The sequence below is a fragment of the Cibotium barometz genome, chromosome 9 (genome assembly GCF_041138505.1).
Source record: "Cibotium barometz isolate CiBa-2024 chromosome 9, ASM4113850v1, whole genome shotgun sequence".
NCBI classification, from domain to species: domain Eukaryota; kingdom Viridiplantae; phylum Streptophyta; class Polypodiopsida; order Cyatheales; family Cibotiaceae; genus Cibotium; species Cibotium barometz.
Genome location: NC_141054.1, coordinates 15,212,022 through 15,284,110, shown reverse-complemented (window position 1 = coordinate 15,284,110; position 72,089 = coordinate 15,212,022). Strand labels below are relative to the sequence as shown.

The 72,089-nt window shown below is 41.9% G+C and overlaps 1 protein-coding gene across 2 annotated transcripts; it reads left to right on the top strand.

Moving 5' to 3' along the window:
- Positions 1-20,839: 20,839 nt before the first annotated feature.
- LOC147635294 (C3HC zinc finger-like protein) lies at positions 20,840-57,542 on the top strand. Of its 2 annotated transcripts, XM_086802537.1 has the most exons (7): positions 20,840-21,050; positions 51,601-51,808; positions 54,239-54,362; positions 54,767-55,104; positions 55,374-56,679; positions 56,775-56,959; positions 57,058-57,542. In XM_086802537.1, the coding sequence occupies exons 1-7, from the start codon at positions 20,974-20,976 to the stop codon at positions 57,160-57,162; spliced, it is 2,343 nt and encodes a 780-aa protein (XP_086658663.1). In that variant the 5' UTR covers positions 20,840-20,973; the 3' UTR covers positions 57,163-57,542. The 2 variants fall into 2 exon arrangements, with proteins under 2 accessions (XP_086658663.1, XP_086658664.1); XM_086802538.1 differs by lacking the exon at positions 51,601-51,808 and having other exon boundaries at positions 20,922-21,050.
- Positions 57,543-72,089: the final 14,547 nt, after the last annotated feature.

Genomic DNA, 72,089 nt, shown 5'->3' with positions numbered 1-72,089 from the left:
TGGGACAGAGGTTCACCTTGATTGACAGATCATCAAAGTCTGAAGTGGATCTTCACCCAAAGGGATCTCAACATACGTCAAAGGAGATGGATGTAGACCCTGCAGGAATTCGATTTTGAAATTAAGTATCGACTGGGGAAAGAAAATGTGGTTGCACATGCACTAAGCAGAAAAGCCTCCTTGCTTGCAATTACAGTGGTGTCAAATCCATTAATCAGTGAAGCAAGGGAGAGAATCATGCAGGACAAATTCTTTGCCCCTATTGCTACCTTTATGCTGCAGGAAAGCAAGACTCCTCAGGAAATGAGTCAAGTTCTTGGGTATAAATTGGATGAAGGATGCATGTACTATAATAATCAACTATGTATTCCCAAATGATGAGGAAATAAAGGGAAGAATTCTAAGAGAAGCCCATGATAGCTTGATAGCTGGACATCCAGGGTTTATAAAAACCTATATGTTTGTGAAGAAAAGCTTCTTCTAGCCAGGACTCAAAAAGGATGTACTTGATCATGTGTGGAAATGCTTAATGTGTCAGAGAGTCAAGGCAGAGAGAGTCAAGATGCTAAGGAAACTACAGCCTCTAGACATTCCACAGATGAAGTGGGAATGTATCAGTATGGACTTTGTCACTGGATTACCTTCAGTGTAATCAGGTTACAACTCCATTTTTGTGGTAGTTGACAGGCTAACCAAAGTTGCCCATCTGATTCCAGTGAAAGAAACATACACTGCAGTGGATGTTGCCAGAGTTTTTCTTAAAGAGATCTTCAGATTGTATGGCTTACCTAGGAGGATAGTAAGTGATAGAGATCCCAAATTCACATCGCAATTCTAGACTGCATTCTTCAAAGTAGTAGGAACTTTCTTGGATCTCAACAGAGCCTATCATCCCAAAACAGATGGCCAGACTGAAAGAGTGAATCAGGTAATAGAAGATATCCTTCGGTCATGCTGTGGCAGTAGGGAACCCAAGAAGTGGTTAAGCCATTTGCATCTGGTCAAATTTGCTTACAATGCTTCTTATCATCGAAGCATTGGGATGAGTCCTTTCAAAGCTTTGTATGGACAAGATTGCCTTACACCGTTGACTTGGTCCCCGACCCATTGACCAGAGTCAAGATGTCCAGACAAATGTTTGATGACATGGACCAGCAAATGCAATCAATCCGTAAAGATACAAAGGCAGCCCAAGATAGGCAAAAGCAGTATGCAAATAAAAAGAGATCAGAGAGAAGAATCAAATATGGTCTTCATTTGAGTACGACCAAAAAGAAGTTCCTTATCCTTAGGGAAGTACAAGAAGCTCTCTCCCAGATACTGTGGGCCATATGCTGTTATAAAGAAAGTGGGCGATCTAGCCTATAAACTTCTTCTGCCTCCTCATCTCAAGGTACATAATGTATTCCATATCAGTTTGCTTAAGAAATATGTACCAAACCCGAGTCACTTGCTTGTTGATAATGAACAATTGATCTCTCCGACTCAAGAGGCCAGATGGTACTCCAACTTGAGGAAATCCTTAACGTCTTCGGGAGAAGATTCTCAGGAGTAGAGTCCTCAATGAATTTTTAGTAAAGTGGAAGTTCTTCCCTCTAGAAGATGCCACCTGGGAGAAAAAGGAAGAGTTGGCGAAAGATTACCCCCACTTGCGAGATGAGGACATCTCGCGTTTTTCAAGTGGGAGAGAGGATGTAAGAATCCTCCTCAGCCTGAATAATGAATAAGCTTTACTTCAATCCCCTCCTGTAATCATTCCCTATTTCTGAATATAAGAAAATATTATTTTTTCTTGTTTTTGCTTAGAGAGATGAAAAATTCTAGAGAGAGATAATTCAATATTGAGATATTTTTTGATAAACAAATTCTCCTAATATCAAAAATATATTTCTCTCAAACAGAAGTTCAAAATAAACTCTCTAAGGTGCATTAGGAATCAATTAAAAATGATTTAAAAGACCTTAGCCTAAGGGTCAAGATTTTATGAAATTTTTGGATTATGGTCTAATTAAGGTTCCTATGGGCCAATAAGATTAATCCAAGTGTTGGGATGAGATAAATCCAATAAATAAAAGAAATACCCAAAAATAAGTAAATGCTCACATAATATGAAGAGTTGACTGAGTACAAGGTTTATTAGTTAAAAACTATGAGATATTACTAAAAATGAGATATTTTGGAATAATGATACATTTTTGACACCTTGGTAAGGAGGGGGGAGACTTTGAGGTAGGTGCCTATTTCACACATGTGGATGAGTTTTTAATTCAAAAATATTAAGATATTGTTATCTCTCCTCTCTCCTGGATCAAAATGGGAGCTAAACTGGATCAAAATGGGAGCTAAACTAGTCCAAATTCAGCCAAACTGAGCCTGGAAAATTCTAGAACTTAGTTGGACTTAGTTAGTGGCCTCTCTCACCTATAAATAGACCCTCATTATTTTGTATTCTCATCTGTGAGCTAGACCATGCTAGTATTACATTAAAATAAGCATATTTTCTATTATGCTTTAAAAATCCTCTACATTTTGGAGAGATTGGAGCTTCTCTCTCTCTTCAACCATCCTTGGAGCTTTCCTCTCAATACACTAACCAATTGATTGGTTGGGGGCTTCTTCTAAGATAGAGAAGCAAGGAAATCAAGAGGTAAGATGTAATTTCATGGTTTTTTTCTCTAATATTCTCAATGTTTTCACTTCTCAACCCCTCTCAAGCTTGAGAAGTTTCAAATGGATTGTTTTTCAATGCAAATGAAGCTTTCTAAAGAATTCTAATGATTAATCACAAAAAGTTTACATTTATGCTTAATTAGGATGCTTTTTATGTATATCTCTCTCTCCAAAAGAATGGTCATTCCTATGACCAATTCTTATTCAAATGATGCTTCTCATTGATAAATTCTCAATTCAAAGATCAAACTCTAAACACCATATTGGGGAATATGGGAATTTCCCAGTAGTTTGGGACATGTGGTCAAATCTTTGGATTAATCATAACTTGAACACCGATACTCCAAATTGAGCGCTCTATAACTTGAACACCGATACTCCAAATTGAGCGCTCTATAGCTCACTAGATTCCATTTTCCAAGCGCTTTCCAACAATAGGTCACATGATATGGTTTTGAGAAACTTATAGGCATGTTATCCAGGTCCCACCTTTTTAGTATTCAAAAAATGGAAGTTGGAAAATTCCCAAACTCACGAATATAGTGTTTCTATGCTAGTTAAGCTAGAGGTTAGAAAATAGCTTTTTTTTTAAAATTAATTAGAGAAAAAGAGAAATTTTTAGTAATTTCATTTTTATGCAAAAAGAGGAATTCCCATGATAATGGAGATCCATGTATTTCAATGGAGAAAGAGAAATTTTGGTATATTAAAATAATGAATATTTTTATTTAAAATTAAAGAGAAATAAATTATTTTATGCATGAATAAATTTAAATGATGAAAGAGGAATTTCCATCATATTTGGAATTCAATCATTTAAATGGAAAAAGTGGAATTCTTGTCATATTTAAATTAATGGATATTTTTAATTAATTTTATGAGAAATTTTAGTTAAATTTATTTTTATGCATGAAAAAAACTTAAATGCTAAAAGAGGAATTCCCATCATATTTGGAATTCAATCATTTAAATGGTAAAAGTGAAATTCTTGGTATATTTAGAATAATGCATCTTTTTATTTAATTTAAAGAGAAATTTTGGATAAATTCATTTTATGATAAAAGAGGGATTCCCATGAAAATTGGAATCCAATCATTCCCATGACAATTGGAATCCAATCATTAAATGAGGAAAAGAGGAATTTTAAGCTCATTCAAAAAAATTAGATATTGGTATTTAGTTAAAAGAATAATTTTTATGGTATTTAAGTAGAGAAAGAATTGAATTAATTTTGGGTGACAAAAGAGGAATTTTCACCAAAATTCCACCTAGAGAATTAGGGTTGATGAATTAAGTGGTACAAAGAATATCTTCAGATATTTTATGTGGTTAAATCACTAAATTGGTATTTACCCAAAAATAGATTAAATGGAAGAAGAGTATTTTCATTAAAATCCAATATTCTCTAATAAAACCATTTCTTAATCTACTATGGAAAAGAAGGAATGAAATTCACAAAGTTGGAATTTCCTTACGATTAGCAGTTCAGTAGATGTTTATCTGAAGAAAATCCTTGTTAGAACTAAACCGAATGATTTTGGTTAGACTACGAGAGGGACGGACAATAAACCTACTTGTCCATCTCTCGATCTGAAGCAAAAACTTCGTACCAATTCTAGTTCCTAATACAAGGAATAGACTGCCGTTGAATTAACCAAGTTTTTCTTTAACCAAAATCACCAAGAATCTAGTTAGACAGTTAGTCAAATGATGGGTAGATTACCCTGATTAGAGATCAAGGATTCTCATTTTATGAAATTGGGATTAAGGAAAAAGGGTTTTGTGGAACCAATCTCAAACTGGGAATTTTACTTGCATAGAACCTCTGTTTTCATTTAAAGGACTGTTTTACGCCAGAATGCTGGAGGAAGCATTTGGCATGTGTTTTACTAAGAGAAGGTTCGTCGTTTGGCAACAGCTGGCAGGGAGTCGTCGAGGGGACGTCACTCACGGGCAAAGCCTACCGAGCGTCGATACGGTTAAAATGGTGCGCTTTCGGTACGATGGGCGAGGACCGACGAAGCGGTCCCTGAGTGAAGTGCTAGGACACCTAAGTAGGATCCTAGAGGGTTGACCAGGTGATGCACGGGCTCGCGGTTGCTAGGACACCCATGCGTGCATCAAGGAAGATTCAGATGGACTAAAAAGAATGACTTTTGTGAATCAAATTTTGATATTGGATCTCATTGGTTGGCCAGCTGGTCTTCAACGAAGAGTCCAGATGGCATATTTTGTAATACAATGGACTTAGAATTTTGGAGGATGACGATCAGTAATATTATGATTTTCATTGAAGGATTGTTTTAAAGACAGCCGAATCTGTTATAAATGGTAATTTCATATTGGGTGTGTACATGGTATGCCTACTTTAAATTTTGCTTGAAACGTCGGCTAGGGGGCCTGGGAACTCTTTTCCTTGGTATCCGGGCAAAACATAACCAAATCTTTATAAAAGAATTTCACCAATATAGTGGTCGGGGTGGTTGGCTAACCCATGGGCCAGTAGGCTAGATCAGAGGATTCTTGCGATACCATTAAGTTAGGATTAGTTACGTTAGTTAGATTAAATCCTGAGAAGACCCTTGTTCTGTGGGAGGGAATCAACGGTTGTGCCACGTTAAAGGAGGAAAAAAGCGGTGATTCTATGGACCAAGTGCAAGTCTCTTCTTCGATCTGACCATGTGACTTCAGGTTTGGTCGGATCAGTTTGAATAGTTAAGACTTTGACCCGTTAGATTAATTCTCCCGTTCAAAGATTTTCCCTGGAGGAATCGCTCGTGCCTTCCGGGTGAGGGAAGTTTTTCTGGGTTCGGTTTCGCAAGAACTGCGGGACTAGTCTCTTGTCCGGATATCCGTTGGCCGAGGCCCTGAGTGTGGATCCATGCCCCGCGCGAGAGGCTAACACTGCTTCCACCACCAACGCCCTCAGAGAGGGCACGGCAGAGGGGGCGGAGGTCTCACAGTTTATGTCAATGTCGATGGCAATGTTTTTATCACCCAAATGGATAAGCTCCCTCCATAGACACCTAGGACTTCTAGCAACTTGAGAGGGATCCAATGGAGCTCCGAGTTTGGATCGAATACTATTGCATGGAGCTTCTTCTTTTGGCAGATCTCCGCTCATCATGTTTGGGCTTTAAGCTGAATGCCAGGTCCTTGCATGGGCATTATACTTACCTTGGCTAGCGAGGGTACTATTGGGTACCCATTCTTCTATGGTGACGTCTAAAGGGTTGTTGAGGTTGAGGTTTAGGGGTGGTCTTCATCTTCGCCCACCTACATACTGTGAGGTTACCTTCATAATGGTTTGAGGGTGTGGCTAATGTGGCAAGGCGAGAGTGTTGTGTATTAGTAGGCCTGGAAAATGGGGGCCACCGACGTAGTTCTGGTTAGTGGAGAGGCCCTTGTTGGGGGCTGAGGTGCTAGGATGACGCAGACGTGGGAGTGTTGGATGGTGCAGAGGAGGAGAAGCCTGCGCTGTGGCTTGCAAAGAGCTGACAATGTCACAAAGGCGGATAGTTGGCCCTGCATGGCCTCAGGGAAGACGAAGGGTGTTGGGATCAATGGCCGAAAACGATGTCTGATCACGACAAGCATTGCGCGTTGTTAGATGGGAAAAAGTAAACTCAAACTGGGGACGTCGGTCGCTGGGTATACGTCAGTGGAAACACGGTCATCGGGAATTCATGAGATTTATTGTGTGGAAGGGGCCATAAATGGGACATAAATGAGATTTATTGTGTGGAAGGGGACATTAATGAGACTTAATGGGACATAAATGAGATTTATTGTGTGGAAGGGGACATTAATGAGACTTAATGGGAATGGAATTTCCCAAAATTCCATTCCCAAGGTTTTTTTCAATCTTCCTACCCTGGTTACCCTTCCATCGCCCAATGCATCTCTGTGCTTTTTGCCTCCCAACAGCGATTGTCGCTTACTGCCGTCGTTGGGTTTTCTTCTCCATGTGACCACCGCTGTCCACTAGCCGCTTGCTGCCTTAAGGGTTTTCTTCTCCATCCCGATGCCTGCAACGCTAACGAAGTCACCATCACAAGTCGTGGATTGCAAGTTGGGGGGAAGAGGGAGAAGGACTGGCACCATAGCTCGAGATTGCGTTCTAGTCTGCCTATGCCCAACATCCTCAGCCACAACTCGACACCCTCTGCCATAGCCAACCTGCATCGCCGCAGTGCAAGTAGGCTCTATTAGCTTTCATATATATATATATATATATATATATATATATATATAGAGAGAGAGAGAGAGAGAGAGAGAGAGAGAGAGAGATGAATGCAATGCAATGGTGAGAGAATACATGAATGAATGATAACATACATGATGAATGGCGAGAGAGAGAGAGAGAGAGAGAGAGAGAGAGAGAGAGATGCATGCAACGTATGTATGTATATCCGTGACATTGTATGTATATGTGTGTGTGTGTGTGTGATTCACCAAAAAAAAGTGTGTGTGTGTGTGTGTGTGTGTGTGTGTGAGAGAGAGAGAGAGAGAGAGAGAGAGAGAGAGAGAAATGCATGTGGTAATAACATGTGCATTATTATGTTACTTATAGATGTCTATATATTACGAGGAGATTACACTACTTATTTTAAGAGAGTCCACATGATACGGCATTTGAAGAATGAACACCAAGTAGTGGTGGACATCCCGAAGCTTAAGGCAAGGCGACCTAGAGATAGAGAGCATCCAAGAGGTCTTACCTTGTCCTCGTTAAGAGCGATAAGCAAACACTAGGTTTGAGAATGTGTCAAAGAAATTTGAGAGGAATCTACACAAGTTCCTTACATGTCAACGCCACATAGTGGAGGAAGAATGGGAGGCTCTTGAACATAAGAGCACCACTACGAGGGAGGAATTTATCACAGGCAAACTCAAAGATGCCGATAACTTGTACATGGAGACAAAGGATAGTCACATCTTGTGCATTGAGAAGCGAATCAAGAATGTTTATGAGAAATCCGTAAGTGATGTAATTACATTAAATTAAATACATTATTGAAAACAAGAATAAGACTTAAATTTTTTGAGTAAATGTCTCGCAAAAATGGAGAAAAGAGGTTGAAGCCACAATGTGTGAGAAAGAAGATAAAGATGTCTACGAATCTAACATGTATTGTTCACATGTCTTGGCATGTCAAGAGTTACTAATAAAGGTCAAGCATGTGGGCATGGCACCAAAGAAAGATGCTCAAAGAAGAGAATACGATTTTTTCTCCCTAGTGAAGGGGTTTGAGGAACGCTTAGGTGAGGAGGATTTGGAGGTTTTTCGATCTCCTACACCAAGCATTGCCAATAATGAAGTGGTATTCAAAGTTTCTTACGGCAAGATCGAGTGCATGAACCCTAACTTGGGCAATGAAAAAACCCACCTAGAAAGGTAACATTTACAATCATGATTGTTATTTTTTGGCTTTGAGATTTATGATATAAGATGACATAATGCAATATTGTGCTATAGGTTGAGAGAGGGTGTCACCCTCCATTTCACATGCAAACACCTAGGATTGAGTGCAAAAATGGAGGGTAGACTTAACGACTTTCAAACTAAAGCCTCCACAAAGACAATGAATATGTTTGCGATGTAAGTACAACTTAAAACAACTTTGCATAATGAAATATAAATTACCTAATGTCTTGCTAACTTGGAGTTCTTGTAGTTTGATGGAGAACAAGCTACCAAAAGACGTTCTCAAAAACATTTGGTTTGTGGATAGCTTGTGGTATGCATATGTGCCCTCCAGGATTCCCAATCATGCCATGATGGATAACTTTTTTGGGCCCATCGACCTAGCACATCATGTGCTTACCTTCTTTCCCATCTTGCACAAGTAATACTATGAAGATAATCCCTTTACGTAATACTTTGTCTTGTAAGTGTATGTGTGACTGAAACAAGTTCCTTTTGCATAAACCATTGGGTTGTGGAAACTTTCAATGGCCACAAGGTTTGTAGCTAACTTCACTCGGATTAAAAAATGTGTTTATGCTAGGTTTTTCACAAAGTGGTGATAAATGGAACCTGGTGGCATAGCTCCATAACATTACACAAGAAGAGCATGCGTCAATAAGGAATCATGCCTCTCGACTTGAACACTAAATTCTTTATGTAACATTCAGGAGAAGTTGACCGATGATGACCAATTCTTGCCATGCTTTTACAAGGAAGCCAACAAGACCCAAAGATGCACAATTATCTACTCTTATCCAGACTAACGTCTCTAGATATATGTTGTAAAATGGTTGTAGAGTTTGAAGATAACATGTTGGAGTCACCCCAGCCAGATGCAACACAAATAACGCTTATTGTATGCATTTAGGAATTTATGATACCAGCATGTATACCACCATGTGTAGGTTCCCTAAACCACAACCACCAATAGCCCAAACACTTATAGGCAAGGCAACATTATGCTTTATCACCACCACCTATTCGAATTAACATAGCTATAGGCCTAATCAAAATGTGCAAAACTATCCATGTGGTATGCATAGAGTACCATATACCACCACCAATATTACCACCCCACAATCACCTCCACTAACGCTTACACTGGTTAATCAGGGATGATTGATGAACCATTAGAAGAAAGTGAATATCCTCACGAGAGTAGGAGTTTAATAATGACTATTATGAGGATCCCAAGGATATTATGCCAAACTTCTATGTTATACAAGGAGATACACCAGTACTAGTGGAAAGGACGGGACATTAACTTAACAGTGAGGAGAGGGACCCATTGCAATGTTTTCATTGACAAGGACCCCAAGAGTGGCAAAGTGCTTACTTTAGTCTAGTACAATAACTCAATGTTAAAACCCTAAGATCTCTCTAGTTAATAACCCTGTATAAACATGCATGAATTAGGTAAATACTCATCCACCCGAGCCCAAGGGTGCACACATAAATACAATGAAGTACCACCCCCGAGCCCAAGGGTGCACACATAAATACAATGAAGTACCACATACCTTACCTTGGTGTCCCATACCACCAAGAGATATGACATCATTCTAGCAGCACATAGCTCTAGTGTGAAATGGCAAAAGAGTAGATACCATTCTCTACACAAGAGGACCTCCCTCGAGTGTGCCCCATGCCCCTATTATATAGGAGGGCCCTCAAGTGACTCTTGACTCTCCATTTCCCATGTGTGACCCTTGGATGCCTGACCCTAACCCCTAAGGTTAGTCCTAACCCATGCTCCACTAGTGCTTTTTCCCATGCTCCCACGCTCACAAGCTTAATGTGGGTTAGCCTCCTAGTATATGCACATATAATGTGCACATAACACTCAAGCACAAGATTCTATGTAAATGACAAGTGTTCTAGCTTGTAAAAGTTCGAAATGTGGAGTGGATTATCTAATCAAAGACCATCCATATAAATCAAGGGGAGAGGCATCAACTTTTACCAAACTTGCCATAGTTCTCCACATGATTAGTGTACAACCTAGACATATAGTATCCCCATTCAACATTTGAACTCCAAACTCGATAATAGAGCAAAGGTAGGTGCTCAGTTGTTGCCGATATCAGCCTCTAAATTAGGCAAAAGAAGAAGGTGGAACTATGGTGCAAATTCAAGATGGTTTGGATGAAGGAACCATAGATTTGGGCTCAAATTTATCCAATGAAGAGGGCATGTTATTGTAGATCTGACAAAGAAGGAACAACAAGCTAATGACAAACTCCTAGAGGATTAGGTATCCAAATGCTAAAAAGGAAGTTCGAAAGCTAAAGATAGTTAAAGCCCTAATATAGAAATGCCAAGTGAGACTTGAGGAGAATTTAAGGCTAGCAAATATAGTGTATCCATGCCAAGAAACTAGAAAGGGAAAAGGATTAAAAAGGCCATAGCCTATCCTTAAGCAAAGGGAGAAAGAGCTTAGCTATGATTATGACTTAGGGAATGATCTCACTGCATATATATTAGCAAAGATGAGGATAAAATTCCATCCCCAAGATCCTTCTTTCTAGATGATTAAATTAAAAAAACCACACCATAGAACAATAGGTCATGAGGAGATCAAAAGATATGGCTACTCTTATGGCATTCCTTTCAGCACAAATTAGCATGCTAATGGGGCCATTGGCTACGAAAGCACCCCTACACTATGGGAAGTATGGGAAGATGTTAAGGAATGGTAAGAAGGTTCTTCTAAACCAAGAATTAGCAAAGGGAGGGACACACCACAACATGATATTGAAGGTCTACTCTAGCCAAGAGAATGGTAGTGTTTCCAGATTCATCCAAATCCCCAAAAATCAGGTAGGTCACTATTATTCAAGAGTGATGAGAGCGATGCCACCACACTAATCCACCAATGGATATCATGCAACTGTAATCCTAGATGGAGGGGTGGGGGTTAGCATTATCACTGCTAGGAAAAATAGATAAAATGTGCTTTAGAATGAACGGATCTCATAATGAAAATGGCAGATGGAACTTCAACAAGACCTATGGGAATTTTGCAAAATGGCAGAGGGAAGGAAGGTGTATCATAGAATGGGCTTACCAAACTTAAACTCCCACTAATCCTCTTGACCTCAAGGAGCTACCGACCTTGGAGTGCAAATCAATAATGCAAGCATTGGCAAATAAAGATTATGAGGAAATCATCAAAATAGTTAATCCTTTGTTAAATCCAAAAGTGATGTACAAAGCATTTATGGATATCACTCCATTCAACTTAGTAACAAGGATATGCCATGAAGCTTCCTTCCCTTCTCTTCTCTCTCTATCTCCCACCCTCTTTCCCCTCTCACTCTTTCTCCCTTATCCACCCTCCCTCTCACTCTCTCTCCTTCCCTCTATCTCTCTTCCAACCTCATGCCTTTCTCTCTTCCTCTCTCTCTCCTTTTCCCACCCTCTCTTACTCTCTCCCTGTCCCTCCCTATGCATCATCTCTCCTTTCCTCTTCTCTCTATCACTCACTCTCCCTATGCATAATCTCTCCTTTCCTCTCTCTCTCTCTCTCTCTCTCTCTCTCTCTCTCTCTCTCTCTCTCTATGCATAATATCTCCTCTCCTCTTCCCTCTCTCTCTCTCTCTCTCTCTCTCTCTCTCTCTCTCTCTCTCTCTCTCTCTCTTTGACAACATTACATCCTCATGATAAAAAATAATGCTTCCAATTACAAATAAAACCAAGTTCATTTACATACAACTTCCAAATTCAACTCTTCTTTCATAACTGCTATTCACTACCATCGAGAGTTCGATGGTGTGCGTCGCTTATCCTTCAGGGTGAAGGCATAAAGTAAGTGAACGGTGTTCATTTCCTTCTGCACTTCCTCTAGCAAGAGACGCTCGGATGCATCACCAATAAAACCATAGCAATTAATTCCACCACTTTGGTCTGCATTGGAGAAATATCATCATCACTACTAGGAAGTGGTAAGAATGTGAGAGCTTTCTATGCTTGTGCACCATCTACGGTCTTTCGCTTGACCTTTGCATTGGTGGCCTCCCTAGTGATACGTGCAACAACAACTTCAATGCTAATTTTTTATGAGGCCATCACAAACAATATGAACGAGGGTTGTGGGTGGTGTGCTCTACTAAGAATGCTAAGCTAAATGGTGGTTAACAAAGTTGTATGGAGGTTATCTGTATATTTATAGTATAGTGGGAGAGGTGTACTGTTCTTTTGCACCAAACCCAAAAAAAAAACTTTCTTCTTTTTTAATGTCAATAATAAATGCACCTTCCCTGAAAATCCTACACCCCAATAATGAAGGCATCTTTTCTTACTTTTTGAGGAAGAGCAAGTATATCATGAAGAACAATAAACAATACAAAATTGAATAAGATAATATAGCTACCAATTGCGGGCAAGAGATAATTTTACTCCCAAAAAGAAATGACATCGAGATCACATACTATTTCCTCAAAACAATACAAAATTGAATAGGATAATATACCTGCCAATTTTGGGCAAGAGATAATTCTACTCCCGAAAAGAAATTGCATCGGGATCACATATTATTTCCTCAAAACCACAAGCAACCTAAAATTTGATAAAATGCGAATAAAAAAGACAAGGTTAATTATAGTTGAAAGATAACTTTATTCCAAAAAGGTTGTTACATCATCCTTGCAAGCGAAGACTAAAGACATCTACGTACTTGTAAGGGCTACAACCTTAAATATTGTTTACAAAAGATAACATACCATAACTACATAAGGGTTCCTACACCTATGCGCTTTTATGGGCTACTCTATTCTTCAACTCCTCTCAAAGGGACTCCTCCTTCTCTTTACAAAAGATAACATACCATAATATTGTTTACAAAAGATAACATACCATAACTACATAAGGGTTCCTACACCTATGCGCTTTTATGGGCTACTCTATTCTTCAACTCCTCTCAAAGGGACTCCTCCTTCTCTTTAGCAATGTACTCGTAACTCCGCCAAGTGCCGATATAGAGCTTCCAATATTTATATTCTAAACATACAAATCTCCGAAATCGATAGGCTCATCGACTAGCATTTTGCTCCAAAGACTACGAGCCTCCATCATAATTCTTAGATGTTCTTTTACATCTCTGCCTATTTTTGTGCACAAATCTTTGCAAACCTTATCAAGGGTATCCTTGAGAGTATAGTTGGGGCCATTAGAAGAAGACATAATGAGATCAACAAAGATTAGTGGATCACAAGACCGTAGCTATGTTTGAAATTGCCGAATCTATTCTCTTGGCTACCATATCTTATATGCCACTTCTATACTTTGTTTACCAATGGGCTACATCATTTGCTTCTTGGCGTAGTCCCTTTTGTTACATAAATCCACCAGCCTCTAATGCTCGAACCTCATCCATAGTAAGGTTTGTACCTCGTTCAACTAGCCATACAACTAGGGTTCTAGCAGGTGATTGACAGATATGGTATTACATATTCTCCAAGTATGATCCAGTTGCTATTGCAAAACCACATGAACTGATGCTTATGTCCCCCTGACCACTCTCTCACACCATAGAAAGATGGAGCTGGAACACCTTGCCCATAGTTCTTGATGCTCTTTTTACACTTGCCATCCTAGCCATCTAACCATCCTTGGCAAGTGACCTTGCTGTGTAGAGGTGTTAGATGTATAGCCTACATTGAGTCATGTATGTCATTCTCCAAAATTTCCTACACCTCTGATTAAGTAGTGTTGAAATCATGGATCGAGCTCTCCTAAACAACTTCCTAATAACAAGACGTTTACCTAATCCTACACTAATGACAACACTAATCTAAGGTGGATTAAAATGAACAATACTCATGGTGATGAGTGTTTGCTAATTAAGTTTAGACTCAAGTTCAGTTAGGTTACAAGATGGAAACTTGTACTCATAAAAAGACTTGAGATATTGTGCTTGTATTCCAATGCTTAAAATGTCCTCCTTTTATATGAGGAGAGTACAACATGGCCTTTCTCTTGCATGTTGGATAATTCTCACTTGGTGATGTGTCTTCTCACACTCACTCCATATTTTCCTTGTGCTCTTTGGCTCCACATTTCTCAACACCCCCCCTTGGTGCCAAATCTTTGGGCTACTCAAGGTGGTTAGATGTTGGTTAAATAATGTTGTTTGAATTTTTCCTTTCTACATTTCCCTATGTGCTATGAGCAACTTTGGAGTTGTAGTGATTTGGTGTTACTTTCTTGTTTTTGATATTTTTTCAGAGGACTTGTAACTTAAATGCCTGTTTAAATTTTTAGATGGTGCGTACGAAGGAGGCGCTCATTGAACGATGATCCTAATGTAGGGAAAACAACTTTTAAAGCTAAGAAGGTTGGTCCTGGTGGGAAGAATATGTTTGCACTCTCGGCAATGAGGAAACAGAGATACGAGCAGCATAGATCGGTCCTCCTTGAGCTGAGAAAGGTGCAAAGACACATGCAAAGCGCCATCCCAAAGCTCCCTTTCCAGTGCCTCATAAGATCCATTTGCATGACATATTCAGGATATCGATATGTGTTGGCATGCTTTTTCCCTAGGTTGCCTATAGGAGGCTGTAGGACTTTCTCAGGATAGTTATGTCCTCGCTACCCATGCGCACAAAGTCATAGTTATGTCCTCGCTGCCCATGCGCACAAGGTCATAGTGATGCCAAGGGATATGAACTCCCTTAGGCTTAGTAGATTTCGATATGATAAGACTCTTGAGCATGTGCTTCTTTCCGACACAAAGATGAAAGAAATTCTTGAAATCCCTCCTTTGAGGGGAAAAGTTAAGGTCACAGATGTGACAGATGTCACTCGTTCTTATGACACACAGCTCAATTCACAAGCTAGAGGCAACCAAGTGAGGAATCAAGAGATGGAAGAGAGGTGGAGGAGGGATGTTGTTATTAAAGATGCCTGTCAGGTGATTAATCATAATAATGTTGAATAACTGCGTATCTTGGGCCCATCCTTTTATCTCAGACTTTCGATATGAAACAATCTGCAACACTGTACTTTCGACATAGAGGATATTTGAGTTCTATTGAATCTGCACAAGGAGGTCAAATAATAGAGTTTTGCTAGCTGCTCTAAGGTTTGCTAAATCCTTATCATCATCTTGATTCTAAAGTATTTTGCTTGCTTAAAGTGACTATTTTGTTATGTAGCCTGGTTTTATTAAAGTTGTTGTAAACTGTAATAGCTCTAACAGAGCAGCAGGGGTGCCTAGGACATGTGGTTGCCAATGAAGCAAACACAAGCGTAAATGCATACAAAAGAAGAGATAACCTTCAAAACGCAAGAAGATGGAATAAGAGATAACCTTCAAAACGCAAGAAGATGGAATAAGAGATAACCTTCAAAACGGAAGAAGACGGAAGAAGAGATAACCTTGAAAATGTGCAAAATTATTAGAGGGAAATCCACTCATTAAATGAGTTGGGAAATTCAAAGAATTTTTAGAGAGAAAAACTATCTTTATTAAATGAACTAACAACACTCTAGTTTTCATGTACATTAATGAACTGTCAATATAAAGTGTGGTCTAAGTATTTTGCAAATGCGATTCGTATTTCTCTAATAATAATATATTCATATAAAGAATATATGAAAAACATCTAATTATCAAAAGTTTCATTTACGAAGGCTCTCTTCCTATTGGTCCAAACCCATTCTGGATCTAGAGGAAAAAGACCCGAAATTAAGTCCAACTGTCCCCTAATGTGACATGCACTCCTTAGGTTCCTAGTCATCTAGTTGGATAAGTATCTCCTTGCAAAAGAGAACTTATCAAGACTCAAACTTTGGAGGAAAAGAAGACTTTAAGGTTCGCTATATCCCATGGGTACTATTCACACTCACTGGTTTGTACTCACTTAGAGGTGGGCTCAGCCCTGTGTATTTAATCTAGCCTAGGAGGTGGTGCCCCTTACAGGTCAAAATGAAGTCATCATCACCTCCAAGAAAATATTATGGTGACGATGATGACCCATGGAAGGCCAACTTTCACATCATCTACCACCTTCTACCATCTTTCTGGTGGTTGATTGGCTTACTTTATTTCAATGAAGACAACAAATGGAGTGCTATAAGTTGCCGGAGTCTTTGTTATAATAAAAAATTAGACTTCATGGTTTACCCAAGAAAATTGTGTCTAATAGGGATCCTTCATTTACCTCAATTTTTTTGTAAGACTAGGAAGATTTTATTTTTTTAGCTTATCTTGATTTAACCATTTTTGGATCTTATCTTTATTTATCCATTTTCAAATTTTCATCACCGAGCAATAAACCATTTATCTCTCATCCACCTCATAAGACTTATGTCCTTAGGGTTGCAAATACTACATAACACAATCTTACTCTTAGCAATAAGATGGTGTTAAGTGCAAGCTTTTTTTTTTGGGACCAATATATATATATATATATATATATATATATATATATATATATATATATATATATATATATATATGTATGTATGTATGTATGTATGTGTATGTATGTATGTATGTATGTATATATAAAACCAAATAGCAGCTTTACATCTTTATATTAGATTTTACATCATTGTATTCAGGCCCTGTTTCGCAAATCACAAACCAAAAACCATATGTCATCTTCTAATGTAAAAGAAGACTATCCCCATGAAATATGATACCCTAATTGAATATAAGCCTCAATCATGGCTTCAATAGTGCAACCTTTAGGAGACCGTTTTTCCAAAACTTCACCCTTCTTACTCTAAATTTTAACCACTGGTCTGGTTCCAATCGGGTTCTTTATAAAGGCCACATAAGTGTAGTCAAATCTATCTCACTTTATGCTACCATCTTCTGGTTTTTGGTCCAAACTTCATTGGCTTCCTCAAGGCCAGTCTTGCACCTGGGACATCCGCGCTGGTAAAGTTTCTTTAAAGCAGCTTAACCCCAATGGGTAAAGCCCCCATGCATACTCTCCAAAGAAATACGTGGGATTTTGTGGGGATATCAATCTCCCATATTGCTTTCCATCTCTTTCTCTAGCTTTTTGATCTCCAGCTTACCCTCCAGATTTTATTGCAGTAATCTACATTTTCCTCACTTTTTCTTAATTCCTTATATAAATCCTTTCTTGCCCCTCTATCCAGTTTAACACCATTGTACCAAAACCAATCCTTTATCCAACAGGATTCATCAAAGGCTGTAGATGTCCAACCCTTTTGTACCTCCTCCATCACTTGTCTAACTAACTGCCTCTCCCTAGGAGACACTGCAAATTCCTCTTCTAGCTTTTCAGGTTCTTTCCACCCCACTAAGGTCTCATCCTAGTAGTCAGATAGCCTCCTTAGACCTTTACTATTCAAGTTCTTAACTGTTCTGGGATTCTAAAGAGCTAAAGGAGGGTTGAATTTGTGGGTCCACCAAATCCCTAGGCTTAAGAGAGAATTTCCTGAAGCTCTACAACATCCATCCCAAATCATCAACCCTAAAGCCTCTTTCCATTTGTTGCAAAGAATTCTACAAAGGGGGGATCCTGCAAAGCTTGTGGATGAGTCCTATATTTACTTTGACGGTAGATGGCAAGGACTAGGATGGAAGGATAAACTCTTTTCAAGTGCAAGCTATTTTAGCTATGAAAGAATGAACGGTCAAAGACTTCGGCTTCTCTCTAAGGTTTAAGACCACATAGAGTGAAAGAGGGGGCCTAATGATTTAATGTGACCTTGATAATTAGTTAGGGGCACCACACATTTAAGCATTTTTTATAAATAACTTAGTTTTTTGACCAAGCCAAAGCCAATATGTACCCACAATGATTTCTTTTGATTTATTAATTTATAATGCATTTTGTATCATAAGGTTTTGTTGCGCACTTGTCTTTGCATGGTGTGCAACATAACCCTTTCATTTTTCGCCTAACCTTTCTTTTGTCACTATGCATGCCGTGCGCCCCCATTTTGCAGGGCCAACTGCCTTGAACGTTGCATGGAGATATGCAGACGTGCCGTTGTGCTTGTGGTTGTTTTCAAGACTTTGTCGTGCTGATGCTTCATTCATTCATTCTTGTTTTGCTAGGCATGGTGCTTCCAACGCTGATGCTTCATTCATTCGTTCTTGTTTTGCTAGGCATGGTGCTTCCAACGCTGCACAAATGCTTCTCGTCGGTCGATAATCATCTTTCTCCTCGAGGTGCATGCATCTTCTTCCTGGTTGGTTGCGCTTTTGGTGAGGGTGCTACTTCTTACACTTGTCTCTGCATGGTCGCTTCTATTGCCACGACTTGGAGTTCTTTTGCCATGCCATACCACCAAGCATCAAGGTGTGTTCTCAACATATCCGATCGGATTTGCTATTGTGGATCTCTGCCATCGAAAGTGGTGCTTTTTGGAGGATTTATATATGGCAAGTTATGGTCTCCTTTGGTATTTAATGACATAATTTGGGCGTTGTATTCCTTATCTACTTTTTGCTGTGCTCTATGTTCGTTGCCACCTTGCTATTGATTCTTATGGCTCCTAAAAGAAAATCTATGCAAGATATCAATAATATCATGCAAGTCAACCGTCGACCTTTAGCTTTCCCCCGCGATGAAGGTTGGCCATCAACCTCCAACGTTGCACGATGGACATCAGTTTCCCAGTTCCCATTCACATCAACTGCGCCCAGACAACAAGGTCCTTCTGTGGTTAATCGCGTTCTCACTCCTCCCAAAGGTCCTTCCACAGTTCGTAATTTACATGTTATCAAGCAGAGAGCTCGGTCTTTCAGTTTGTATAGCCGCACTCCTAGTTCATTTACTACATGCATCTCTTTTCTGTATGTCCAGTGAATGAATAATTTTTAGACATCTTCATTGCTGATGAGGTTTTATTGATGATAATAAGAATAAGAACCCACAAGAAGAATAATATGCAACACAAGCACACAGATATGAAAACTTATCAGACTTTTTACTATGGGCGTTGATTTATTTACCATGTATAAATCGTAAGAAATCAATTGCTCTCTGTTCACTGTAGTAGTCTTTTCTCATATGTAAATCGTAAGAAATCAATTCCTGTCTATTTACTGTGGCATTCTTTCTTCATGGTCTTTTGTATACTGCCCATTATTGAAATTTACAGAATGATAATTTATTATCTTGTGGTCGTTTAATATATAATGACTGATAACATTATATTGAGGCGCACTTGATCTCGAACACGTGTCTCCACATGCTGCCTTCCTTGTGTTTGGGATTGCTGTTTAACTTGTTAATATTGTTCTTGCTTGATATGTTGTAAGAATTCGAAAAGAAAGAAGAAAAAGTGATGACTGCATATAAAGTTGCTGTCCTCGAAGAATTCAATAATTTCAAGGGCCTTTTGTGGTGTTACATTGGTGGTTTAATGTAGGATCCGCCCAACATGACAACAAAGGCAAAGAACCCAGATGAGTGAGAGGAGGGCAGAGTTTGAGCCTTCTGTCCATAAGATGCCTGCATTTCCTCCGGAGAAGAAAAAAAGCTCTTTGAAGAGTGACTGTCGGTATTGGCAATGGAGATATAAGGCTGTCATGTCGGGAACCCTTAGAAGAAGTTATTAGAATGGATTGTTTAAAATGACTCTTTGCACACCAGAGAAAGGTGGCACTTTGAACCACTTACATTTCTAGATGGTTGTCAGTTTGATGGCTCCATCTCTCATAAGTGTAGGGAAAAGCATAAAATGATTTTTAGGGTGGGATTTCTTCAAACTAGAGGGTGCCTTGGTAATGTGTAGAGGTCTTAGACAGATTAAAATGCACACCTTCGAAGGCATGGTAGGTTAATGTATGAAAGACTTGCACAAGCCTCACTTCAAGTTCTTCTTGCACAATATATCTACTGAGGAGATAACAAGAGGACGTCAGCTGTATGCTCTATATGGGCAGGCTGACTTGGAGGACAAAGTGTGCTTATCGCCTGTTAATCTTTTTGAGAGAGCTTATGTGCACATGGACAATTACATAGCAATATAATCACTCCAAAGAACTCTGCCGAAAATGGTGCACATTGGAAAATACTACATCCAGCAGCGTCATGGATAATTCCAAAGACTGGTTTAGGTATGAGCAGAAAAAGATCTACTACAGTATGGAAGGTCATGAAGCTTCCTCACCTCACCCACTGCATAGACATAGAGGAAATTTTCTTCGCTAATGCTCCTCGTGCAATCCGGTGCATGGACAACTTGAAGATGATGAAACTGAAGATGTTGATGGATTACATAACATCCATGGCAACGACATTGGTGAACCAGGAACTCATGGGAATCCAATTGTGATCGATGATGATCAAGAACCGCACTCACCACATGACTATAGCACATCTTACCTTTCTGTATGGGAGAGGGCACACAAATTCAAAAAAGCTATAGTGGATGAAGATGAATTTGTGCCGCTCTCACCAGAAGTTTGTAGATTTGTGGGTCTTAGTGAGGAAGAAGCTTGTTTTGTGTAGGTTTCTTCTCTGTAGTTACCTTTCCTTTTGTGTTGTTCCTCTTCTTCTGTTTGTTGTAATCTTTATTGATATGCACCATCAAATAACATGTGTGTTGTTTTCTCGCATATCGACACTTGCTCTTGTTTTTTAAAAATTTTTTAACTTTCTCTTTTCGTTACTTAGCTCCTCCTAAGGTTCAAAACTAATGTTCTTGAACTTACAAACTTTGTTGTCAAATCCACGAAAAAAAATTTAATTAATGTGTTCCAGTGATATGAATGCATCCACGAAAAAAAAAAGAACCTTGGAACTAATACAAAGTCATGATATAATATATAACAACTTAATACAACTAGGAGACGAGCTCAATTCTCTCTCATCTGTAATCTTTGTGTATTTGGAAGGATGCCAGAAGACGCTGAGGACAGGTTTAAGCGAGCCATGGATCGCCTTTTCTCGTCGCCTGCAACTCCTCCTTCCAGGTAGTTCACCTTGGCACATGGTTTGTTTTTGGTTTCTTTTCTTCTTTTTCATATTTTGTGACTATGTACTAGACCTTACTGTTCAGATGATCAAGGCTTGCAATTTACGTCACTTTTTCTAAACATACATAAATTAGCTGATTGCTTCTCTTTGACCATGCTTTGTGATTGGTGTCTTTATGCCCTTATATACTGTTTATACCTTATTTTATGCTGTTTTAGGAAGATTCTTGGTGCACATTAGAGTACAAGCTTTATACATCATTTAGTGGAGTTTTATGCATTTAATTTGTTTTTTTTGAAAGTTGTGGGCTGTTCCTTAATGCTATATGATGTTGTGGTTAAATCATGTATGCAATTATGTGTTACAATCCAAATTCCATAATCTTTGATCCATTCTACGCAAGTCATAAGTTTACCCTATTTCTTATGGAAAAGTGAAAAGATGGAGTGAGGGACTTGTGCCTTGTCAGGAGAGCGGTTGGTATAACGAGCCAAAGATCGGCAATGGTATTCAGGAGGCCATTGACATAGTTGAGTTGCCTTTGGGTTGAATAGCCCTGGCTGAGCCAAACACAGTGGGTGAATAATCTCCATACATTTCAAGTCTTTAATTGCTGAATAAACAGTTCAAAGCACCCAGCAATATTGATTGAGGGTAAACACTTTCCTGAAGGCACTTTTCACCTTTAAGTTGTTACACAATATAACATTCCATAAATGTGTTAGGCGATTCCTTGCAACCTTTATGATGAAACACAGATAAAAAATCTTGTAGGCAGATATCGTGCATACTCCACTAGGGTTGTGCATGGACATGCTTCTCCACTGCAGTCAGGTAAAAGGCAAGTCTAGAGGTCAGATTTGGGCTGTGTTTGGGGCATCTGGACAAGTGGGAAGGGGTGGCCCATGGCCAAGCCCAATATGGACAGATTTATTGGCATTTTTATGTGGTCGTGGGTTTTTCCTGGCCGATCAGCAATCAGCCAGCTGACCAGCCATCTGGATGCATATAAATATGCATGGTTGAATGTTTCAAGGCATTCAAAAACAGAGCTACTATAGCTGGCATCCGAGTCAACAGTCAAGACTCAAGTGCATGATCCAGAGACGGTGATTGCACAAGCGATTCCCTGCACAAGGAGCATCTGCCTCAGCCAAGCACACCTTCCATGAGCGTTGGTCACTATATGCATCAAGGACATCAGTGTTTGCAGCATCCATCGGTTGGCATATGCATATCATCACATTCACATAGCATTGTAGCGCCCAGATTCGATTCAGAGCTGAGTATATATTCATGTTTTGAGCAATATACAGTAGTTAAGGTTTTCTCTTTTGTGTTATTCCCAACCAGATTACCGTTAATCTCTCTTGTTTTAGTGCTAATCAAGTTAGCTTCCACATTCATGTTACAACAGGTGATAAGTGAATCCCTAGTATTCCTGGATCTTGATAAATGCCTCTTTAGTCAGCATTAGAAAGTGGTCTCTGTATCAGGTTGAAGAGCTGCCAAAGGTCATATCTGGTAACTTTGTTGCATTCATAATTGGTCAATACTGGTAACTTTGTTGCATTCATAATTGGTCAATACCGTGTGGTATGCATTAATAGGAAGGCCATGAGATGTGGTCCATGCATATTAACATTGAGAATCAGCATGAGCAGCAAGGAAGATAAGGCCATCGTGGTCTTCTTTTACAATGGTGGTACACACATTTAAGTGACCTCATGTTACTTTTCTCTTGCTTTTCTGCCAAAAATTTTATAGTCTAATGCTGTGTTGTACTTTATGTTGTGTGCACTTTCTTCTAGTGAGAGTGCCGAGCATGCATGGGCCTGCAAAAAGAGAGACGGTGTGGATGAACACCATGTGTGATGAGGTAAATGTAGGCTGTCTAGGGGCGAGGAAGCTAGCGGTGCACGTCGGGGCAGGGAGCACAATCATAGTCACAAGGGAACGCCGTTCCAAGCTCTTGGAACGGGGGAACGCGTCCCATAGAGATAGCCGTTCCCGTTCCTGTTCCAAAATGGCACCGCAGACCATGTAAGAAATATAAGTGAACTATGTATCATGTAGAACACATCTATGCATTATCATGGCCACTACTGAGATGGTTTGAGGTTCTTTCTTTACTATGCCTCTTTCCAAAGCATTTACACATATATAAAGTAAATTTATAAACACATTTATGCAATGATGTGGCGTTCCCGATTCCGTTCCCTTTTATTCAAGCTTTTCGTTCCCGTTCCAAACAGTCATCCGTTCCCCAAAACGTTCCCGTTCCCTTGTGACTATGAGCACAATGCGCAGAGGCGCACAGCAGGAACAACAGGGTGGATACAATGCGAATGGAGCAAGGCGGCCATTGGCGCACAGTGCAAACAAAGGAGAAGAGGGGGCGCGCAAAGATGCCATGAGAAAGGAAGAAAGAAAGAAAGAAAGAAAGAAAGTTATATTAAACGTCACCTAAAGACCCAATAGGTCTATGAGACCAAAGTGATACAATGCTGTCTGTCACATGCACCGTGCACTGGAGTGCTATGTGACAAACTGGCTCTACATCAATGCAACATTTCTACAGTAGGATTACCTTTTTAGGAACATTTTTGTCGTGTGCTGTGGCCCCATTGTGAGCCCCAATCCGGGACATGTTAGCACGAGCTAGGTCAATCTCCAAAGCCATAGTGCGTTTGCATGTGTCTGTCACTTGGAGAATTCATCAGATAGGTACATGTAAAGATAAACCCTAGCATAGGTATTGCATTAGCAAGCATTAGTAGGGGCATATGCACTTGGGCCAGCCCATAAGGCACCCCACTATGGGGGTTGCCTTGCAAATGGGTCTAAGAACCCCATGCCACCCTTCACAAAGCATGTCGGCCATCATAAAGCACCATGGATGGCATGGGCAGCCAGTCAGAAGCTTGCAGAAGCTTCTATACAGCAGTTGGGCTTAAGAGACATGCAATCAGCAGCCGGCCAGCATAAAGGACAAGCATAGAAATCATTCACAACATTTAATACTAATAAATAGCATTTTTTCTTGTCCAATAACAGGCCGACAGCATCTGATGTGAAAAGACCAGCAGCATAGCGTTATTCATTCCATCACAAATCAGTCTACAAGCAGGTAAGAGAAGTTGTGTGCCTAGAGCCTTTGGCTTTGTGTGCATACATTTAGCATAACACTTTACTGTGCTACAGTCCCAAGGCCTCCACAAAGATCCTCTTCAGCATTCAGCCAGCATATGTGCATCCCTCAATTCTGGGTTTGCATAGTGGTCATTGAAGAGTTATTCAAGGGAGCTTGGACAGCATATGGTTCAGCCTGTGTTTGGTCTACTTTGTCCTTGCGTTGGGCAGTCCTTAGTCATCATTCATACTCATTTTACAAAGTTCTCCAAAGAAATGCAAACAAATACTCCTGCTTGCAGGAAGGGGGGCGGCTTGAGTGGGTAATTGGGACCCAATCGGGTGGAAGCTGCTGGTCCACTTCAGAAAAAGATAAGCAAGTAACTCCTCCTTGGGGCGAAGACCAATAGAACTGTCCACTAGCTGAGTACGCTGCCGGAGGAAAAAGGAAGAGACGAAAAAGCACAGGGAGGTAGAAGGGCGCGGGGCTCAGATAGAGAAGGAGGTTGGGGGGGGGGGTGGAGGTGAGAGGAAAGAGAGAAGGGGGCAGGCGAGGGGGGGGGAGGAGGTGCTAACGGAAGGAGAGAAGGGGGGGCAGGCGCAGGCTAAAGGGGAAAGGCGGGGGGAGAGGGCATAGAGGGGAGAGCGCAAGACAGCCAGGGGGGGGGGGGTTGTGTTGGTGGCGAAAGGGAAGGAGGGGCTGCAGGTGGAAAATGGGGGGAGGATGCGCAGATGAATCAGGCGAGGGGGGCAGGGGGGCGCAGTTCAACCTTCCTCCAAGCAACTTTGTAGTTTGGCCCTAAGAAGAGTCGGTATAACCCATCCTCTTTCCGAGTGTAGAACTCCTGTTTCTTGTGTTGAGTGAGGCGATGAGAAATCCGTTGCGCTTCGTGATTTGCCCGATCCATATCTCATGCTTAAGACAGGAGCGTGTGGCTCGGCATTCTGAGCGTAGGACTCCCATTTATAGCGTTGGGTGAGGCGATGAGAAATCCGTTGGCGCTTCGTGATTTGCCCAATCCATACGTAATGCTTAAGATGGGAGGGTGTGGCTTGGCATTCGTTATCATACCATCAGTTTTGGGGCATGGAACTGCAAGGTGGCTTGGGGGTAGACTGCCGCGTGAAGATGACAGAAGTGGTGGAAGATGTGTGGAGTATGGTGTTGAGTTGTGGTGTGAGGGCGGGTAGGGGAAGAGTAGTATCCACATCTTGGAGTCGGCGGTAGATGTGGTCGGAGTAAACAGGGTCAAGCTCATGATCAAAATGGACGTGGGTGTATTTGTGAGATGGTGGTTGGTGGCATGGGGATGGGAGGTGTGCAAGGTGGTTCCAAACGTAGCAAACGATACGTTTAGTTCGTTTGGAAAACGTGCTGAAAAGATTCCAAACGTAGTGAACGTTGCCCCCAATATATATGTATACAAAATTTATAGTTTACTTATAAACTTTTGAAATATGAAGTTTGAAGATTCATCAATGAACATTAAAGCACTTACTAATACTATACAAACTTTATATTTCAAAATTCAAGCACAATACGAATAAAATTTCAGCTTGTGTGTAGGGGTCCGGGAGGTGCAACAAAGAGAGCCTTGTGTGGGGGGGAGAGAGAGAGAGAGAGAGAGAGAGAGAGAGAGAAAAGAAAGTTGTATTAACGTCTTCAAAAGGCCAAAATGACCTATGAGACCAAAAGGTTACATCATTTCCATGAGGTACATAATCCTGGGTACAAAATAGTAAGAAAGAAAGAGAGAGAGACAGAGTTGCAATGTGTGTGTGTGTGTGTGTGAGAGAGAGAGAGAGAGAGAGAGAGAGAGAGACAGAGAGAGAGAGAGAGAGAGACTTGCGGGAGGTTGGGAGAGAGAAATGAAATGTTATATTAACGTCTTCAAAAGGCCATAATGACCTATGAGACCAAAAGTCACATCATGGTGGATCTGATACAATGTCTGGATAAAAAAACCCAGAAAATGTTGTATTAACGTCTACTAGAGGCTGAACTCGACCTATGAGACAAATCAGTGTACAACTGTCAATGTCTTCTGGTGGATGTCTAGAAAAAAAAGGACAAAATGAACATGAAATAAACTATGAAAGTACTGAGCTAGTGGGGGGGTGTGATGGAGAGAGAGAGAGAGAGAGAGAGCTGTATTAACGTCTACTAGAGGCCGAACTCGACCTATGAGACAAATCAATGTACAACTGTCAATGTCTTCTGGATGTCCAGAAAAAGAAAAGGACAAAATGAACATGAAATAAACTATGAAAGTACTGAGCTAGTGGGGGGGTGTGATGGATGGAGCACTATTGCTAGACTCTCAGTATACAACCTATATGCGTAGGGTATACAAGAATGCAATGCAGATCTGTCTAGCTCCAACCAGTACCATAATGGGGGTGTAATATGTGATACATAGGCGATGGCGAGGCAAAAATACCTCGGAGCATGATCTCCGGGTGTGAGTGTAAGTGAGCTAGCCGCTCCTGGATATGGTGCTGATGTCGAGCCCGTATCTTTGTGATCTCCCTCTGATGTAGTTTGGGAGTCTGGTAGCCTGGTGCTCTTAGTCTCCGTCTGGCTCGGAGGTCCGCAGCGCGCTGAAGTGTAACCCCCTCCTGTGTTAGGGTAGGCACTGGGATAGATCTCTGGAAGAAATCAGTGAGCTGGAGTTGTCGCCCACCTCTCCTTGTGGTATGAGTCCGTAGCAGCGTCTCTCTGTGGCGCTGTCTCTCTAGCAAGAACTGGCCAAATCTGCGCTGGTCTGCGGACTCCATGATCTGGTGGAGTGAGGGATGTCCACTGAAGATGGTGGTGTATCTCTCTCTAATGACACTATATGCTCTGCATCTGCATACATAATGTTCTGGTGGAGTGAGGGATGTCCACTGAAGATGGTGGTGTATCTCTCTCTAATGACACTATATGCTCTGCATCTGCATACATAATGTTCCTCACTCTCAACGTCCTCCTGGCATAGTTTGCATATCCTCTCTGCTCTGGGGATCCGTGCTGCCCTACCTGCCTCAATCTCAAGCTGGTGTGATGACACTCTGAGCTGGCCAATCGCTACTCGAGCACTGTGAGGCATGTACACATTAATGTATCCAGGTCTCTGTATGAATCCATCCGCTGAGATACCCATAAACTGATCTCTGTAGTATCGGTGGTAGAGGCTAACTGGGTGTAATCCAAGTCTCTTGAGTGTATCGCTGCCATAAATCCTGCCAAAGGACATTGTTTCCTCTCACTGTGAGAGAGCTGGATGTGTGGTGCATGTATATCATACTGGAAAGGTGGCAGGTGATCTATGTCAAGACCATGCTGAGTGAGCCACTGTATCATCTGTGAATACCATGATCTCCTATCTCCACTGTATCATCTGTGAATACCATGATCTCCTATCTCCACTCTCTGCGAGCTACCTGGACGCCTCAAAAGCTCTATGTGAGAGCCTGGCGCTAATCGATGGCCTTGCCATCGATGATGACACGGCCATCGCGATATAATGCTCTCTTGCCCTCTTTCCGGGCCTGTAGGACTCTCGGCATGCATGTTTTCCTGTGTTCTACCTGCATCCTTGTAAGGTTGTCATCCAAATAGATGGGATCTCCCTGTAATCCTCGTAGAATCACCCTCTTCCTCATGAAGGTGACCCTCTGCGTCTCTCCTGCAAACTGTAGGATGAGGGCTCGCTTGCGTGTTGAGTCTTTCCCGGCTCTCCATGCTTTGGTGAAGGGGAGAGCGTCCTCTTCCTTGTAGCCGAGCTTCGTGCATAGAAGCTTTCCGTCTTTCTCGGGAGTGGAGTCCGGTGTCTCGGCTATACCTGTGACTCAAATGTTGAGGCGGCGGGCCTGTCTCATCTCCTCCTCCTCAATGGTGGTGTGAATGATTTGGTGTTCTTCCCTTTGAGTCTCCTCCCTTGCTTCTTTACGGATGTTCTTCTTCACCACTTCAACCCATCCTGACTGCTTGGCTTCGAGTTTTCCCTCCTGAAACTCGCGGCGGGTGCCCGGGGGACTAGGGCCTTTGACACACTTGTTGATACCATCAATGCATATTAAAACATTTAAACATGACCACAGCCGTAACACATATCCATCATCACTTTGCATAAAACATAAAGCTGGACAAAACATCCACAAATGCTGAAAATGGAGCTTGCACGTGTGACACCGCATAGAGGCCGGAATGGGCCGACCCCCCCCCCTCCCCCCTTGGAGTATTTTATTACCCAAGGAGAATAATATCATGTACAAGCTTTAAGGGCCTTACTCTCCCCACGGGAGATGCCGGATTATCCATATACAAATGCCATAACACAGCCCAACACGAGGCAACCAAGCCGGAACATAGGCTGTAGAAATGCCGAGCCAACAATATAATCCATATACCTCCGTCTGGGTACTGATTCTTCCCCAAAAACCACGGGTCTTCATGCAATAGAAAGGGTACAGCAAGTACAACTCTCCATTCAGCTGGTATAGCAGGTACAATGGCTGGTACAGCCGGTACGGTGGCTGGTACAGTCAGTACGGTGGTTGGTACAGCAGGTACAGCAAGTACAAAAGCTAGTACAGCCAGTACAAGGGCTGGTACAGCAAGTACAGCAAGTACAAATGTTGGTGCAACAAGTACAATGGCTAGAAATCATAATAAATGATTAAATACCCTTGCCTTCAGTATTTCTTCACGATGGAAGCCTCCAAAACAGTCCCCAACAGCCGGTATTCTTCATGGGCAGCCTTCAAGAGAGAGAGAAAGAGAGTAGCCATCATTAGGGCAGCTTGTAACAGTGGTAGAGGCTAGTGTGCAGCAAGAGAGCCTCTATTAATGAAGAGAGAGGGCTCCAATTTATAGATTTGGGCCTCCCATGAGCTAAAATGGCAAGAGAAGGCTACAATGACAAGTGGAGAGCCACACAATAGCTGAAGTGACAAGTGTGAGGCCACTTGTCTCACTTTGATCCACTTTATAACAAGTGTCAGGCCACTTGTCTCACTTTGGTCCAGTTTCTTGCCACATGTCCCAATCTAAGAGATAGGTCCTTCCATAATCTTTACCTCTAAAAATATCCCAACTGGTAGACATTCTGTCATAGGCACTTTGCCAACTGTTGGTATTTGCTCAATTCCAGATGTAATGACGCGAACAGAATTTCCATCGAAGTCGGGCCAAAAATAGCAACTCCTAAATTTTAGGAGTGTGGTCCTTTGTATTCTAGGATAATCTCCCATTCCCAAAGCTTGTACTTTCCAAATATTTAGGCATCCTGGAGTCCACCAGACCCCTTTCATACTGGGAAATGTCCAGGCTGGTGACATCCTCCCCAGTTTCTTAAAAGTTGTCCGCAATTTTAAGCTTCAAGCCATATATTCAAGATATAATCATGTCCCATCAAGTGGGTGAGACGAGACAGTCTCAAAAATCCAATATAGCTGAAGAATCCATGTCCCAAAGAAATGTGTGAGACAAAACAGTCCCATAAGTCGAGATATCATAATCGATGTCCCAAGTAAATGGGCGAGACAAATCAGTCCCATAAGTCCAGATATCATAATCCATGTCCCAAGTAAATGGGCGAGACAAAATAAGTCTCCTGCCAACAAGGCATCGGTCCACATGACCCTTGGCATAGACATAAGTTCCGTCATGTCCACTTTACCACTTGCACTCCGTGTTGGTACTCTGACCACACACCTTGGATGAGAGGTGGGCTCAAGTAACAAGATAAAACAATCACTCGCAGGCATAGATACCTGGTGTTCCATATGCATTTCTGCTACACATAGTTTATAGGCATTTCGGCCACCAATAGTTTGTAGGCATTTCGGCCACCAACTCACACTACCCTCTCAAGTGCCCATGTTTCCTTCCATCTGCTCTCTATTGTTCCACCCACACATGGTAGAAACAATCTTCAAGAGAGCACGTAGGACAAGAGAACACTACACAGGGTATGTTGTACTTGTCACTACCCTTTGAAGTGCCCATGTTCCCTCTCTATTGTTCCACCCTCACATGGTAGAAACAATCTCCAAGAGAGCACGTAGGACAAGAGAACACTACACAGGGTATGTTGTGCTTGTCACTACCCTTTGAAGTGCCCATGTTCCCTTCCATCTGCTCTCTATTGTTCCACCCTCACATGGTAGAAACAATCTTCATGAGAGCACTTAGGACAAGAGAACACTACACAGGGTATGTGAATCATGAGTTTCATAAGTCCAATGCATCCCAAATAAAGGGAACCAAAAAGAATAATCCATCCCAGTAAAAGGGAGCCATAAACATAATCCATAAACCTGAGGATGGATCCAAATTCCTAGAAAAGAAGTCTAGGAATCCATAGACCTGTATACCATAATCCTTGTATACCATAACTCTTACCACATACTCCGTGCTAATCACACCCCTTGGAGTAGAGGTGGACTTTATCCATAAAAGCATCATATCCATGAGATAACCAAAGATTTCTTCTCTATAAACTCGAACAGATTCGTCCATAGAAATTGCTTGTGAAGCCCAATATCTATATAAATCTCGTCCAAGAAAGAAATCTCCATAGATATATTCCATCCCAATAAAGGGAGCCATAAACAATGTTTCCCTGAAACCATCTCAAGGCAAACACCACCACCTTTCTCCTTACATGGCTATACAAGGGTTAGTGAACATCAAAAACACTTCATAGTAAATAGCAAAAGCACCAACTTTGCAAACTCAAAGTATACTTAGCTGTTCTTTGCCAGTTTGGTCATGAAGCCAAAAGAAATATCTCCTCAGCATAGCCTTAAGATATCCCGAGATATATTTCCATATAGCTTGCCTGTAAGCTTGATAATATAATCCACAATATCCATATGGAAAGAGTGCTAAACGTATGCACATAAAGCCAACTCCATACTTCCAAGATAAATTTTGTGAATTCATAAATCCTTAGATCAACAAGCTGTCTACTGCTCATGCTCTTGCTTCATAAGCGATGAAGCGGTTGGCCATGCTTAACAGCAATGATGGTAAGTGTGGTCCCCACTTGAGATCTTTTCTCTTCCTTATTGATAGAAGGAAGCCTCCGCTTCCAAGAAAGCCTATGCTCTGATACCAATGAAACTCGCGGCGGGTGCCCGGGGGACTAGGGCCTTTGACACACTTGTTGATACCATCAATGCATATTAAAACATTTAAACATGGCCACAGCCTTAACACATATCCATCATCACTTTGCATAAAACATAAAGCTGGACAAAACATCCACAAATGCTGAAAATGGAGCTTGCACGTGTGACACCGCATAGAGGCCGGAATGGGCCGACCCCCCCCCCCTCCCCCCCCCTTGGAGTATTTTATTACCCAAGGAGAATAATATCATGTACAAGCTTTGAGGGCCTTACTCTCCCCACGGGAGATGCCGGATTATCCATATACAAATGCCATAACACAGCCCAACACGAGGCAACCAAGCCGGAACATAGGCTGTAGAAATGCCGAGCCAACAATATAATCCATATACCTCCATGTGGGTATTGATTCTTCCCCAAAAACCACGGGTCTTCATGCAATAGAAAGGGTACAGCAAGTACAACTCTCCATTCAGCTGGTACAGCAGGTACAATGGCTGGTACAGTTGGTACAATGGCTGGTACAGTCGGTACGGTGGTTGGTACAGCAGGTACAGCAAGTACAGAAGCTGGTACAGCCAGTACAAGGGCTGGTACAGCAAGTACAAATGCTGGTGCAACAAGTACAATGGCTAGAAATCATAATAAATGATTAAATACCCATTGCCTTCAGTATTTCTTCACGATGGAAGCCTCCAAAACAGTCCCCAACAGCGGGTATTCTTCATGGGCAGCCTTCAAGAGAGAGAGAAAGAGAGTAGCCATCATTAGGGCAGCTTGTAACAGTGGTAGAGGCTAGTGTGCAGCAACAGAGCCTCTATTAATGAAGAGAGAGGGCTCCAATTTATAGATTTGGGCCTCCCATGAGCTAAAATGGCAAGAGAAAGCTACAATGACAAGTGGAGAGCCACACAATAGTTGAAGTGACAAGTGTGAGGCCACTTGTCTCACTTTGATCCACTTTATAACAAGTGTCAGGCCACTTGTCTCACTTTGGTCCAGTTTCTTGCCACATGTCCCAATCTAAGAGATGGGTCCTTCCATAATCTTTACCTCTAAAAATATCCCAACTGGTAGACATTCTGTCGTAGGCACTTTGCCAACTGTTGGTATTTGCTCAATTCCAGATGTAATGACGCGAACAAAATTTCCATCGAAGTCGGGCCAAAAATAGCAACTCTCCTAAATTTTAGGAGTGTGGTCCTTTGTATTCTAGGATAATCCCCCATTCCCAAAGCTTGTACTTACCAAATATTTAGGCATCCTGGAGTCCACCAGACCCCTTTCATACCTGGAAATGTCCAGGCTGGTGACACCTCCATGTCCTTTGTGATCTCCTTGGAGATCTCTTCTTTGATGGCCGTGAGAGTGTTGTCATTGATCTCCCCTTCTTCCTTCTCGGTGTTCTTTGACGGCTACCAGTTCCACTTTCAATGCACTCACCTCCTCCTTGAGTGCCGTGTTCTCTTGTTCAAGGTCCGTGACCTGTGCTTCGAGGGCCATGATGTGCCGGTGTAATTTGTTCTCCACCTCATTGAGGTTGGAATTGGATGTCTTCTTGTTCTCCTTGATTAGTGCCTTCATTGCCGTCTCGAGGGCCTCGAGCTTCTCTTGGAGACTTGGAGCCATTCCTCGAGATTACTCTGCAGCGCTTCCCACAGAGAGAGAGAGAGAGAGAGAGAGAGAGAGAGAGAGAGAGAGAGAGTTATGTTGCTGCCTTGGGGGCGTGAGGAAGGGTGGGTGTGATAAGGGAAGCGAAGGGACTAGCGGACAGGGAGACGGGCAATGCGTGCAGGTGGGTGCAAAGCGGGGAGGTGCGGCAGCGTGCGAGCAGCGAGGTGCAAACGCCAGCGGCACGAGGCGCGAGTAAGGGTGCGAACAGGCTCACGCCATTAGGGAGGCGAAGGGACTAGCGGACGGACGGGCGGGCGGGCGGGGAGGGGGGGGGGAGGAGAGAGAGAGAGAGAGAGAGAGAGAGAGAGAGAGAGAGAGAGAGAGAGAGAGAGAGAGAGAGAGAGAGAGAGAGAGAGACTGCTGCCCGCCTGTGCGCACAAGAGAGAGAGTGTGAGAGATTGACTCTGAGTGACTTGGGCAATGAGCGCAGCATGACCAGCCCACGAGCGCCTGCCGCCGAAGAGAGAGAGAGCCGCACACACGTAAGAAACATGAAAAAAAAACTTGATGTTGACGTGCGTGGGTTTTTTTAACCTACATTAATCAAAATCCCAAGGACCCACGTTCACTAACGTTAGTGAATGTTTCAATTGTTCCGAACATTTGGATCAGATCCAAACGGCATTTGGATGCAACCTTGGTGGTGTGCAAGTCAGAGTGAGAGGTAGGCATGGTCAGCTTCAAAGGGGTTGCGGGATGGAGAAGTTGGGGAGAAGGTGTAACTTGGTTGAACACAATGCTAATCAATACACTTAAATACTCAGATTTAATGGACAACATGCTCAATACAAGAAGTAATTTGTTGAATTGACAAGAGACACACAAAGAGCCGGAACGGCCGGCCCCTCCCTCAAATAAAGTTTATTGATCTTGGGAGAATCAACTACATAGTGTCATGGGTATTTTTGACCAGATTTCTATACCAATGCATATGAATACAATATTGCAAACAACGTGGTTGTCGGTGTAGACTTGCAACTCACACTATCCTCTCAACGATATGCTCTCTATTGTTGCACTAACACATGGTAGCAACAATCTGCAAGAGAGCACGTAGACAAGAGAACACTACACAGGGTATGTGAACATGGAGTACTGCTCCTCCCTCCTGCTATTTGCTTCCATATTTAAGCATCAAAGCTTACCAATTGCAAGTAGAGTCGATGTCACCATTTGGCCACCCAAATGGTTCACTCTTGCTTTCACACTATGTACATATTGGATTGGTGTCCATGGCTTATGGAATATGCCTATGCAGGTGATTGACACGTGTCATGCTGTATAGTTGGATATGATATTCCGCTGGGACTTGATGTTATCATGCCCGGAATATCTGGAGGACTTGGCTTTCCGCTGGGACTTGTGCCTTTGTGTACATGCCCGGAAACGCCTGGAGGACTTGGCTTTCTGCTGGGACTTGTGCCTTTGTGTACATGCCCGGAAACGCCTGGAGGATTGGCTTTCCATTGGGTCTGGTATCGCATATACTTGCCTGGAAACGCCTGGTCTTATATGGTTTCATGAACGGAAATTGCTCATGCCAATGCTGCATTGCATAGCATCTTTATGTGCTTGCCTACAAATGAAATTGCATGCTGTTTTCATGCCTGCATGACCTATGTGTAGTTCCGGGCTAGGGGACGCCCGTCCGTGAACCGTGCGTGTGAAACTGTCTGCTGACATGGTTGTGTGGCATGTGAACAGGTGGTAAGTATTACCCAATCTAGGCTCAAATAGTCCTTAGGACTTAGCCAATATTTATAAGTGAGTGCGTTCCCACTTCATTAAAGTTTGGGCGCCCAAAAGTCACTTATAAATTATGACCGCTTCCAAGTTTACACTCACTGAAGTCCCGAGGCGGACAAGACTCAATGTCGAGGACCTGATCCTCCCTTTTTACTCATAAATGGGCATCTCCCCATGTCCCTTCACCTGATTGGACCCCAATTCACTTACTTATTAAGAGAAATTCGTGTTTTCTCTTCATGAGAATTTTTGGAGGCTGAAAACTCTGTTTTTCCACCATTTCTCTCCATTTCCAAGCTCTCCATAGCCATACCCAACTTGCTAGGGTGTTTTCAAAGCTTCCAAGAGTGTTTCCAAGTGCTAATCACTCTCCTACTCACTCCCAATGACTGAAATTCAGCAAAACAGCTCTCATTTTTGCTGTAATTTCTGGTCTTTTTGCTGAAAACCCTAATTTCAGCCTTCCTTTCTCAAGTTGAACCATAGGGGAAGCTTTCCCAAGGTTCCCTTCATCCTCTTGAAGACTTTTGTCGCGAAGGATTGCGGCAAATCGAAGATATCAACACTTCTAAAGCTTCCAACGCGAAGGCTTCCGCTTGCAACAACTTCTATGAAGACTGGTAAGCTAATTGGACAATGTGTTGTCATTACTTACTCAGTAGAAGGGCAGGACTCTTTGTTTAGCCGCCCTGTGTAGTATTTCTCTTGTCCTATGTGCTCTTGAAGATGTTGCTACCTTGCTTGGTAGAACATAGAGCCAATGGTAGAGAATATGGGCACTGAAGTCGGGCCGGGCATCAAGGCAGCTCCTTGGTGATCTACATCGACATACCATTGTTTTCTAAATGTTGAATTTCATATGCATTAGCATGGAGGATTTGGCAATGGATGCCCGTGAAGCTATGTATTGAATTTCTCCAATAGTAATACAATTTACTCAAGGGAGGGGTCGGCCGTTCCGGCTCATTGTGTGCCTCTTGTCAATTCAGCAATTTACTTCTTGTATTTGAGCAAGTGTCCTTTAAATCTTAGTGTATTTAAGTGTATTGATTAGCATTGTGTTCAACCAAGTTACATTACTTACATTGGTATCAGAGCATACGGTTCTCTTTCACTTCTATCGTGAGAGACGATCACTGTGAACGCTAGCTATCTCTACACTTAGAACATTATGGACAGCCATACAATGAATGTTGGAGATGCTAATACAAGAGGCAGGGACAATGAAATGCATGCCTCCAATGCTTTACAGGATGAGCAAACTCATGTGGTGCACAATAGGGAACATGAATATGTGGGACAGCCGTCTCGTGGCAAAGAGAAGATGCAAGAAGAAGAGTCCATAGTCTTGAGAGCTGAACTTACTCGTATGCAGGCTCTTCTCCATGCACAACAAGAAGAATTGAATCTCTATCGCCGCGAGGATCCATTGGTACATGATCGTTTGAAGGCCAAGAAAGCTGAATCTTATATGGATCATGCAATGGCAATGATTGCTCAAGAGTTGCACATGCAACCGAGGGATGCAGCACGTGCATACTTGGCTCGTACCGAGGATGCCTATGCAGAAAAGGCAACCATCCCACATGTCTTGGAATCCCCACAAGTGCCCGAACAAGAAGTTATGTCTAAGAGGATGAATCTCCGTGCTATGGGAGAGGAACAATCAGTGACTTCACGCCATGCAGGAATATCTCATGTAGCCCGTGAAGGATACAATGTTTATGGCAGTGGTCAAAATGTATGTCAAATGCCATTGTCGGCTGAAAATGTACATGCACAACACATGCAACATGGGCTGCAATTTTCTGCTGGTGCAGGTATTCCGCGTATCTCTCATGCCACTCATGCCTTCGAGTGTGCTCGTGAGGGAGAAGTTATGGTTGAAAATGTATCAATGCATGTTGAGGGGCCAGCCATGCCTCATGCTTACAGGGCACATGTATCTATGCCTTATGCATCACCTTTTGGTCCAAAAATGATGCCAGTCACAGGAGCTGTCCCAATGGACAAACATGGGGGAAAACATGTTGAGATGCACACACATGCATCAAAGTCTCGTGACTTCAAAGCCGGAGACAAATCTGTGAAGTTTGACACATATCATGGGGAATACGATGCATCAAAGGCACTTGCTTTTATTGCCCAGTTTGATATTGCTTTCAGTGATGAGGATTTCACTCAGAAATCCATGATCCGGCATGTAAGCATGTTCATGAAAGGCACTGCTGCCCATTGGTGGCTCACGGAGAAGCTCTCACCGAATCCCGTTAGATCATGGGAAGAGTTCAAGGAGAGGTTTTATGCTCAATTCTTGCCTCCCAATGCATTGAATGAGATAACAATGAAGTGGGATTGGGTAAAGCAAAATGAGGGGGAATCGGTAAATGCATATGTACAAAAGTTTTGGAAAGTGCTTTTGAAGGTGTCTCCATTTATGCATGTCACCGAGGCGGAAAGGAAGAGAAGGTTTCAATCGGGATTGCAACCCGTGTACAAAGCGGGATTACAAATGTATCCTGGTCATACCTTACACCAATTAATCGCAGCCGCCACCGCCACCGAGCAATTGGAACTCAAATTGAGTCGATCCAATAAGGCTAAACCCTCATTTCAAGGCAAAGAGAGGGCTGTCCAAAACCTGCAAAATGATGGACAGCCACCTAAAAGGGACCAAAACCAAGCCAAATCAGGTCCAAAAGCTGAAAATAAGTTTGCTAACAAGCGCCCTTATAAGCCGGCAAACTTTGGTCTTAGTGCTGAGAAGAAGGAGCAATATATGCGTGAAGGCAAATGCTTTACTTGTGGCAGCACTGAGCACATGGCAAGAGCATGCCCAAATAAGAAGAACAAAGCTGAAAATGCTAATGTACCGAAGCCTAATGTGCATATGGTTCCGGATGTGCAAGGCAACACTTCACATGATAGCAAAGATAGGGTTGTATGTAAAGCTTGGGGACAGCTCAAAGATCAACCTGCTTTGTTCATGTTTGATGATTGTGCATCGGAGAATTTCATATCCACTCAGATGGCAGCTGCTTTGGGTATTGAAGTGGAGGACATGGGTCCTCAAATTGAAGCAGGGGCTGCCTTTGTTGGTAGAGAAGTGCAGGTCATGCCTATTTTTGGCAAGTTGCGCATACACATTCAAGGCTATGTGGATCATGAGGATTTTCTTGTGGCGCCTTTGAATGGCTGTGATGTATTGCTTGGAAAGCCTTGGCATACACGTATTGATCCGTGCAAGGCTTACAAGACTAACAAGGTCACCTTCATACATAAAGGCCGAGAACATGTAATTGATGCTGGTGAAGAGGGTGATACCATTCCCCTTGTATCTCATGCACAAATTAAGAAAGTAATGAAAAAGAGTATTTTTGCGTACTTGATTTTCGTACGAGATCCTATTGAGAAAACTAATGTACATGTAAACACTCTTTGTAATGATAGGCTGAAATTTTTGCAAGAGCACAATGATTGTTTTGCTGATGAGTTACCAAATGAGTTACCACCTGTACGACCGGATGAGTTACCACCTGTACGACCGGAAGATCATCGCATTGATCTTGTGCCGGGTAGCTCACCACCTAATAGGCCAGCCTATCGTGTAAGTGCATCCCAAAAAGAGGAGATCATGAAGCAAGTGAATGAGCTTCTTGAGAAGGGTTTGGTTCAGCCAAGCTCTTCTCCATATTGTTCATCCGTCCTCTTGGTTCAAAAGAAGGATGGATCCTTTCGTATGTGTGTGGATTATAGAGCTTTGAATAAGCTTACCATCAAGAATCGGTTTCCGATTCCACGCATAGACGACATCCTTGACAAGTTGGATGGATCGGTATGCTTTAGCCGAATTGATCTCAAGAGTGGATATCATCAAGTGCGTGTAGTGCCTCAGGATGTACACAAAACTGCTTTCAGGACAGCATTTGGGCTTTATGAGTATCTTGTTATGCCTTTTGGTCTTACAAATGCCCCGGCCACATTCAATAGAATGATGGATCGCATATTCCGTGGGTACAGGAAATTTACAGGTTTCTTCTTTGATGACATCCTAGTCTTCTCGAAGATCGAAGAAGAGCATAAAGCTCATTTGGCTATTGTTTTTGAAGAGCTCCATAAGCATAAACTCTTCATAAATGCAAAGAAGAGTGAGTTCTTCTTGTCAGAGATACATTATCTTGGGCATATTGTGTCCAAAGATGGAGTGCGAATGGATCCTGCAAAGATTGATGCAATTCGGAATTGGCCCGAATTGAGTTCGGTGCATGAGATCTGCAGTTTTCTTGGATTATGTTCTTACTACCGCAGGTTTATTCGGCACTTTGCATGGATTGCTTCTCCTTTGCATGATTTGACAAAGAAGGCGGCCGTGTTCAAATGGACTAATGTAGAGAGAGATGCATTCCTCAAATTGAAAGATGCAACTACTCATGGTCCAGTGTTGATCGTTCCGGATTTGCAAAAGCCTTTTTGTGACATGTGAGAGCTTATGACCGTAGTAATCTCAACCTTAGTCTACACTTAATTGCACTTAATGATGATTAAGAGATAGACAAAGAGACAGACAAGTATGTGTCAATGCAGTGCAGCTATATTATATGAATGAATGCGGTTACAATGAGATCCAACTGGATCTGTGCTGCTGAATATGCTGACTATGTGCTGGAAATGCGGGCTGAACTGCTGTCCACTCTTTCCCTTGTCTCCTGGGAAGGAAACACTGAAGGGAGGCTTTGGAACAGAAGCTGAATGCTGACCTGATGATGAAACGCTGACCTGTTGGGCTGAACTGGCTGCGTTTGCTGATGATGATGGCTGATGATGATGCGTTTACTGATGAAGATGCTGATGGAGATGGGTTAATCTGAATGCTGATGGGATGATGATGCGTTTGCTGTAACTGCTGCCGATGATGATGCGTTAGAGCACCATGGGCTGAATGGTACTATGATGATGCTGCTACTGTATGCTGATGATGACAGGCTGAAAACGCATGATGATGATGATGCGCTTCACTGCTGAGCCTGTGTGGCTGAATGGATGAGGCGCCTGAATATATAAGGGTGCATGCTGCTGGTCGGCCAGATGGACTACAGTCGGCCAGATGCCATGTCTCCAAATAATGCTAGTCGGCTGCCCCAAAATGCCTAAAATACCTGAATAATGCCTGATAAATGCTGGTAAAATATCTGATAATATCTATGATGCTAATGATGCCATATGATGATGCCATGTCACTGTACACCTGACTGGTGTGCACGTGACATTCCCCGCTGCTAAACTGTTGCTGGGTGATAAACCTGGCAACCTTTGACTCTTCTGCGATCCTTCTCCTCTGAACCACTGCCCCCTTCTGTCTTCTGCTGGGACTGAGGCCGTCTGCAGGAGTGAAATCCTTGAGCCAAGACCCTATGTACTGCGGGAACTGAATGGCAACTACCTGAGTCACCCCTGACCTGTTCCTGGAAACCTTTCACCTACCATCTCCGTCGTACCTGAAGCTCTGAACCTCCTGAGGCGATGTTGGAGCAAACTTCCGTCTTCTTCTGTGGAAGAGAAACTCCCTGCTGCTGCCAGTTGAAGCCAAAACTTATGTGCTCCTTTGATGATGGATGTCCTTCTTCCCTGAGAGTTCATGGGTAACATGTATGCAGGACTGACTGCTAAGATGACTGCTATGATAATTGCTATGCAAGCCATGTGCAACCCTAAATGCTGTGCAAGAATGCAGATGGATGGGTTACTAATGCAGACCTAAGGGAAAATCCCTAAGGGTGGCTTGCAAAATTTTGAGAACAGGGTTTAATTGTGCGGAAGCGATAAAAATGATGACTGACTGAATGACTGATGGAATGAACATGCTCTAAGGCTGGTTACCCTGTATCGCTCTGATACCAATGTGACATGTGAGAGCTTATGACCGTAGTAATCTCAACCTTAGTCTACACTTAACTGCACTTAATGATGATTAAGAGATAGACAAAGAGACAGACAAGTATGTGTCAATGCAGTGCAGCTATATTATATGAATGAATGCGGTTACAATGAGATCCAACTGGATCTGTGCTGCTGAATATGCTGACTATGTGCTGGAAATGCGGGCTGAACTGCTGTCCACTCTTTCCCTTGTCTCCTGGGAAGGAAACACTGAAGGGAGGCTTTGGAACAGAAGCTGAATGCTGACCTGATGATGAAACGCTGACCTGTTGGGCTGAACTGGCTGCGTTTGCTGATGATGATGGCTGATGATGATGTGTTTACTGATGAAGATGCTGATGGAGATGCGTTAATCTGAATGCTGATGGGATGATGATGCGTTTGCTGTAACTGCTGCCGATGATGATGCGTTAGAGCACCATGGGCTGAATGGTACTATGATGATGCTGCTACTGTATGCTGATGATGACAGGCTGAAAACGCATGATGATGATGATGCGCTTCACTGCTGAGCCTGTGTGGCTGAATGGATGAGGCGCCTGAATATATAAGGGTGCATGCTGCTGGTCAGCCAGATGGACTACAGTCGGCCAGATGCCATGTCTCCAAATAATGCTAGTCGGCTGCCCCAAAATGCCTAAAATACCTGAATAATGCCTGATAAATGTTGGTAAAATATCTGATAATATCTATGATGCTAATGATGCCATATGATGATGCCATGTCACTGTACACCTGACTGGTGTGCACGTGACATTCCCCGCTGCTAAACTGTTGCTGGGTGATAAACCTGGCAACCTTTGACTCTTCTGCGATCCTTCTCCTCCGAACCACTGCCCCCTTCTGTCTTCTGCTGGGACTGAGGCCGTCTGCAGGAGTGAAATCCTTGAGCCAAGACCCTATGTACTGCGGGAACTGAATGGCAACTACCTGAGTCACCCCTGACCTGTTCCCTGGAAACCTTTCACCTACCATCTCCGTCGTACCTGAAGCTCTGAACCTCCTGAGGCGATGTTGGAGCAAACTTCCGTCTTCTTCTGTGGAAGAGAAACTCCCTGCTGCTGCCAGTTGAAGCCAAAACTTATGTGCTCCTTTGATGATGGATGTCCTTCTTCCCTGAGAGTTCATGGGTAACATGTATGCAGGACTGACTGCTAAGATGACTGCTATGATAATTGCTATGCAAGCCATGTGCAACCCTAAATGCTGTGCAAGAATGCAGATGGATGGGTTACTAATGCAGACCTAAGGGAAAATCCCTAAGGGTGGCTTGCAAAATTTTGAGAACAGGGTTTAACTGTGCGGAAGCGATAAAAATGATGACTGACTGAATGACTGATGGAATGAACATGCTCTAAGGCTGGTTACCGTGTATCGCTCTGATACCAATGTGACATGTGAGAGCTTATGACCGTAGTAATCTCAACCTTAGTCTACACTTAACTGCACTTAATGATGATTAAGAGATAGACAAAGAGACAGACAAGTATGTGTCAATGCAGTGCAGCTATATTATATGAATGAATGCGGTTACAATGAGATCCAACTGGATCTGTGCTGCTGAATATGCTGACTATGTGCTGGAAATGCGGGCTGAACTGCTGTCCACTCTTTCCCTTGTCTCCTGGGAAGGAAACACTGAAGGGAGGCTTTGGAACAGAAGCTGAATGCTGACCTGATGATGAAACGCTGACCTATTGGGCTGAACTGGCTGCGTTTGCTGATGATGATGGCTGATTATGATGCGTTTACTGATGAAGATGCTGATGGAGATGCGTTAATCTGAATGCTGATGGGATGATGATGCGTTTGCTGTAACTGCTGCCGATGATGATGCGTTAGAGCACCATGGGCTGAATGGTACTATGATGATGCTGCTACTGAATGCTGATGATGACAGGCTGAAAACGCATGATGATGATGATGCGCTTCACTGCTGAGCCTGTGTGGCTGAATGGATGAGGCGCCTGAATATATAAGGGTGCATGCTGCTGGTCGGCCAGATGGACTACAGTCGGCCAGATGCCATGTCTCCAAATAATGCTAGTCGGTTGCCCCAAAATGCTACAGTCGGCCAGATGGACTACAGTCGGCCAGATGCCATGTCTCCAAATAATGCTAGTCGGTTGCCCCAAAATGCCTAAAATACCTGAATAATGCCTGATAAATGCTGGTAAAATATCTGATAATATCTATGATGCTAATGATGCCATATGATGATGCCATGTCACTGTACACCTGACTGGTGTGCACGTGACACTTTTTGTGTGGAATGTGATGCATCTGGAAATTGCATAGGGGCTGTCCTTAATCAAGAGGGACATGCCGTGGCTTATGAGAGTCGTAGATTGCATGATGCAGAGCTATTTCTTGGCATTTATGAGAAAGAGCTCTTGGCTGTAATTCATGCACTTAATATATGGAAACATTATCTTCTTGGGGCTGATTTCACTGTAAAGACAGATCACCAGAGTTTGAGGTATTTTCTTACTCAAACTAAGTTGTCAGAGAAGCATATGCGGATGGCCAATTTCCTCTCTATGTTTCATTTTCAGATCTTGCACACCCCAGGAAAGAAGAATGTAGTGGCTGCTGATTTTGCCACTATTTGGGCTGATTTGATGGCTGGTCATGCACATGCCTCATATGTGATCAAAGAGGGTTATCTCATGAAAGATAATTGCCTATGTGTGGTGTCTGACATGAGGCAAAAGGTTTTGGATGAGTGCCATGCTTCTCCATATGCTGGTCATAGGGACATAATGCCTACTACGCACATGATTGAGCGGTATTTCTTTTGGCCAGGTATGCGGAAGGACATAGAGGCACATGTACGTGCATGTATCACCTGTCAAAAGGTCAAATTTGATAGGCAAAAGGCACCAGGTTTGCTTCAGCCATTGCCTATTTCCACGCAGCCATGGGAAAGTATTACAATGGATTTCATTATGGACTTGCCACGTACCCAACAGGGTAATGATGCAATTTGGACAATTGTGGACAGGTTTAGCAAGCAAGCTCATTTCTTGCCTGTCAAAAAGACCATCAAAGCTGAGCATATGGTTAAAATATATCTTGCACAAGTATTCAAACATCATGGAATGCCGAAGTCCATTGTGGGGGATAGAGATCCCAGGACTACAAGTCTCTTTTGGCGGGCCTTATTTGATAATATGGGCACCAAATTGGACTTCTCATCAGCTTATCACCCTCAAACGGATGGGCAAAGTGAGGCTGCAAATTCAGCCGTGTTGGATCTCTTGAAATGTTATGTGGCGGATCAGAAGTCTTCTTGGGAGAAGTACTTACCGCTTGTGGAATTTGCATACAACAACACGGTGCATGCATCTACGGGAAAGGCCCCGTTTGAGATTGTTTATGGTAAGGTGGTTTTGCCACCCATCCTTCGCACAAAGGATGAGATATTTGCAGCTGATGAGTATGTAAGAGACTTGGATATTGCTTTTGCTCAGGTGCGGACAGCCATTGCAAGGTCACAAGACAAGCATAAAAAGGCTGCCGACAAGCATAGAAGGCAATTGGATGTTAAAGAGAATGATTGGGTATTGCTGAAATTTGAGAAAGCAAGACTTGCAAAGAGGCCTGGCAAAGAGGGTGCATATCCTAAGCTTGCAACCAGGTACTATGGGCCTTTTCGAGTGATCGAGAAGATCAATGAAGTGGCTTTCAGATTGGCATTACCTAGTCATTGGCACATACACAATGCTTTTCATGTCAGTCTCCTTCGCAAGTATGTAGGGCCGGAGCCCAGTGAAATGGTCATTGAGAATCCACAACAAGTGGATGAGCTTGAGGAGATCTTGCAGCCAGAGCAAATTGTGTATCACAAGGAACGCAAGCTTGCTGCAGGCAAAGTTGTGAGGCGTTACCTTGTGAAGTTTAAGAACTATCTTCCCATTGATGCTAAATGGGTAGATGAAGAGTTCTTCAAAGATTGCCCGCATGTGCTTCAGACATATTTGGATGCATTTCAGTTGCGGACAACTGTTTAGAAGCGGGGGGGAATGTCACCATTTGGCCACCCAAATGGTTCACTCTTGCTTTCACACTATGTACATATTGGATTGGTGTCCATGGCTTATGGAATATGCCTATGCAGGTGATTGACACGTGTCATGCTGTATAGTTGGATATGATATTCCGCTGGGACTTGATGTTATCATGCCCGGAATATCTGGAGGACTTGGCTTTCCGCTGGGACTTGTGCCTTTGTGTACATGCCCGGAAACGCCTGGAGGACTTGGCTTTCTGCTGGGACTTGTGCCTTTGTGTACATGCCCGGAAACGCCTGGAGGATTGGCTTTCCATTGGGTCTGGTATCGCATATACTTGCCTGGAAACGCCTGGTCTTATATGGTTTCATGAACGGAAATTGCTCATGCCAATGCTGCATTGCATAGCATCTTTATGTGCTTGCCTGCAAATGAAATTGCATGCTGTTTTCATGCCTGCATGACCTATGTGTAGTTCCGGGCTAGGGGACGCCCGTCCGTGAACTGTGCGTGTGAAACTGTCTGCTGACATGGTTGTGTGGCATGTGAACAGGTGGTAAGTATGACCCAATCTAGGCTCAAATAGCCCTTAGGACTTAGCCAATATTTATAAGTGAGTGCGTTCCCACTTCATTAAAGTTTGGGCGCCCAAAAGTCACTTATAAATTATGACCGCTTCCAAGTTCACACTCACTGAAGTCCCGAGGCGGACAAGACTCAATGTCGAGGACCTGATCCTCCCTTTTTACTCATAAATGGGCATCTCCCCATGTCCCTTCACCTGATTGGACCCCAATTCACTTACTTATTAAGAGAAATTCGTGTTTTCTCTTCATGAGAATTTTTGGAGGCTGAAAACTCTATTTTTCCACCATTTCTCTCCATTTCCAAGCTCTCCATAGCCATACCCAATTTGCTAGGGTGTTTTCAAAGCTTCCAAGAGTGTTTCCAAGTGCTAATCACTCTCCTACTCACTCCCAATGACTGAAATTCAGCAAAACAGCTCTCATTTTTGCTGTAATTTCTGGTCTTTTTGCTGAAAACCCTAATTTCAGCCTTCCTTTCTCAAGTTGAACCATAGGGGAAGCTTTCCCAAGGTTCCCTTCATCCTCTTGAAGACTTTTGTCGCGAAGGATTGCGGCAAATCGAAGATATCAACACTTCTAAAGCTTCCAACGCGAAGGCTTCCGCTTGCAACAACTTCTATGAAGACTGGTAAGCTAATTGGACAATGTGTTGTCATTACTTACTCAGTAGAAGGGCAGGACTCCTTGTTTAGCCGCCCTGTGTAGTATTTCTCTTGTCCTATGTGCTCTTGAAGATGTTGCTACCTTGCTTGGTAGAACATAGAGCCAATGGTAGAGAATATGGGCAGTGAAGTCGGGCCGGGCATCAAGGCAACTCCTTGGTGATCTACATCGACATACCATTGTTTTCTAAATGCTGAATTTCATATGCATTGGCATGGAGGATTTGGCAATGGATGCCCGTGAAGCTATGTATTGAATTTCTCCAATAGTAATACAATTTACTCAAGGGAGGGGTCGGCCGTTCCGGCTCATTGTGTGCCTCTTGTCAATTCAGCAATTTACTTCTTGTATTTGAGCAAGTGTCCTTTAAATCTTAGTGTATTTAAGTGTATTGATTAGCATTGTGTTCAACCAAGTTACATTACTTACAGTCGATGAAATGGAAGTCTTTGTGATGGAAGCGTTTGGAGTGTTGAAATCTTCAATCTGTCGCGATCCTTTGCGACAAAAGTCTTCAAGAGGATGAAGGGAACCTTGGGAAAGCTTTCCCTATGGTTCAACTTGAGAAAGGAAGGCTGAAATCAGGGTTTTCAACAAAAAGACCAGAAATTACAGCAAATATAAGAGCTGTTTTGCTGAATTTCAATCATTGGGAGTGTGTGGGAGAGTGAACACCACTTGGAAACACTCTTGGAAGCTTGGAAAACACACTAGCAAGCTTGGATATGGAGTTGGGAAGGAGAAAGTGCAGAAAATACAGCCAAAAAGGCTCATGAAGAGGGGCGCCAACTTCTAGAGAGAGGGAAGAGAGAGATGATGAGATGCCCACCCTAGGTGTAGAACAAGTGACTTGTGGTGCAAGCTGGGATGGACACATGGCTGGTTGCTCCCTTTGTAAAAAGGAGATAAGGTCTCGGCGGTGGGCATTGTGTTTTGTCCACCTTGGGACATCAGTGTGTGTGAACACAGGGTTGGCCATAATTTATAAGTGAGTTTTGGTCGCCCAAACTTAATGAAGTGTGTACACACTCACTTAAATTAATGCTAATTCCTAATGCTAGGTTTATGACCAATACTTACCACCTCTCACATGCCACATAACCATGTCAGCAGACAGTTTCACACGCATGGTTCACGGGTGGGCGTCCCCTTAACTGGGACTACACATTAGTCAATCAAGCATGAAAACGGCATGCAAATTCAATTGCAAGCAAGCACATAAAGATGCTATGCAATGCAGCATTGGTATGGACAATCCTCGTTCATGAGATTATACCAAAATAGACGTGCTCCAGGCAAGTACACAAGGTACCAGACCCAATGGAACAATACTCCAGGCATTTCTAGGCATGTACACACAACATTCAAATTCAATTGCAAGCATGCACATAAAGATGCTATGCAATGTAGCATTGGTATGGACAATTCCCATTCATGAGACTACCAAAATAGATGTGCTCCAGGCAAGTACACAAGGTATCAGACCCAATGGAACACCAATCCTCCAGGCATTTCCAGGCATGTACACACAGGCACAAGGCCCATTGGAAAGCCAAGTCCACAGTATCACATTAGTGGCATCAATCCCCGGCAGATGCAACTGCCGTGGACACTAGTCCAATGTACATACATAATGAGAAAGCACGGGTGGACCAACTGGGTGACCAAATGGTGACAGAAAGTGTACCAAAGCTGGAGATCCCATCAAGTAGGTGCTGGTACCTCTTGAGTAAGGGAAGGAGTTGAGGGCGTTGGAGGAGGGCCATTGAGACATCCCATTATAGATAACAAGACCATGTGCAACTCCCAGCTCTAAGAAATGTCTCCCATACACGGTGACCTCCCCACAGTCTTGTGATGATCTCTATAAGCCTGTGTGTCAGTAATGTCTAGCTCCTGAAGTTCCCGAGCAGGAGGACTTCCCCCAGCTGTGAGAACTCCATAATATCCCCATATATGGTAAGTATAGTTGGCCATGCTATGCGTAAGGGGAGTGGCTCGATGCAAAATAACACACAACAATGTGGATGACTGTGTCCTCGGTAAGCTGTAGCTACACCTAAAGATACCGTGCATCCTTGTTCTTTCGGACGGCGCTGAGAATTTGTTGAAGGTGGGATCTAAAAATGGCAGCTACCTCTCCTGAGCCATGTACTCCTCCAGATGTGTGGGTCTCGCCTCAAAAAGCTGATTCCCTCTCATACCCGGCTATGTATGGTAAACCCCTCTCAGGGCTCTGATGAGTCTCTGTATAGAAAATGACATCCTTGCTTGTGAGAATCTCGCTCAAACCTCCTGTATTTGACCACAGGGTGAAACTCGCGGCGCTCGGGGGACTCGGGGCTTTGGCACACTTGTTGATACCATCAATGCATATTAAAACATTTAAACATGGCCACAGCCTTAACACATATCCATTATCACTTTGCATAAAACATAAAGCTGGACAAAACATCCACAAATGCTGAAAATGGAGCTTGCACATGTGACACCGCATAGAGGCTGGAATGGACTGACCCCCCCCTAGAGTATTTTATTACCCAAGGCGAATAATATCATGTACAAGCTTTGAGGGCCTTACTCTCCCCATGGGAGATGCCAGATTATCCATATACAAATGCCATAACACAGCCCAACACAAGGCTACCAAGCCGGAACACAGGCTGTAGAAATGCCGAACCAACAATATAATCCATATACCTCCGTGTGGGTACTGATTCTTTCCCAAATACCACGGGTCCTCATGCAATAGAGCTGGTACAACAAGTACAACTCTCCATTCAATCGGTACAATAAGTACAATGGCTAGTACAACAAGTACAGTGGTTGGTACAGCCGGTACAGAAAGTACAAGGGTTGGTACAATAAGTACAATGGCTAGAAATCATAATAAAATGATTAAATACCCTTGCCTTAAGTATTTCTTCGTGATGGAAGCCTCCAAAACAGTCCCCAACAGCTGGTATTCTTCATGGGCAGCCTTCAAGAGAGAGAGAAAGAGAGGAGCCATCATTAGGGCAGCCTGTAATGGTGGTAGAGGCTATTGTGCAGGAAGAGAGCCTCCATTAATGAAGAGAGGGCTCCAATTTATAGATTTGGGCCTCCCATGAGCTAAAATGGCAAGAGAAGGCTACAATGACAAGTGGAGAGCCACACAATAGCTGAAGTGACAAGTGTGAGGCCACTTGTCTCACTTTGATTCACTTTCTAACAAGTGTGAGGCCACTTGTCTCACTTTGGTCCACTTTCTTGCCACATGTCCCAATCTAAGAGATGGGTCCTTCCATAAACTTTCTCTCTAGAAATATCCCAACTGGTAGGCACTTTGCCAACTCTTGGTATCTGCTCAATTCGAGATGTAATGACGCGAACAGAATTTCCATCGGAGTCGGGCCAAAAATAGCAACTCCTATTTATGCGGGAGTGGGACCATGGCATCTTCTTTTCCTCTAGTACCACAGGTCTTACATGGCATCATGATGCTCCTCAGTGGTTGAAATCACCTTACATATTGGGGTGATTCTATTCTTTTCCGGCTTATAGCTGTGATTTTTGTATGTTTTTCTCATACTTAATAGAAGTCTCTTCATGAAAAAAAAAAAGCAACTCCTAAATTTTAGGAGTGTGGTCCTTTGTATTCTAGGATAATCCCCCATTCCCAAAGCTTGTACTTTCCAAATATTTAGACATCCTAGAGTCCACCAGACCCCTTTCATATTGGGAAACGTCTAGGCTGGTGACACAGGGTGACATTGCAGTTCCATACTGCAAACGTGTTGGCTTTCATAGACCCCGCGTCCCTATTTGGAATAGCGAGCGCTCAGTGATAATGACCTTGCCATCTTTGTAGACAGCCCACTTGCCCACTCTACGGACCTCATGAACTGTCACCATTGCCTCACGCCGGTGTGCCACTTGTGTTGGGGTGAGATTATCCCCCATATATACATGGGTGCCCTTGAGGGCAGCCCCTCTGTCTAAGAAGGCCTGTCTGCTGGTGGTGTCAGGGAATCTAATGATGAGGGGCTGCTCATGTCATATCCTTCCCTGCCCTCCATGCATCTGCAAAGGTGGGGGCTCCATTGGTGGAGGGGGTGTGCAGGGCACAGCAGAGCAGCAGGCAGTGCAGTGAACAGCACACAGCAGCAGGGCAGGTCGAACAGGGCGCAGCGCACAGGGCGCAGCGCACAGGGCAGGGTGAACAGGGAGACGGCACGCAGGGCAGGGTGAACAGCAGGCGCTAGTGCGCTAGAGCGGAGGGGCATGAACAGTAGGTACGAGGAGAGAGAGAGAGAGAGAGAGAGAGAGAGAGAGAGAGAGAGAGAGATTTTATTAACGTCTTCCAAAAGACCGAACTCGGCCTATGAGACAAATCGGTGTACCTGTGTGGGGTATCCTCTGTCATCCCAACAAAATGAAAAAGTACTGAACTAAAAAGCTGAATCTGGGTGTGCAATAAGTACAATGAGTTGGGGAGGGGATGGAGCTCTACTACTAGGAGAATGCAAAGCTATATGCATGGAGTATACAATCATGATATGCAACCTAGCTAGCTCCATCCTGTACCATACTGGGGGTATAAAATGGTATACATCAATGAAGGGGGTGTCCACAGCTCCCTGAAGAACATGCCTGGGTCTGCTCTGAAGCGAGCCAGTCGCTCCGCTCCCTCTCTGTGAAACTGAGCTCTGATCTCTGTCATCTCTCTCTGGTGTAGGCGTGGTGTCTGAAAAGTCTACAAAAGCACAAAGGGTCTGTGAGTCCAAAAGTGTTACAATATATCCACAAAGTGACTGAATCATTAAAACAGCCATGTGAATGTCAATGATACAATGATATAATGCTATGGGGTTAAAATGGGTCGTCGGTATCAGTAGTAGCTGCATAGAGGCTCTCCACTTCCACTGCCTGTGGAGGGGCACTCCCGTGTCTCTCTTGTATCTGTCTGATCTGAAGCTGCGGACCTGTGGGTCTCGAGCGTCTTATCTCGTTGCACTTGGGTCCCTTTGTCCAAGGAGACACATGGGAGATGGGGTGGTACATGGATTGCCAATGTGTTGCTTGGTCCGTCGGGTAGGGGCATCCAGGTCAAAGCTCTCTGGTGGCAGCTGGCATGGGCTTCTTTGGGTCGGGGAAAAGAAGCTCGTGATGGGGACCAGTAAGGTATCGAGGGTCTGCATGTGTGCCTCTCTGCATAGCTGATCTTTCTAGCAAGGCAGCTCCATCAGGTAGAGTCTCAGGCATCTCTAGTCTGGGATGTCAATGAAGACAGTGGGCCGAATCCCTCCCTGAAGAGGCAATGAAACGGCCCTGGTATCTCGTAGTACATTGGACATCTGAAAAGATAGTGCTCTTCTATCTGGACCTTTAGTGACCACAGTCAGAAGATCCTATTCATGTCCCCTGCTCACACAGCCTCCATCCTTAGGCGATGTGATGAGATTGTGATCTGGCCGATTGCAATCCTCATGGCATGTGGATTTGTAGATGTATTTGCTACAGCTTTAGTAGTGAATAGCTAGTCTTGCTTTGCGACATGGCATTGATGTTTTTCCACATGCATTTCAATAGTGCTGTATGTCCCCTTCCCTCCCCTTCCTCCAATGTTCTGTGTAAAATCAAGTTGATTCAGGTTTGTTATCCATTACATGACATGCTTGCCTTTTGGACAGCACTGCAGGACAAGACAGAAAAGAATCTCATAATGCAGGAAAGAAACTCGTTCCATCAGTAGCCAATCCAACAACAAGGCCTCCTCGTTCAACAGAGGGCTCACCTTTAGGGCCCAACTTGCACCGAGTTTGTAGACCGTGGGATCGAGGAGACCTCTTTAGGCGTCTTGCAACTTTCAAGTCTATGACTTGGTTTGGAAAGCCTGAGGTATTCCATCCTAGCTCATGTAATCAAGTATAAAGCTGTGCTGTAGCTGTCATGAATGCATTGAGTTTCTGGGTTCTTTTGCTTTTTTGTAGTCTTTTTATCTGATCTCTATAGGTAGTCATGGTTGCAAAAAGGTCACATGCATGGAAGTCTTTGGACCTTCTTGTTTGGGCTTAGTGTTCGGCCTTAGGTCCTTGCACTTGTTTGTAGAGTATGTCCATGTGGCATCCAAGGGTGGGATGCATGTGACACCAATGGCCTTTCCCCTCCTAAGCTCTAAAATGGAAGTCCCTTGAGTTCATTCTAAAAATATTTGGGGAGGAAAGACCCTTTTTATGAGTTGGATATTGCCTTGTTTCCAGCTTCACTCATCAAAGCCACCCTTAGACTCACTTTTGATCATGGTTTTACTTGGAGGTTGGTGCACTACTGCTAAAGATGCTTTACTGCTGAGATTGATGAGCACTAATGTAACATGCTAGGCGTGATGAATGATTGATTAACGCTAAGCAACAAAGATTAATGCTATTCACATGCGCAATGATGACACATAGAAGTAGAGAGAAGGAGAATAGAGAGATTCTTTACCCAACCTACTCCTATTGTATATGACTAAATGAATGAGTAATTACAATGATTGGCAAAGATCCAAATGAGATCTAAGCCCTAAATGCTATGCATGAACCGAAGCTTCATGTCCTCCTTTGTGTGTTAAAGGAAAACGCTGATATTGAGGTGTACTTGGCCTATGCAGATGTCGTGACTGCAGGCACAACCTTTGTCTTTGAATGCTTATAAATGACCCATGACATGCCTTTATATAGGGATCCTGATAGCAAGTCATATTCAGGTTGGGCAACCTATTTTGGCCATAAAAGGTTGTAAAAAATGTTGTAAAATGTGTTCGTATTGTGCCCAATAGTTGTTTCAATCATTGGTACATGTCTCGGGCACCTGTAGGGCACATATGGCCTCTAGCTTTGCCCTTTAGGCTTATGCAAGAAATAACCATATCTACTTGGCACGAGCTTAAGGTGTGCACATGACAACTAATACCTTAGCTTCATCAATTGGCTAAAGCATTTGACAGGCTCCTTTACACAAAAGCCTCCTTTCTTGAAGGAATTTACTCTTGTTGAACTCAAGCACAATGAGGAAACAATGCTGACATTTCTTTCCAGGTTTGATACGTCTGCGGATTGCACTGTGCTTGCACTACTGTGGTTATGCCCACAAAGGCCTTAACTAACTTGGGACTTGTGACTAATTTGTGAGGGTGGCTTTGGATGGTGACAGTTAAACAAGTAATTAGTTAATGAGTCAGCGTACAGTAACTTAAGTTACAGACAGTGTGGCCACTAGATCTGCTGGTGGGCTGCTCTAGAACTAAAATCTCTGGAGTCTCCCAAACTTTTAAAAATAAGGAGAGAACTTTTTTTAAAAGATTGAGAATTAATGAAGGGTCAAAGATTATGGTTATAATTGTGTGTCAAACACTAGGTTACTTTGGTCACTAGGGCAAAATTTGTGTAACTTATTATGTAGGGGTCAGATCTAAAATTTGACATCAGTTAAGGTATCTAGGGTCCCCTAGCATATGGCACAATAAAGAAGATGGCTGCAGCGTGTCGTCCATTTTTTAGGATTTGGGACTTAGCCTTCAAAAGTTGCACTCTTAATGCAAGCTTGCTGAATTTGTCGCGAGACTTACAGAGGGAGAGAGCCTTTTTTATACAGCTACACATCAGAGCTCAAAAGGGAGCTATGTGAGGTATTGGGATATGTATGGGAGTTAGAGGGTTGTCATGCACCACCGGGGGGAGGACGACCACTGGAGGTCTTGTGAAACAACTGGCAGCAGGTGGTGCCATACCTGATGTCATGCCTGCACCTCGTGGGATGGGGGTGGGGACTTCGCATGGAGCAATTAGGAGTTAAAAACTGTGGTAATGTAGATGACATGCTCAGTGATTATAGCTTTCAATCTATTTTTAATAGTTTTTGTCTGACCTTTATTAATGGATGCCAATTAGATTTACCCTCTAGGATTAATCCAAACCTAGACTCTAGGCATCCATCGTTAGGATACTCCTGCATCCTGATACGCATCCTGCTAACCCTAGTTAATCACTAACTCTGGTTAGTTCGTGGATGTAACTACTCCTGACTGAAAAGGTCTATGCTGACGAGTTTCTAACAAGCTGTCAATCAATATCTTTGTCACCTGTTCAGAAGCAGCCTGCTTTTTGTCATAGATTCCTTTGTGAAGAAATCAATCAAGACCAGATTCAGCATCCGCTGCAAGCTAGTACTTGCTGTGTTTGAACTGCATATCATGTAGCTCTCATAGGCTGTCAAGATCAAAAATATTTACTGCATTTGGCTGCACGACTGCAGAGTTTTGACCTGTACCATTGAGTTTGTCTGCAGGTGGCTGGGCCTGTGAGTTGTGCAAGGAAAGGTTGGGTAAATGTGGATGTGGACCTCATCGCCTGTGAAGGTTGTAATGCCATGCTCAGTTTCCCATCTCCACCGACATGGTCCCAACAGGAAGGTATGTCCTATCCGCATGTGTAGAAAGATGTCATATGAAAGTCAAGTACAGGGGGGATTTAATGCCCTTAGTGGTTAAATCTTCCTGCTATTAAAATCAAGGCTTTAAGTATCATGCCAAGCATGTGACATGATGGGTATCACATCCATTGACCCATCAGCAGCTTGCTTCTTTTATGTGGATCGCTTGACGCCTAGCTGGAAATTGCAGTTATGATAGTTGGTGTTGGCTCAAGCCTCATGGATGTAGGATGGGTCTAATTTAGCGCTTGATGAAACTCCAGTTAAAAACTGCTTAAATATGCCTTCATCTTGTTAAGAAATTGTGCTGGCTCTGCAGATCTATATAGAAAATTAACCAACTCGTGTTGCTTTGTGTAATGTGTTTTTTCTGTTATAAAATAGCCGAAAGGGCCGCTGCATCTTTCAGTGAGAAGTTGGATTCCGGGCACAAGGCCCTCTGTCCATGGAAGGAAAACGCATGTTCAGAAACACTAGCACAGTTCCCTCCTACACCTGTAGAAGTGCTTGCTGAGGGCTTCAAAGACCGCTGCGATGCACTATATCAACTTCCAGCACTCCCGGTGCTTTCAAGTTCTTCCATTGATTTTTTGAAGATGTCAAAAGGCTCCCAGATGGACCGACTTCTTTCACAGCCAGCTTCTAGTTTAGTGCTTGCAAATGGGATATCTGATGGTGCCACTGTGAGTTCGCTTGCTGCTGCCGTCTGCACTTACTATCAGGTTTGTGTGTGTAACGTGCACTTGCCTTATGGTTACATGCATGCATGCATGGATGTGCAAGTGCATATGTATGTGTATGTGCGTGTGTGTTTTTGCATGTATGTGTATGTATGTGTGTATGTTAATGCATGTGTATTATTATGTGTATGTGTGAATGTATGCATACAACGTATGTATGTATGCATACTTGAATGTTTATACGCATGCATGCATGCATGTATGGATGCATAGTAGATTCCAGCTTACGTATTTTCTTAAAACTCTTACAGGCACAAAAAATAATAAGTCTTTGTGGTTGGGAGCTTAGGCTGCTTCCGTACATAGTCGACTGTGAGGATGACAATTCAGAATCTGTTAAAAAGAGCTCGCATTTGATCGCTAACAACAATGCCAAATATCGAAGACGCTTGGATCCTGGACCTGATGTTTTGCTATATTCCTCCAACAAAGAGAGGTTGGACAAGAAAGGGGAAAGTTCGAATAAGCTTTTATATCAAGAACAGACATGTGATGTAGGGTCAGCTATCTTGGATTGCACTCTGTGTGGTGCAAGTGTAGGCTTATGGCTATTTTCTGTGATACCCCGTCCTTCAAACTGGACGTCAACTGAACCTTTGAAGACTGATACTGCTCCTTTGGCATGTGGATTCAGTGCCGCAAGTGGGATTGAGCGGGGAAGTTGCAATGATCTCAAAGAAGAAGAAAAGGCTGAGAGGTCTGACAAGGTAGGAGATGCTGTAACAAGCAGTCTCTCAAAGTCAGGCTCCAAGCCTGCTAATGTGCTGAACTTGAAATTAACCATTGCTGGTGGTCCTCCCCCTACACACCTGAATTCTCATGGATTGAAGCCTTTGTTGCCTTCTCCCAGTGCATTGACTCAACCCAACACTACGCAACTCAAAAACAATGAGAGAAGGAAATCCCTTGAAGGTCAAGACATTAAACATGTGGTTCAAGAAGGTAGTATGGAAGGAAAGAAGATTAGTGTGCATGCAGTTAGCGAAGAGAAGGATGGGGATGGCATGACCATAAGGAAGCGGAAAAGGGATGAGAATGCTGGTTTGGATGGGAGAGAAGCCATGGAGCGTAAGTTGAGAATTTTACCCTGTCTTTCATCTGTTGATGCAGTAGATACATGCTTCCATAACCGCCAAGAGAACTCAGCTGAGAGTGTTGAAATGCCACAAGAAAGCTATCAAAATACTGTGGTCAGTGGAGAGGATAGTGACCGTGTTACTCAAAGGAGCATATCTGGCCCAGTAGTCGAAAATCCCAAATTAAGTAAGAACATGGGCATAGCTGTTTACAAGGGCAATGCAAGCCCCGGAGTCGACTGTGATCACATAACTGAAGAGACTGCATCTGATGCCTTGCTTGATGAGAATCGAGTAGGTGTTCCTTTTTTACCTTACGAGCAAGGCTCGAGTGACAATGGTGCTGCTGTGGAAGGCAATTATGCTGAAAGTAGGAAGCTGGGTGGGAGACCTGATGAAGGAGTTATGCTGTTTAAAAGCAAGAGGACAAGAGACTCTACTGAAGGGCGTGAAACTGCCACCAAAGCAATGCCTGCACCAGGTATGCAATGCATTCATCTTTTCTATTTAGATGGTTCGTGTATGTTATGATAGAAAAGAGAATCAAACAATGGTGGTACTGTGTTTTGTGTTCAGAGAAAACCAGTGATCTGAGAAAGCTGTGGGGTGAAGAGTTCGATCCCATCTTGCAACACCGACATTTTTGTCCTTGGGTAAATGCAAACCTTGGAAGAGGATTGTGTGGTTGGCAGCTAACGCTGGATGCATTGGAGGCATCACCTGCTATTGTGAAATCGGAGTCGGCATCGTCCATATACAATGTATGTATCTGTCAGTAACTGATTAGGGACTCTTTCTTAAAATCATGTGGAATGAGCTGCTGTTTCTTACTTTCATGTGCTTGGGGGGTCATGTGCAGGCTGATCCACTCTCTTCAGTTCGAAAGATTTTTGGTAGAACCCAGACAAGCCAGAAGACGTCGAAGAAACAAGAAGGAAATTTACTTGATAGACAGCTTGATTGAGAGCCTAGTGACCAAGCTGAGGTATGGTGTGCAGAGGCAGGATTATGACTACCTATGATGTGGTAGACATCCTCCACTTCCTCCATGGTGCATGGATCATGTTACCTTGGAGGCCATTTTTAAACAGATTTTATCCTTTTGACTTGATTGATTATGTAGTTGAGGTCAAGAGGGAAGGTGTGTTTCAAAGTGAATTTTCACCCTAACGATAAGCTTTAGTTTGGTGTCTACATATTTGCCAATATAGAGTGGATGATGATATGTGAATGCCTGAACGGATTCCTAGCCCATCTGTATAAGAAAAAGATGTTACTTATGTCACATACATATGAAGCAACATTCATACATGTTCTTATCAGGCTGTTATCTCCAAGCTGCTTCAATGAGTGTCCTGGTCCCACGGGGTTTCAATGATGTTGTGGGATGTAAATGCACCATTTATTGTATGCTTGAGATGCCTCGAGGCAAGTGGTACACAAAAGCTCACATTAAGGAGGCTTGCTTATGCTTTGAATGCCAAAACAACTCAAGCTTATTTTGAATGCTTGTGAGACACTAGCTGAAGATGGGAGTGATAAGAGTCTATTTACTCATTGATCTCCTACCCTCAACCTTGACGCTCTGGAGCTTTGAGTAGTTAGGGAACTAGCCTATGGTAACACTTGCCTCTACCACTTTGAATCACATGGCAATTATGAGGGCTGCAGTTGTCAATACCTTGAGATGCGCTTATTCCGAATGCTGGTAAGGCATATGCTTAAGATGCAGTGATGTTGCAAAGATGTAGTGGTGATGCTTAAGATGGAGTGGTGATGCAAAGGTTTAAGTCTCACAAATTCATTCCATATATCTCCCCCTCGATCTTGGTGTGTTAGAGGTTTGAAAAGCCCTTGATGCCATGCAAGTACCAAAGTTTTGGGTAGTGATCGCCTTTGATTAGATTTATAAGTTTGATATCAAATGCTCCCTTATAAAATGTAAAATTCTGTGCTGCCTTTTTTTTTTAAACTAGCAAATTAGGCATTGGATAAGCATCTCACTTTGTGGTCTTTCATCATTAAAAAGTCACATAGAATTGGTAACTCAACCAAAGGTGACATTAACAACCAATCCTTTTTTATAAGACCTAGCAAGCTTTAGTTGTCACACTAGCTCTATGACCTTAAGATCCACCTCAACTTCAATGTCTCATAGGATGCAAAAAAGGAGGCTTTCGATGAGGCTAGGATTCTCTCCACATTTTGTTTTTGAGGGGAGGCAAGAGTTGTCTCCTATTTTATATGGTTGATTGCTCAATATAGAAGTCCCAAAGGGGGTGAGGGTGCATGATGTCATGAGTGGTGTGTGCTAGTAGGTACATTGATGTAAGAGATCCCATGGAAATGAGTTGAAAAGTTGAACTTATTCACTTTATTTGTCTTTCTTTACAAAAATTTTCACCGTGAGGGTTTGAATTGTTTTTATCTTCTCTAGTTCTATCAAATTTCCAATTCTCAACAAATGCTTTTTTTGTGTGGCTTATAAGTTAATCCTACCTAGGGTTATGCTTAGGATTTTTCTAAGGAACAATGCAAGGTGTCTTCAAATTGAGCTAAAAATAAAGTAATGCTTTTCTTGTAAAAGCTTGAAGTTAACAATTGCACATACTACCTTTAAAACCACATATAAAAATGAATGGATTTCAATGCCACTTAATATGAACTCAATTTTGAGAACGGTTTGGACATCAAAGAAATGACCTATGATAGTCTTCACTACTACACAGAAGGAGAATATAGAGCTTCAGGACAAGCAACATGTGAAAGTTGCATGGATATAACAACTTCAAATATTTTGTGATGTAGATTAGGCAGGTGATCCATCAATAAGAAGAAGCACCATAGGCATGTGTTGCTGAATTTAGAGAAACTACCCTCTAGTTCTTCACTTTGAATTTACACCCTAGCTTCTATAAGCATGAAATTTCCACCTTAACAATTTTAGTCTAGATTTAGATGCTTCCTTTAGAGGAGCACATAGTAGTGTGGAGATTTGGCAGCTATTCTATCACATACAATACTCTTGGTGTCTTTTTGAATAATAATTGACTATTGTATTTCCATTTCAACAAAGTGTTTGAAAGGCAAGGAGTTATATGGGATCATTAAATCTTTTCACAAAGCATCTTCATCTAAAAACCTAGATAAGGCTAAAGATAACCATTGGACACTAATGTGCATGATAATGCATTGAATTTGGTATTAAGATTTGGTTGCAAATACAAAAAGGCCATGTCAATACTCAATGAAGTGACACAAAGGTTATTCTTTTGCTAGTTGTTGTGTATTGAAATTTTAGTAAAATGACATATTTTGTAAGACCCTGCCCACCACCATTTAATGCTAATGGAAAGCTCAACAACACCCATTATCATCTATGGAAGTTCAAGATATCTAGTCATGGCCACCCCATGTATTCAAGACTTAATATAGACACTACCATCCCCTTGTTCAAGCTATCTAGTCATGGCCACCCCATGTATTCAGGACTTAATAGATACACTACCATCCCCTTGTTCATACAACTCATTAATCATCATTTTGACTTTACACCCTAGCTTATATTAGCTCCCTTCAAAGGAGGAACGCACGTGTGTGGGTGCAAATTATTGGATAGTGAAGATGAGAACCCATAGTACAAGCCACTCCTAGAGCTTGGTGACTTCTAAGGAATGTGGATTCATGTTTTGGCACAACTATGGATACTCTCTTCTAGAACCTTGGAACAAGGTTTTCTATACTGGATGGAGATAACTTCTCTATTCATGCTTAGTGTAGCATCCCTTTTGGGAGCCAAAATAGTGACTTTGAACCAGGGGCAGCTCTAGTGGCACATCGAGCAAAGATTCCTCGATAGAAGAAGCAACTTTTGCATTGTTTCCCCACAGGTATTTTGCTAAGAAAGAGAAAACCATGCTGGAAGCCCAAGAAGTATGTTCTTCCCATGGACACTAACCTTTATTGACTTTGCTATATTGAGGTCATTAATTCACACAATGAGACTTACACTAAACAGTGAGAAACTGATCTAAACAAGATCATTCTTCTAGCCAAGATAGTGACCCTAAAAGGTAACAATAACGAGGACCCCACTAGCTTTAAGCAAGCCAAGATCTACCAAATGCCTCTGATAGAAACTAAATAAAATCAAGCCAGCAGCAAAGAAGGAAGCCAAGCTCAAAGAGCTCCCCAGGTCCCTGCACCTCAAGAGGAAGATGTGAGGCAAGTGCCTAAGTACTTCAAGTCCTACAACATTGGGTAAAATTAAGTACACGGTGTGACAGGGCCCATGAAGCCCATGTGGAGAGCCTCATACCTCTTATGATGATAGACCTACCAAAGTCAAGGAAATAAACCTTGCTGGCCTTGTGAATAATCTAAGCTTGCTAAGGATCTCACCCTTGAGCAAAAAGGAGAGTTGATAGCCTTTCTCAAATAATTTCAATAGGTTTTTGCTTAGAAGTACACAGACATGAAGGGAATTCCTCTAGAAGTGGTGAAACACACCATCCCTCTTATTGTGAAGACACAAAACCATCAAAACAGAGTGCCTATCACCAAGTATAGACAATAAAGAAGACCAAGACAAGCTCATCGCTCGGAGACGTGTACAAGATAGAGCATACCAAATTGCTCTCAGTCAGTAATCATTCCTAAGAAGAATGAAAAACTCAAGGTGCGTGTTAAACTAAAAAAGGACAATGCTGCCACGGTTTACGATCATTGTCCCCTACTATACACCTAGAGAGAGTTGACGGTGGAGAGAAGAGGTTTATAGCTTCTTGGATGTCTATGCTAGGCGATGATCGATCTAGTTGATCAATACATGACATCATTTGCTTTGGAATGGGGAATCTATGTGTATCGCATAATGCCATTTAGCTTGACGACCAATGCCCCCACCACTTTCTAATGCTTGATGTGCACAACTTTCAACAAGGCTCTCCTTTGGAAGATCCTAGGAAAATCCATAGATGACCTTTGCGTGCACTCAAAATGGAAAGATAATCTTACTTATCTTAGGCAAGCTTTTGAGAGGAGCAAACTCTACTGCAGCTCATTGAACCCACTTAAAATGTTGATTCTAGGTCATCCTTAGTTTCAAAATAATTGAATCTCCATAGATGAGGATAAGATTCGTGTGATCTTGGAATTACCACCACCCATCAACGACAAGAGGGTGCAAGGATTCATGGAACATGTCGAGTAGTACATAGAAGATTCATCTCTTGTATGCCATATATGTGAGACCCTTACACGAGCTGCTAATAGGCTGCTAATATGCCATGTATACGACACCCTTACACAGGCTATTGGTAAGGCGCTAAAGTTAGGGGCCATCACCATCACTTGACTTTCTTTGGCTTGGGAGATTATGGCATTGACAGCTTGGCTTTGGAGATCTAAATGGAAGGGTTCCCATCATAGAAGCCTTGAGCTCCTAACATCTTGATAGGGATCCAATGGGGTTAGGTTGAGGGTAAGATTATGTTACTTGGACTCCTACTTTGGCATGCTTCTTTTTATGGAAAATCTTCTAACTAAATGGTGGCTAAATAATGGTTGCCATGTCTTTGCTTAGGCATTGATCATTCCTTCGCTCATTCCTTGGGGTGGCTCGCCAGGGTGGGTGTTAAAACCCTAATATCTCTCTAGATAATTATTATGCATAAACATGCATAAATCAGGCATAAATCATTCCTTCGCTCATTCCTTAGGGTGGCTAGCCAGGGTGGGTGTTAAAACCCTAAGATCTCTCTAGATAATTGTTATGCATAAACATGCATAAATCAGGCATAAACTCATCCACCCAACCACCCTCGAGCCCAAGGGATGCACACATGAAATATAATTAAATACATCATACCTCTACCTTGATGTCCCATACTATCAAGAGGTATAACTCCAATCCAATAGCATGTAGTTATAGAGTGAAATGGTAGGTGAGTAGATATGATCCTCTACACAAAAGAGCATAACATAACCAAGCCTCAAGCCCTCAAGCTCCCCTTGAGTGTGCCCCATGCCCCTATTATATAGGAGGACCCTTAAGTGACTCTTGACTCTCCATTTCCCATGTGTGACCCTTGGATGCTGACCCTAGCCTTAACCCTTAAGGTTAGTCCTAACCCATGCTCCACTAGAGCTTGTTCCCATGCTCCGATGCTCACAAGCCTAATGTGGGTTAGCCTCTTAGTATATGCATACATAATGTGCATATAACATACTTCCCCTCTCTCAAAACAGGGATTAGTCAACTACAAAGTTTCCTTTCCCTGAATTCAAGTACCTTATCAGGTTCATGTGAAACATAGGATAATTCTTCGACTTCAACGAGTTCTTGAGGAAGGAGTAACTGTGTTATCCTCACCTCCCAGTTTTCTTTTCAATCTATCGATATGAAAGACTGGATGAACTCTAACAATTGGAGGTAGTTTAAGTTCATACGCAACCGTGCCAATCCCGAGGGACCATTAGAATAAAGTAGAAAAACATGGCGTCATAACAGCAAAAACCAGGGATTCATCGGCGCCCCGACGTACCCACATTTGCACATGGAATAATCGACGTCCCGAGTTATCCATATCAACATAGAGAGTCATTAGCGTCTTGATGAGTCACATATGTCTATCCGTAAACCATCAGGTTGACTATATAAATCACTTAAAGTACGGAACTAGAAAAAGAAATGCCAACAAAGGAAAAATCCAAATTTCCTTAATCCAAACACAACAAGATAAACTCGTTGAACTCTAAAGAAAGAGATTTCAACAAGTGAAAATACCGACGAGATTACACTCATTAATACATGCAAGCTATAGATAAAAGAAGTTTATCTAGAGAATGCCCACACTATAACTTCTAGTGAATTTAGAAAATGAGATTGTCTTTGAATATTGAGGTCAACATGCTAAGTGATGTAAGCAAAGTAACAATCTTGAGCCCAAATCATCCCATAAGATAATATATGTGAGGAATCGCTAGCGTCCCATACCACCATGATACCACCCATACATACCTTACCAATTTGAAACTCCCTAGTATGCCGTCTAGGAAATATGAATAAAATCCTATATAAAAGGAATAAGATGGCCTTATCCCAGACTTTCACATACTAAAACCTGTCTCTATATACCTCAGAATTACATCAAGGAATAACTCTTTCCGAGTGCATCATTAGAAAAGAAATTGAATTATTGACGCCTTTCTAATGATAACTACCCAATAAACAATAAAGTTAGGGTAGAAAAATAACTCACCTAGATACATAAGCAACTAGGTATCTGAGTTGGAATATGTACAAGAGTACAAGCAATATACTCCAAAATTAAGTGCAAAAAATGAAGACAAATGCTATCTTCAAAGCACATGATATTATCCAAAAGATCAAAAGATCCTTATAAAACCATGGATAAAAGCATAGAAGCTCCTTGAATCCATGAAAACCATAGTTGATCATAAAAATCAATGCATACCATCTAATGGTCATTAATCATGCCAAAAGAACCATTAAAATTGGTGGCCAACTCATCAATCCGGAGTATATGAACATGGTGTCGTTCAAGCAAAACTCCAAAGTAAGCAAGTGAAACACATGTGTGTAGTACTCATTAAAAAACCCCTAGACACAAGTGATCTAGGTAGAACCTGATGAGTCCAAATAAAACTTGAAAAATATTCAATAAAATCCACCAAAACAAACCGATTAACTAACCCATGATAGAATTTGTCTTAGGCTTAAGAAATTAAGTACAGACCACACTTAAACAAGTGCAAAATAAATTATCATGGAAAAGTATCAAAGGTGAAACACACTTTGAACACATATTTTAGCCATCATTGAAGAAATTAAGAAACATGTCTTAAAAAAAGGTTAAACAATGGTAAAAAATCATCAAAATATCGTTTTAGAATTAATCCAAATCAAAATAACTACTAATACGAGGTATAATCGTATTAATAATATACGAATAATTCGCATCGATTTAATGTCATCACGAGAAATCATACTTTTACATTAAATAACCCTCAAAAATATTAAATTCTACAGAAAAAGAATTATCATAATTTTTTTTCTAAATTTTTCTAATTTTATAGGGCCTCAAAATACGATAATTTTGAATTCTACCAAACCTATCTTATGGCATTCCAAACCTATATTTTTTTTTAAAAAAAATGGGCAATTAATTTTACCAAAATACCATTGATATTTTAAAAATACCAATTTGTAGGATTTCTAAAAATAATTTCTAAAAAATTCCTATTTTTTTTGAGAATCCCATCATTCACAAAATTTCCAATTCCACCCGACAATTCTCAAATCCAATGAAAATTTACAATTTTAATGGATTTTCTAAATTTTTGGGTCAAAAAATATATTTTTAAAGAAATTTGAATGGTCACGGTGCCCGAATGGACACACCACATGCCAAACACCAACTCCACATTTTCCTGAAATTTAAAATAACCTTTGTCTAATTTTCCACTAATTTTCAAGAATTTTTTTAAAATTTTAATTTACCCCAAACGCATTTAGAATATGAATGGTCAAAAAATTTCGAAATCCCAACAGTTTTTCCAGAATACAGAAAGCCAACAGTTTCGGGAAAATGAAAAGACAAAAAAAAAAATCAGAATGTGAAAGGTCAAAAGTTTCTGGAATCCGAAAGGTCAAAAGATTTTCCAGAATTCAAAAAGTCAAAAGGTTTCGGGAAAGCAGAAAGCCAAAAGGATTCCCGGAAGATGAAAAGCCAAAAGGCACTAAGAAAAATTTTCCAAAATTTTTTAGAGAATTTCCTTTTCTCAGATTTCAAATTTTCTCCCTTTTTTAGGCTTTTTCTCCAAGCTTTTTGAATAGATCTCAAAAGCTTTTTTTTAATTGGAAAAAACACATTTAAAAAAATAAAAAAACCAATTTTAATAAAGCTTTATTCAAAGCTTATGATTTTTTTTTTGGGGGGGGGGGACGTTTTTTCGGCCAGCGGGCTACTACGCCCCCCCCCGCCCCGCGCAGCTGTGCACAGAAATGTGGGAGAGAGAGAAATCATCTCTCCTCTCCATCTCCACTCCTTCTCTCCTCTCCATCTTCTCCTCTCAATTCCCCCTCCTTCTCTCTCTGTTAATAGAGAGCTTAACATTTAATTAACCTTTTTAATCATAATTATGATTAATATTAATTAAAAAATATATTTTTTAAAGAGAGGTTTATACACGCGAGAGAAAAATTCAGAATTGAGAGACGAAGAAGATCCCACGCACACGGGAGAGCATTCCATGAATCAACATGCTGCCCCCTACTAAATTTTAGTAGAAAATCGATAGAAAATTGATCACATATCCGCGAAAAAACCCGCAAAAATTGATTAAAAATATATATTTTAACCATAAAAATGCTCAAAATTTTTCTAAAACATTAGGAAAAAATTCCTAAAAATTCTAGAAATTTAGGGAATCCATTCTACCAAAAATATCCATAATAAAATATGTGGTATTTTTGTAAAAAATTTCATTAATGCTTATTTTAAACCACAAAAAATAGAAAAAAATAGCATTAAACTCACAGAATTCCCCCACAACGTCGATTCGTCCATTGAATAGTAGTAAGACGCGTTCCAATCTCCATATCGACGATCCACGTGCAAATCATCAACACAAATCAACAAAATAACATTTTTATTAGTAAATATTAAAATTTACTTCAAAAAATACCAAAAATTATAAAAAAAATCAACAACAATTAACTAGAGATTGCTCTAATACCACTGTTAAAACCCCAAGATCTCTCTAGATATTATGCATAAACATGCATAAATCAGGCATAAACTCATCCACCCAACCACCCCCCGAGCCCAAGGGATGCACACATGAAATATAATGAAATACATCATACGTCTACCTTGATGTCCCATTACCATCAAGAGGTATAACTCCAATCCAATAGCATGTAGCTATAGTGTGAAATGGTAGGTGAGTAGATATGATCCTCTACACAAGAGAGCATAACATAACCAAGCCTCAAGCCCTCAAGCCCCCCTTGATTGTGCCTCATGCCCCTATTATATAGGAGGGCCCTCAAGTAACTCTTGACTCTCCATGTCCCATGTGTGACCCTTGGATGCCTGACCCTAACCTTAACCCTTAAGGTTAGTCCTAACCCATGATCCACTAGAGCTTGTTCCCATGCTCCCATGCTCACAAGCCTAATGTGGGTAAGCCTCCTAGTATATGCACACATAATGTGCATATAACAGTGGTAACCACTTTTGCTTGGTGACCTCCATGAGGGGTTGTTAAGGTTAAGCATTGGGAGGTGGTCTTCATCTCTGTTGGCGAGGTTTTGGAACTCCATAATGGTTTGAGAGGGTGGTCAATGCAGTGAGGAAATTGGGGTGAGCTTTAGGACTTACATAAGGTGACACCATGTATTCGGAAGATGAGGCTTGGGATGTTGAAACTTTCAAGGTGTCCTCGTTTATCACCAAAAAATGTATGGTAACCATCCCGTAGATCAAGTGTAGTGGTTCGCTTTTGCCAATTAACTATGCAATCAATGATAAAATCTACCCCCTTCTGAGGATGATGCTTTCTTTTAGTGTACCTATATGGGACCTTCATGGGCCACGTATATCTTGCAAGACACAAGTCCAATTGTTCAAGTCAAGAGCTTACCTTAGCCTTGTTGAAGCATGTGTCATTGGGTCTTGCCTTTGAACTGCAAATGTAACTTTCCATTATGGATGTGCTAGCTCCTCCATTGCATCCTCACCCTAGTGTCACATCGCAATGCTCTCAATACCTAGATGGAGGCACCACAAATGCAACTTCCCATTGTGGGTGTGCTAGCTCCTCCGTTCTGTCCTCATTTCGTTGTTACACCGGAATGCTCTCAACGCTACACTGAGATAGAGGCAAGAAGAGATTATCCTTCTTGATTGTTCTTTCTCACAAAAGTAGGGATAGAAGAAGCTAATCGGAGAGGGAAACCTACAATCAAACCTATTCAAGCATGAATTCAAAAGTATACAACCAAGCAAGAAGAGGAAAGAAGGAGAGCTCATAAGAAAACTATTGCAAGGAATGATTATGTCTTACTTATTGTCAAAAATGACATATACAAGTAACTAGTTTTCACACTAGGTTGGCCAAAAATGACATATACAAGTGACTAGTTTTCTCACTAGGTTGGCCAACCTAGTTTTCACACTAGGTTGGCCAAACTTAACAATAGTCCAATCTCTATTACTAGTCTTAAGCAACTATATACATTAAGTCCATAGACCTTCCCTATTTGACATTAAACTCGTAAGCATCTATTCACGCAGGCAAGATGGAGAAGCACCTTATAGTAGATCAAGTGGGTGAAACCATGTTAACCTATGGAGAAGCACCTTATAGTAGATCGAGTGGGTGAAACCATGTTAACCTATGGAGTGGTTTTAACATACCCTCCTTCCTAATGGTGACTACATCCTCACATCATCGAAGTTAGTAGTGAAGCTGCTTCAGAGATGGTGTGGATGGTCTAGGATATACCATGGAGTGATGGAGTTAGCGACCGAGGTTGAGTGGTTAGTTCGAGACCAATACACAGCCAAATGTAGGCCAAAGTGATGGAAAACTTTGGGCAACCCTTATAGTAGGCATCTCATCGAGTTGGCATGGGAAGTGATAGGCGATATAGAGGTGATTCATGTTAGGCCTTTGTTGGTTATGGAAGTGGCGTGGATTCTTTAACATGAGGTGGTAGTTGGGAGAAGCGGTCTACACCTTGTGATTTACAGAATGAGTGCCACGACCCCATCGACCCCATGGAATGATTAGCATGGGTAGATGGAGATCTGAGACATCTTGGCACAACAGGGCATTATGATTGGATCTCATAGCATGATGCCTAGAGATTGGGCTTTTTCTTGATAAATACGTTGACCGCTAGGGCGAGGTGTTTTTGGTATTGAATTGGAGTCAAAGCAGCAGAGATACATGTATAGAAGCTTGTTGGATATATCTGCAAGGTCAAGGGTTCTCGAGGTGATGGGTCTTCTATGGGATAGTCTTGCGCCTTGCATGGTCCCACATCCAGAGATGTACTTGGAGGGTCGGTGTTGATGAGGTTAGTTGTAGGTGCATGTGTATATGCATGCCGTGAGATGCATGTGAAAAAAATTGTGATATTCATAGTGAAATATATAGGTGACGTACATGGGCAATGAAGGTGTGCTTGTATGGGTATACTACTTTAACACAACTACTTTCTTCAACTCGTTTTGCTACTTTCTTTGAAATTTACTTGATAGCCCTTTTCTTTGGGAGTCAAGATCATGATAGCCCTTTTCTTGGAGAGTCAAAATCATTACATTGTCGGGGCCTCGCAGTAGACTTGCACATAGCTGTGCCCACAAATGCAATGGAGCTAGGCGGCCTATGTGGCTTGAAAGATTTTCCCTTGTCCGAGTACTTGGGATAGAGAAAGTGTGGGTTAAATGAGTGGTGTAGTTAAAGATGAAGTGACGACGACAGGTTCTACTGATTATAAGAAGGTCCAGGCGATGGGTCGTACTATGGACAAGGCTTGCACTGATGCATCGGGGAAGTCTGCCTCTATAGCCCGTCCCAACACATCATCATGAGGAGGAGACTGCACCCTAAACCTACAAGACCAGTAAAACACATAGCATAGAGTCACTCTACCCAAAGCCCATAAACACATGAGATTTCACTTGCACAAAACCATACTGGTGTCACCAAAACATATCTCATGGATCCACTAGTACATGCAAATCTAGTCATCAACAACCAAACTAGAAACCACTAGAAACGTGCCAAAGCAAGGTAAGAAGGGCTCGGGAAAGAAGAAGATATATGGGGTACAAGGAAGATCTGATGACGAAGCCAGTATATCCTGATAATGGTGCCAAATCAAGCTTGGTAGGCTTCCACAATGGAGCTTTCTTCTTCTTCTTCGTGATGGTAGCATCAGCCTTCTTTCCAGCGCAGCCCCTCTTGGCAACCTTCGATGCCAACTTGGCAACCTCCAACGTCGGATTTACTCCCCAACTAGCAATCCCCTCAGGTAGGTTGAGGAGGATGGGTGCCGCCCTCGAGGATCACAGAGAGCGATGGGCATCACTCTCAAAGATCGCAGCCCGCAGCCTGCTGCTCTTCACGCCCGCCACCTTGAAGAAGACAGGACCACCTCCCCCTGCAGCCCCACCACCCCCACTCCTTTTTTGCATCATTCCCCTCCTGCATGGCTTCTAAACGCTCACTCCTTTCTTAGCTTGGGGCCTCCCTTAAGAGATGTTTCACATGAGTGTGTACCGGGTCCTTTGTCCACACCTCTTGCATTACGGGGAGACACACAAAGCATGCATGCCACTTCTCCTTTTTGACTGGGTCTAGCACGTGACCACACCATGATGCCTTCCACCATGACTGGAAAAACCTATCATATTTCAAAGAGCCCCCCTTGGTTAGAGCATTCATGCTCAACCACTTATTCTCGCAAAACCTTATTCAAACACTACACCTAGCTCAAGCTCCTACTAGCTTATTCGTACAACCACCGCATCAATGTGATCCTCCAACTAGATCAAACACAAAACGAGGGTGCAAGCCATGCATCACATCCACATACTCCACCCCTCCTGGATCAAATGGCATGTTCATGGCTATTTCATGCATCATGTCTTTATCAATATATCTTTCATCACCTTCTTGACTACCTTGCACGTCCAAGATACCACCCATACTCATCGATGGCACATCATCTAAGAAGCCAAAAACAAGGTTATCTTATACATCATTCTCCCCAAGCTCTTCAGCTGCACCCTCCGCTGCATACTCAGCACTTTGCAAGGACATAGTGTAAAGACTAGGGCTCACAAACCCCTCCAATGCATCATCCATAATATCCATCAATTCTTCGTCAACCTCTGGCTCATTTTCATGCATATGAGACCCCACATACATATCTTGCTCTATGTAAGATTCCTCCCCAGTCTCTCAGGATGTCCAGTATCTTTTCTTGTAATCAATTCCCTCTTCAGAAATATAAAAGATCTTGTTTCTACCTGTTTTGGTCTAGAGAGAGAAAATATTCTAGAGAGAGAATAATCAGAAATTGAATATTTTTGGATGGAAAAATATCTCTTCTTATTAAAATAAGTTCCCCCCGAAACAGAAGTTCAAAAAGATTTTCAGAATGTGCATTAGAAAATCAAGTATAATCTGTTCAAGAGGCCTTATCCTAGGGGTCTAGATTTACGAAAAATTATAAATTAAGGTTTTGAGGGGCCAATAAGATTCATCCAAATGTGTGGAGAAGATAAATAGAAGAAATAAAGAAAATCTCCCCAAAAATGAGTAAATACTCACATAAGATGAAGAGTGGACTAAGGACCAAAGGAATTCAAAAAAATTAGATTTTTGACACCTCACAATGGGGATTCCCCCCTCATGAATGAGGCGCCTAATTCACATGTGTAATTGAGTTTTAAATCTTCAAAAATTGGGATATTTCATCTCTCCTCTCTCCTAATTCAAGTCTAGTTCCAAAAAGTAACTTAAACTAACCTAAAAATGGTCAAAAATTGACCAAACTGATTTGGAAAATTCTAGAATCAGTTTGCTTGGTTAGGGGCTCACTTTTTCCTATAAATAGAAGCCTTTCCCTTTGTTGAAAGATAATAGTGTTTATGCACTGTTACTCTACTCCTCCCAAGCCAAGAACTGTGAATTTATTAATAATTCACTAGTTTTTGACCTTTCCCTCTTCCCAAGAATGGTGGCCACTCTTGTTACAAACAAGAGTAGAACCCTCAAACCATCAAGCCAAAGGAAAGCTCCCAGAAATTACGTAAGTTAGAGATCTTCTATTTTTTCTTTATTGATTTTTATGTTTTCAAATTTTTATGTTGTTTGAAGTGATAAATGGACGCTATGCCTTGTTCGAAAGGCTTTCCCCCTCTCTCATTCTTAGAATCAACCCTTCTTTATCCTAGTTAAGTGATAATAGTTGGAATTAAACTTTTTATATTGTTTTCTCTTCTATAAGTGAATTTTGATTAGTCTAGATTACTTTAAACTGATTGGAGTTAATTTTTATGAAAAATTAAGTAGAAAAATTTAAAAAATGATCAGTTATACAAAGGAGGTTATGGTGAATTTTTTAAAAACCTTGGAAATAAGTATTATCTTTTATTATTCTAAAAGAATAATCCCTATCATTTCTATATTTTAAAAGTGTCATTTTCATGCATAGAAGATGCATATTGATTATTATTTTTTTATGCATAAAAGAATAATTTTTTTATTATGAAAGTGTTACTTTCATCAAAATGGATTTTTATGCATGAAAGAATAATTTCTTTTAATTATAAAAGTATTACTTTCATCAATTTTGATTTTATGCATAAAAAGATGCATAAAGAAATTTATTTTTATTTCAAAAGAGTTATTCTCATCAATTTTGATTTTATGCATAGAAAGATACATAAAGAAATTTATTTTTATTTCAAAAGAGTTATTCTCATCAATTTTGATTTTATGCATAGAAAGATGCATAAAGAAATTTATTTTTTATTTCAAAAGAGTTATTCTCATCAATTTTGATTTTATGCATAAAAAGATACATAAAGAAATTTATTTTTAATTCGAAAGTGTTATTCTCCTTAAAATTGAATTTATGCATAATTAGATGCATAAATGGATTTTTATAAAAATATTATTTTCCACTGAAATTGTTCTTATGCATAAATAGATGTGTAAAGAATCTTTATATAAAAATAAGATTTATCTTACATTCTATAAATAGATGTGATGAGAATGAGAGGTAAATAGATGTGATGAGATGGGATGCGAATCAGAAAGATGGGAATGAATGGATGTGAA

Coding starts and splice junctions, on each gene's coding strand:
- LOC147635294 (XM_086802537.1), top strand. CDS start 20,974: ATGCCAGAAGACGCTGAGGACAGGTTTAAGCGAGCCATGGATCGCCTT. Junction 56,680..56,774: donor CAAAGCAATGCCTGCACCAG/GTATGCAATGCA, acceptor TTTTGTGTTCAG/AGAAAACCAGTGATCTGAGA. Junction 56,960..57,057: donor CGGCATCGTCCATATACAAT/GTATGTATCTGT, acceptor GGTCATGTGCAG/GCTGATCCACTCTCTTCAGT.